Source organism: Globicephala melas, chromosome 7 (assembly GCF_963455315.2).
Source record: "Globicephala melas chromosome 7, mGloMel1.2, whole genome shotgun sequence".
NCBI lineage: Eukaryota > Metazoa > Chordata > Mammalia > Artiodactyla > Delphinidae > Globicephala > Globicephala melas.
In genome coordinates this window covers 65795881-65863245 of record NC_083320.1, presented here as the reverse complement: position 1 = coordinate 65863245, position 67365 = coordinate 65795881, and the positions used below count along the sequence as shown (strand labels likewise).

Here is a 67365-nt window from a genome sequence, read left to right as displayed (position 1 = left end):
TTAAGAATGCCACTGCCTTTTAAATAACCTTTACTAACAATAGTTTTCTATGAGATAAGCACCTTTACTGATTTAACTAATCTATAAAATAAAAATTAGTAAAAATTAGGCATCTAGATTATCAGATATTACCCCACTACCCAGAATTAACCATATTACATTACTGTATATCCTCCCAGATTTTTCCCCCCCAAAAATGAGATCATTCTGAACACTGATTTTTAACTGGATTTTTTAAAATTCAGTATGTCCTACATGTCTTCCCATCTTGATAAATACACTTCTAAAGCAGTAATGTTTAGTGTCTGTATATGAATCTATACATGTATAATAAAATTATAATAAAAAACAAAGGAAAATAAACACGAAACTCAGAAAAGTGGGTGTTTTTACAGGGGGGAGATTGGATCTGTGAAGAGTCTAGCCATGATTTTAAAGACATAAATATTTTTCATTATTTTTTTACATGATATTTTATATATAAAATTTATATACATATACTATTTCATAGTATAGGTATACAAAACTTTATTCACAACCTTCTTCTAATAAGCATTTATATTGTTACAATCTTTCACTAAATAACATTCTGATGAATATTCTTACACTAAAAGTTATAAAAACTTTTCTTTATATCCTAAGATAAAGTTCTAGAAACTGAATTGCTGAGTCAAATAGTTTGCACAATTTTAAGACCATTAACACATATCGCTGAGCCGCCATTCAGAAAGATTATGCCAATTTCAAATCCCACCAGCAACTTGTGAGTGTCCTTTTCTCTCAGCCCTCACCAACACTAAGCATAATTATGGGGCAAAAAAACCTCTTCCAGTGTGGCTAGTGAAAAACTTGTCTTCTATATTTTTTCTAATTTGTATATCTTTAATTACTAGATTAAACCTTTTAAGTTTTGAGCCATTTCTACTTTTTCTTTTATGAATTATTTGTGAATATTCTTTGCTTATTTTTCTGCTAGTGTTATTATTCTTATTGATCTGTAAGAGGTCCTTATATAATTCAAGATGTCAAACTTCTGTCTTATATTGTGTGAGGCAAAATAATGGCCTCCCCAAAATGTTCATGTCCTAGTCCCTACGACCTCTAAATATGTTATGTTACATGTCAAAAGGACTTAAGGTTGCAGATGGAAGTAAGGTTGCTAATCAACTGGCCTTAAAATAAGATTACTGGATTATCCAGTGGACTCAAAGTAATCATAGACATTCTTAAAAGTGGGAGAGAGGGACAGAGGAAGGATCAGTCACAGAGATGTGAAGATGCTGGCTTTGGGGATGGAGGAGGGGAGCCACAAACCAAAGAATGTGAGTGGCCTCTAGAGGATGGAAAAGGCAAGGAAACAGATTCTCACCTAGAGCTCCCAGGAACACAGCCCTGCCAACAGATTGATTTTTTGCCCAGTGAGACCTGTTTAGGGCTTCTGATCTCCAAAACTATAAGATATTAAATTTGTATTGTTTCAAACCACCAAGATTGTGGTAACTTATTATAGCAGCAATAGGAAACTGATACACATGTTGCATATGTTTTTCCAATGTTTAATGTACAGAATATTTACAAAGCTACCAAAGCGCCCCTTGTGACTTGTGCTTTTTAAATGTATTCACTGTATTATTATATTCTCACCTACAGTGAAACAGATGAGATTTGATCAAAAACACAACTGGTCTAGTTTGGCTTCAAATAAATTTTTCTCTGTTTCAAAAACTGTTTATAAAAAACAAGAGGCTGTTTTCTCTTCACCTCTTTTTTCTTCTTTTTCCTTTCCCTTCTCTTGGAGGTGGCCTGGGGGCTAAGGAGGTTAGAAGGACAAGAAGGAAAGGGCATTTTCTGGGAATAATGAGGTCAGTACATTGGATATATGTGACTGTAATAAACATAGTGAGAAGAAGAAATGCCCGAAAATATAATTTGGGATCAAATTATAAAGATGTTTATATTCCACACAGGGTCTTTTGGCATTATCTGAGAGTGAAAAACCATTGCAGGCTCTTAGGTAGGCAAATAATGTGTTCAAGCCTGCGAGTTAGTGGTTAAAAATATTTTAAGCATAGAAAATACAGTCCAACTAAATTGAACTAAAATACAGTTCCAAAAATACAGTGCACTAAAACAAGATATTTCTTTTTTTAAATTAATTTTTATTGGAGTATAGTTGCTTTACAATGTTGTGTTAGTTTCTACCGTACAGCAAAATGAATCAGCTATACCTATACATATATCTCCTCTTTCTTGGATTTCCTTCCCATTTAGCTCACCACAGAGCATTGAGTAGAGTTCCCTGTGCTATACAGTAGGTTCTTATTAGCTATCTATTTTATACATAGTAACAATAGTGTATATATGTCAATCCCAATCTCCCAGTTCCTCCTACCCTCCCTTCCCCCTTGGTGTCCATACATTTGTTCTCTACATCTGTGTCCCTATTTCTGCTTGGCAAAGAAGATCAGCTATACCATTTTTCTAGATTCCACATATATGCTTTAATATACGATATTTGTTTTTCTCTTTCTGATTTACTTCACTCTGTATGACAGTCTCTAGGTCCATCCACATCTCTACAAATGACCCAATTTCGTTCCTTTTTATGGCTGAGTAATATTCCATTGTATATATGTACCACATTTTCTTTATCCATTCCTCTGTTGATGGACATTTAGGTTGCTTCCATATCCTGGCTATTGTAAATAGTGCTGCAATGAACATTGGGGTGCATGTGTCTATTTGAATTATGGTTTTCTCTGGATATATGCCAAGTAGTTGGATTGCTGGTCATATGGTAGTTCTATTTTTAGTTTTTTAAGGAACCTCCATGCTGTTCTCCTTAGTGGCTGTATCAATTTACATTCCCACCAACAGTGCAAGAGAGTTCCCTTTTCTCCACACCCTCTCCAGCATTTGTTGTGTGTATATTTTTTGATGATGGCCATTCTGACTGGTGTTAGGTGTTACCTCATTGTAGTCTTGATGTGCATTTCTCTAATAATTAGTGATGTTGAACATCTTCTCATATGTTTGTTAGCCATTGGTTTGTCTTCTTTGGAGAAGTGTCTATTTAGGTCTTCCACCCATTTTTCAATTGGGCTGTTTGTTTTTCTGATATTGAGCTGCATGAGCTGTTTGTATATTTTGGAGATTAATCCCTTGTCAGTTGCTTCATTTACAAATATTTTCTCCCATTCTGAGGGTTGTCTCTTCATCTTGTTTATAGTTTCCTTTGCTGTGCAAAAGCTTTTAAGTTTCATTAGGTCCCATTTGTTTATTTTTGATTTTATTCTCATTAATCTAGGAGATGGGTCAAAAGAGATCTTCCTGCGATTTATGTCAAAGAGTGTTCTGCCTATGTTTTCCTCTAAGAGTTTTATAGTGTCTGGCCTTACATTTAGGTCTTTAATCCATTTTGAGTTTATTTTTGTGTATGGTGTTAAGGAGTGTTCTAATTTCATTTTTTTACATATAGCTGTCCAGTTTTCCAGCACCACTTATTGAAGAGTCTGTCTTTTCTCCATTGTATATTCTTGCCTCCTTCGTCATAGATTAGGTGACAATAGGTGTGTGGGTTTATCTCAGGGCTTTCTATCCTGTTCCATTGATCTATATTTCTGTTTTTGTGCCAGTACCATACTGTCTTGACTACTGCAGCTTTGTAGTACAGTCTTAAGTCAGGGAGCCTGATTCCTCCAGCTTCATTTTTCTTTCTCAAGATTGCTTTGGCTATTCAGGGTCTTTTGTGTTTCCATACAAATTGTAAAATGAAAATTGGAAAATAATTTGAACTGAGTGAAAACACATCATAATTTGTAAGATGCACCTGAAGTAATAAAGAAATTTATAGTTTTAAACAAAAATGATTTAAGATCAGCTATTTAAGCTTCCATCTTGAAAAGCCAAAGAAAAAAAGAGAGAGAACACATTAAAGTCCAATTAAATAGAAAAAAGGAAACCAATAAGAAGAATAGAAATACATGAACAGAAAATAGGAAAATCAAGAAAATCAACAGTCAAAATGTGGTTCTTTGATATAAATTAATAAAATTGATAAACATATAGCAAGACTAATCAAAAGAGTAAGAAAAAAAAGTGTAAATTACTGGTATCAGGCATAAAAGAGGCACATCACTAGCAATCTTCCAGATATTAAAAGGATGATAAAGGGGATGTTTTAGATAAATTTATACCAATAAATTTGCAATTTAGAGAGAATAAACTAATTCCTCAATAGTATACAACAAAGTTGATATAAGAAAAGTTGAAATACTTAAAGAACACTAAATTAACCCTCCATTAAAAAGAGAGGGTTAATCTCTAAGATATGTAAAAGAAGTCAGACAACTCAACAGCAAAAAAAAAGCAAAATGAAACCAAAAAAAAAAAAAAAGTTTAAAAAATAGGCAGAGGAATTGAATAGACATTTTTCCAAAGAAATATACAAATGGCCAACAGGTACAACATGAAAATGTGCTCAGCATCACTAATCAACAAGGAAATGCCAATCAAAACTACAATGAGATATCACCTCAGTCCCATTAAAATGGCTATCATCAGACATATAAGAGATGAGAAGTGTTGATGAGGATGTGGAGAAAAGAGAATCCCTGTGCACTATTGGTGGGAATGTAAATTGGTACAGCTACTGTGGAAAACAGTATGAAGGTTCGTCAAAAAATAAGAACTATCATATGATCCTCAAAAAATTAGAACTAGGGCTTCCCTGGTGGTGAGTTGGTTGTGAGTCCGCCATGCAGGGGACACAGGTTCGTGCCCCGGTCCAGGAAGATCCCACATGCCGCGGAGCGGCTAGGCCCGTGAGCCATCGCTGCTGAGCCTGTGCATCTGGAGCCTGTGCTCCATAACGGGAGAGGCCACAACAGTGAGAGGCCCGCATACCAAAAAAAAAAAAAAAAATTAGAACTACCATATGATATATATCCAAAAGAAACAAAATCACTATCTTGTAAAGATATCTCTACCCCCATGTTCATTGCAGCAGTGTTTACAATAGCCAAGACAGGAAAACAACCTAAGTGTCCACCAAGAGATGAATGGATAAAGAAAATGTGGTATATATACAAATGGACTATTATTCGGCCATAAAAAAGAAGGAAATCCTGCCATTTGCAACAATTTGAATGAACTTTGAGGACATTATGTTAAGTGAAATAAGTCTGACAAACAAAGACAAACATTTTACAATTTCACATATACATGGAACACCCCCCCCCAAAAAAAAAAACCAAACTCAAAGATACAGAAAACAGATTGAGGCTCCAGAAATAGAGTGTGGGGAGGGGTGGGTAAAATGGGTGAAAGGAGTCAAAATTTTTTAAAAAAGAAAGCAATCCAGGCCAAGATGGCTTCTCTAGTAAATCCTATCATTTAAGGAAAAAATAATATTTCTATTACACATTGTCTTTCAGAAAATAAAGGAGGAAACAACTTCCCAAATAGTTGTTTTTTTTTTTGTTTTTTTGTTTTTTTGTGTGGTACGCGGGCCTCTCACTGTTGTGGCCTCTCCCGTTGTGGAGCACAGGCTCCGGACGCACAGGCCCAGCTGCCATGGCTCACGGGCCCAGCCACTCTGTGGCACATGGGATCCTCCCGGACCGGGGCACGAACCCACGTCCCCTACATCGGCAGGCGGACTCTCAACCACTGCACCACCAGGGAAGCCCCCAAATAGTTTTATGAGTCAACATAACCTGAATAACAAAACCTAACAAAGACATTACAAGAAAATTCCAAACGAATGTCTTTCATGAACATAGATACAAAATCCCTAACAAAGTATTGGCAAATTAAATCTTTTGATATATAAAAAGGACATTGTAATGGAAGTTTTGGCCAGAGCACCTAGACAAGAAAGAAACAAAATACATAAAGATTGGAAAGAAAAAAGTAAAACTATTTCTATTCAGTTATGGCACAATCTTATGTACATAAAACCTTAAGTATTTCATTAACAAACTATTGGAACTAATAAACAAGTTCAGCAACTTTGCAGCCTACAAGATAAATGCAAATGCAAATACAGGATATAAAATCAAAGATCAAGAATCTAGAATAGCCAAAACAATCTTGAAAAAAGGAATAATAAAGTTGGGCAACTTGTTCTACAGGATTTCATAACCTATTATAGAACTGTAGTAATCAAGATAGTGTAGTATTGCCATAAGGAAAGATATGTAGATCTAGATAAAATAGACTAGACAGCGCAAAAATAGACACACAGAGTGCACTGATTTCTCAAAAAGGGCACCAATGTAATTCTTTGGGGAAAGAAAGTTCACAAATGATATTAGAACAACTAGATATCCTTATGAAAATTAAATAAATAAATCTCAAACTCCTACATCACTCCATATATAAAAAGTATTTCAAGATGAATTATTCACCTAAAATAAAAGCTAAGACAATAAAGTGTCTAGAAGAAATAGAAATATACCTTCACACCCTTGGAGCAGGTAAAGATTTCTTAGAACACACAAAGCAAGAAACAGAAAAGAAAATGGGAAAAATTACACTTCAATAAAAAGAAGTTCTGTACACTAAAACACATCATTAAGAAAATAAACAATCAAGCTTCCGACTGGGGGAAAATATTTACAATACGTATGTCTAACTAAGGACTTTTATTCATAATATATGAAGATCTTCTACAAATCAATAATAACAAAATCTACTCAATAAACATGCACAAAAAACTTAAACACTTTACCAAAAAAGATATGTCTGTCCAAAATGAACATGAAAAGGTGTTCAAAATCATTCCTTATCAGAGAAATAAAAATTAAAACCACCATAAGATACATGTCCACACTCACTAGAATGCCTAAAATCAAAAAGGTTGAAAATACTAAATGTTAGTGAGGACTCAGAGCCAGTGGGAACTCTCATATACTGCCGGTGGGAATATAAACTATTACAACCATTTAAAAAACAACTACTTGGGGAATTCCTTGGTGGTCCAGTGGTTAGGATGCTACGCTTCCACTGCTGGGGGCCCAGATTCAATCCCTGGTTGGGGAACTAAGATCCCGCAAGCTGCGTGGTGTGACCAAAAAAATTAATAAATAAAATAAAAAATAAATAAAAAAATGTTTTTTAAACTACTGACAGTATCTTTTAAAGTTAAACATACATCAAATCTATGATCCATTCCTAGGTATCTATCTAAAAGAAGTAAAACCATACATTCACAGAAAGATTTGTACGTGAATGTTCATAGCACTGTTGTTCAAAATAGCCAAAAACTAAAAACAACTGAAATGTCCAGCAATGGAAGATGGATAAACAAAGCATGGTGTATCCATACATGGAATATTACTTGGCAGTTAAAAGGCAAGCCTACAGATACATAAAACTTCATGGATGAATCTCAAAAACATTATGATGGACAACAAAAGCTCTGTGCATTTTATTGTGTATAAATTATGTCTCAATAAAAACTTAACTTTATAAGACAAACTAAAAATTTCTACTGGTAGAAAACAAATTATCTAACTCTACACAGCACAGGAATGAAAAAAATAGAATATCTTTGACCTGAGAGGCAAAAAAAGAGGACAGTGAGAAAGTGCTCACAATATGATTAAGTGGAAGCATTTTCATACATATAATATGTATAATCATTTAAATATGTGTGCTTTAAACTTTAAAGGAAAAGATAGCAAGGAAAGAAATCATGTTATAGTTTACAAATCCTAGGATTTGTTCTAAAGTCATCTGTCATTTTTTTTTTTTTTAGCTCCCTGGCATCTGAACTCCCTTCCTATGCCTGTGAAATTTCTGCCTTCTGCTGCAGAAGCCCCAAAGCCAGATACCAACTTTCAGAAGCTCCATTCCCTTGCGGGGAGGGCACACGAACAGCCTGGATACTGGCAGTGGGAATTCACGCTAGCAGCCATGGCAGTAACTTCGGGAATCCAGTCACAACTATAGCAGGAGTGTCATCTAGTAGCCAGTGTCAGCAGTGGCCAATGCCAATGCCAGGTGAGTAAGAGGGGCAAACCATTCATCTGGTGTTTGGTAGTAGTGGAAATGGTATCCTCACCAGCATCCTTCTGCAGCATGATTTTAGCTTCAAAGCTACACGCTTTGCTTTGTCCTGCCCATTTTTCTAGCGTTATCTCCAGTGTTCCAAATGATTCTGTGAACCTACTCAGTATCCTTTCAACAAATTCCTTTTCCACAGAAGTCATCCGGAGTTAAGAACTTGATGGAAAAATAAAATAATAAAAGCACTCTAATACAGAATGTGAAATACTGGTCCTTTCAGTTAACAAGATTTTACAAATAAGTAGAAGTTATTTGTTCTTTTTTTGTTCTTTTAATTAAGTCATTGAAAATAACTTTTTTTTAAACACCTTGGATTCCTCTCATACTTTCAAAGAAAAGTGTTTTTCACAATTAATGTTGTTTTAAAAGGGGAGACATTTTCAAAATATCCACCGGAAAAAAAAATAGACATCTCCATAATTCACACAATGGATAGTTGAGGTTCCAAAGGAACACCTTAAAATTAAGAAACTGTTAAATAGAAAAAAGCACTCTCATAGCTAACATTCAAAGAAGCGTCTGTGACTGATGTGCTCAAGGGATAGGTCTGGGGACATGCCTATCAGCCTTTGTGTCACCCTAAAATCTTGGGAACATGCTAAACATCTTACCTTTCCTTATCAATTGTGAATTGATCAACCATCAATTTTGCTGAGTTTATTTTATATCTACGCAAAATTTCCACGTACATAAACTCTTTAGGTAATGAGTTTTATAAAATTACTGTTTGCTATGTGAATTAGTACTGTTATTTTTTGGTTCCATAAATTCTTGTACTATAGGATTTTATAAATAAATCTATGCTCTCTGTAAAACATCTTTTGAAGAAATAATGTATAGACTCAGATAATTTTTCCTATCAAGACTTTTTTTTTTTTTTTTTTTTTGCGGTACACGGGCCTCTCACTGTTGTGGCCTCTCCCGTTGCGGAGCACAGGCTCCGGATGCGCAGGCTCAGAGGCTGTGGCTCACGGGCCCAGCCGCTCCGCGGCATGTGGGATCCTCCCGGACCGGGGCACAAACCCGCGTCCCCTGCATCGGCAGGCAGACTCTCAACCACTGTGCCACCAGGGAAGCCCTCCTATCAAGACTTTTTAAAAAATTTGTATCTATCTTCATCAGTCCAAGCACAATCCTTTCTTTGTTGTTGTTCTTTTTATTTTTGCCCATTGTTCCTCCGCATCCTCCACTCCTATGCTTATAGCCCTTCCTCACTGGCACCCACCCTGTGTTTAAAATACAGAGTGGTTTTATGTAGAAGATGTACACATTACCTAAATTGTAATGTGACATGAATTTCATTGTTTCTTACCTTGCCCTCATGAAGCTTACACTTAGTGGAGATAAAAGACAAGTACACATATAAAATAAGACAATAATTTCAGGCAATTGTAAATGTAATAAAGGAAATAAACAGGGTGATGAGTAGTGATTGAGTTACTTTATAAAGGTAATCTCTTCTGAGAATATGTTATTTGATCTAAGACCTGAAGCATGTAAAAGATACTGTTGTGAAGAGCATCCAGACAAAGAAAGCATAGGCTCTGAAACAAGAACAAGCTTGACATGAGACAAATGGAAGAGGCAACTGCTGTGTCTGGAGCCCAACGAGCCAGAGAAACCTGGTCATAGATGAGGCACGAAAGAGGCATGGACTGGGTCAGGATGACAAAAAAAATCAGGGAACTTAGTTAAAAGATCATCTTACTCCATGTGAGATATGATGGTTTGGAGAAGGGCAGTAGGACTGGAGATAGAAGTATGTGGTGCCAGAGAAGCCCAGAGACAAAAGGGTTTCAAAAATTTTAAAAAACGAGGTTGTAGTCAATCATTTCACATGTTGCGGTGCTTAGTTATATGAGGACAGGAAAAGGGATATTGGATTTGGCAACTTGGAAGTTGTCAGGGACAGAGGTAGATTGGAGGTCATTGAAGAATGAATGGAAGTTTTTTATTAAGAATACCAGATTTGACCCTCATTCTCTTCTGGTAACATCCAAAGTCCTATGAAAATGACAGTAAAGATATAGAGAAAGTTCATAAGTTCATAGGAAGAAAGAGAAGAGTTTCAGTGACAAAATTTCAGAGTTTGGAAAGCAAACCAAATAGTAGTGAGTATCAACAGAATGAAGGAAGGTTAATTCAAAGCTAGCAGTGGAGAAAACAGAGCAGTAATCCATTTTACACTGCAAGTCCACTGAAATAATAAAGAACTGTTGGTACTAGGTGCCTCTGGAAGTGAGGGAGAAAATGGAGTCGAAAAAAGAGGACTAGCTAAAAGTCTATTTGCCAGACATGTAGACCCCTTGTTCCTCTCCTGTACTCAAGCAGCAGCTGAGAGATTCACTCACTGGAGAGGGTGAAACAGAGAGGGTATCTAGAACAGGTAACACAAAGCACAGTTGAGGACAGGAGTCTTATATTGAAAACATACCCCCAGTCTTCTTCTCCCAAGGACATTTGGGTCTATACCCTCCAGGAAGGTGATTGGAAGATTCTTCTCTGGGGATCTAACCAGCCATTTTGTTTCTTAGTACAAGAGTCCCAGTAACGTCATCTACTACGAAAGACCACAGTCAACAAGCCCTCCCCATACTACAAAGTTTTCCAATAAGTATTCAGTGATTCTCTGTTAAAGATAAACAGACAATAAAGAATCACCAGACATTTAAGGAAAGTATCCATTATGAAATGCAGAAAGTAAAACAATATGGGAAAAATGTAGCTCAGAGGAAACAGTCAATACAGTAGATGAAAACACAAAAATTTTCAAATTCCATTAATATTCTTGGCAAAATAAAAGAAAAATTGCATTCATGAAATAACAGAATGGTATACAAGAAGCATTAAATAAATATGAATTGGTTTACAAGAATTATACAACAAGTTTTCTGCATAACCACACTAAAAATGTATCATCTGAAGATACTTTGTTTTGCTTTCTTTAAGGTCAGTTGTGAAGCAATTTGATTTTTGTTTTCTCTTTTCTAATTCTTATCCACACATAACTTAGGAACGTTTTTAAAAATAATTTGACTTTTTTCTAGCTTCTTCAAAGCATCCAACTTTATTTTCTCAGAAATAGTAGCTCCTATCTTTTTGAACTTATATTTTGATGGTTCACATAGTATTTAATTAAGTTGTCTATCAACAGTAAGGCCAATTCTCTGTCAATACAGGGACTTAAAAGTTCATTACCATCAATTGTAGTAGTAGGCAATTTTAGTTTACTGCTTATTTTCTGCTGTGGTTAATTGTGTGGTCACGTCACGGCTTTACACCCATAAGGTTTACCTGAGTAGGTTTGGTCCTCTGGAATGAAGGCAACATACCAGGTCTTCTGCAGCCACTAGATCACTTCCCAGGTAGCTTCAAACTGAACAAGAGTTCCACAATTTCACACTTGAGTGCATTCAAATCTCTCAGGTAGATGGCAACCAGATTCCATAAATAACTTCCTGCTAGCACCGTTTCAAAATTCAGATTTTAAAAGATACTACCCTCTACCTGAAGGGCAAATTCTTAATGAAATGAATTATATGACACTTGAGCAACAGCCTGAGGCTCCCAAATCAGGTAAAAAGGATTCTCTCTTTGAATGCATATAATGAAGACATAATAAAATCAACCTAACCTATATAGATTTTGGTTGGATCTTAACATGACGATACATGACTAATACACAGAGGGAGCTCAGATTTGTTTTTTGGTTTTTTTTAATATGCTTGACTTAAGCTCATAATTTATAAAATACCTTTGGGGATTTGTTTTGTTTTGTGAGATACAATGAACTCTAAGAGCAATATTTGCTCCTGGATGTTCACTCTAGAGTTAATAAATTGAGAAACAGAAATTATACATGTATGTGGGCTCTAGTGTATATTTCAGAATTAGTATTAGAAAAAGTAATAAAGAAATATCTTTACTTACTAAAGAAATATTCAATATGAATAGTGAACTGTCATTTGCATCATAAAATATAACATCATAATGTCACTCACTGTGCTATTTCAAAATTATTTGTCTTTCTGCTCCATAAGACCTAAGCTCAAAGGCAATATAAGTCTTACTATGCCTACCATAACTTCTGGCACAAAGTTAGACACACAATAAATATCAGTTGAATTAAAATAAAAGTTGGCATTGTAATAAATTAAAGAGTGCAGAGTTTTTTTTAATGTAAGTTCAAAGTACAAACAATGAGAAGATGGAGTCAATAATTGTAAAATATTTTCTTATGTACAACTGAAGCCAGGTTTAAAACATAAAGCCAATCATATATTACTTCTTCAATAAGAATAGATCTATATATAAAATGACCAAAAATTGTTAAATCTTCTCAGTAAGCATCACATTTTTAAAAAATTACTCTATCATATGCTCAAGGAAAGTTATCAGAAATTGGTACAAAATTTTCTAAATATCTAACACATAATCTTCTCCATTCCCCACTTTTTATGCCATTACTATTAAATGTTTTTTCCCTTCAGAAATATCTGATGACTCTGCAGTGGGTGCTTAGAAATTCAGGATACAAAATTCATGCTTTCCCTAGCTATTATCAATTATATATTTTATCCAAAAAATAAAAAAACAAATAGTTACAATAGTGATAAGAATTTGTTTTATTGTGTTTTCCATAGATAGTAATAAGGTTTTTTGGTGAAAAAATTCATTACAAAGACAATCTATAATTGAATCAGTAACAAAAAAATTTTTGCTTTAAATGAGTCAAGTATTCTGCATTTGAAATTCAATTTCATAAACATTCAAGATTAGTGAATTTTGATAGGAAAAAAGACTAACAGAAAGGAAAAAGACACCTTTTTAACAGATAGCGACTTAGAGGTTTTTTTTAAATTTCTTTGGGAAAACACACAGTATAGTTATTTTTTTAAGTCTTTTGCTTCAAGTCAAGTGAACTTTAGACTAAGAAATATTTTTAAATTTGCCAAGAAATTGAAGTGTTAAAAATAGTCTTCTCCTTATTCATTTAATTTCATGTTTAAGGAAATATTTGACAGATAAGTTAACAAAATGCAAAAGAAATTTACCTGCATTTTTATATAATAAATTCTAGCTCTATAAAAAATTTCCTGGTTTTACACAAAGGCCAATTTTTGACCTTCATTGATCCATTTTCTATGTAGTTAAAAAAATACAGTATCAAATCTTTCTCCCTCCCCCCCAAAAAAACTAGAAGAAAATTTTTAAATTGTGAGTGTGTGAATGTAGCTATGCATATTCTCAAGCGTACAAAGCACACGAACATCACTTTACTTGGAAAATTATTTTCATCATACTGTAAACATCTTTTCCTCTGCATCTGGACTTTTCAAAATAGTCTTTGGTATTACTAGCTATTGTGCTTTGAAATGGAAACTTAAGGGATTTCTGTAGCGGTGCTACATAGACATTTTAAGATATAAATAAGAAAAATGCACTTGGAATAAGTTACAGTTAGCTGCTTTTGCATAATTTTCAAAAACTACAGTGTATGCCTAGTCACAGTTTTATAAGAAAGAATATCTCCTTTTTCAACTCCTTAATTTTAAGGAACACTTAACCATTTTGGCTAAAAATCCATTTTTGGAGTGGATCTGATGGATTGCATGACACTAAGCTTGGATGCTCTCCACTTGCTGAAAGGCACATTTTAAAGAATGAATTATATAGAAGTTGGTCCTAGAATAAAAAGAAATACAACAGACATTAAGTTTCAAAACTCAAAGTTAACGGAGAAATATAAAAACAATTTATGGTCTCATGGAAGCCAAAGAGAGACTTATGTAACAAATATACACCATTCTTAACTTTTAATCTTTCTAATATCTACTATGTCTGATAAAATCTTGTTGGTTTTTGGTGTAGGCAACATCATTTATGCCACCACTGTTCAATTCACAGAAGGTGTTATATAAATGAAGAGAGGTATGCAGAAAAAGGTCTCAATCAAGTTCTCAAATAACAAATATTTCATTGATATAAGTGATAAAACTCTAAAAAATCCTGTCATAAAAGTCAGTTTTATAGTGTTCTAGAATTACACAAAACAATATTCAGGTAGGAACTGTTAGTTTCCAGCTAAGTTTTAAAACATATGTTTAAAAACAGAAAAAAAGCCTTTCACATATTCTCTCAATTCTAGATTCATGAAAAAGTATTAAAATAGGGAAGGAAAGAATTAATCACTTTAGGTAAGAAAAAATAATTATTTTTCTCTTCTCTGCCAGGAAAACAAAAGTATGACTGTCACAAGAAGCATCATAAGAAATTCTAAAACATATACAAACAAATATTACTAATAATCCACAGACATGTTGAACTGCATAAATCACGCTGTAAGATATTTTATAACTATTTTGCTCCTAAGAGTATTTAATTCATAGATATCTTCTTTCTTACCACATGGGTAGACATACATAATGACAAAGTTAACAAAGACAGAAATTCTGACAGATAATATCAATATAGTATGTTTCATGTATTTTCCCAGATAAGCAATTAGAGCTAATCAAAATAATTACATAAAGGGGTGAATTAATTGTACTGAGGTACCTTCTGGATCTCCCATATCTGTTCTCCAGTGACAAATGTCTTGTGACCTTTGTAAGCACATGCCTTCAGCTGAACGACACCTTGAGCAGCATGAAGACATAATTCCTTCTGGATGTTATGCCGAATTTCATGTTGAACAGAGTATTCAAAGTACTGTGAAAGGAAGAATGCTGTTACTGACGAGAGCACTCTATATCCTCAGTTGCAAAATTGTCAGCCAAAAAAAAAAAATCAGCAACTCACTGAATAATGGAGTCAGATGTACTTCACCAAAATAATACAATGAAGTAAGTATCAGAATCGTAACCTGAGTTTTTGGGACAGAAGATATTATAGCCTTTCTCCAGCCTATCACCAACAGATAGTTACTTAATTAAGAAGGCATTGTCTTCCTTCTCATGTCAGAAATTGGAAGCTATCAGGTAGGATGGAGGCTAGAATAAGTTTGCCACAGAAAAGAGTCTGGAAACATTTAGCAAGCCCATTAACTACCTCTTTCTCTCCACAAGTGTTTCTTCTCTCTTATTCATCTCAATTAATGGCATTTTCATTTAAACTAGAAACATTTGAACAGGGTACTCTTGGGAATTCCCTGGTGGTCCAGTGGTTAGGACTCTCTGCTTTCACTGCCATGGCCCATGTTCAGTCCCTGGTTGGGGAATTAAGATCCTGCAAGCCGCACGAAGGTGGGGGGCGGGGGGCACACGATGACACTTTTCCTGCCTCAGTTTCCTTGCCTGTAAAATGGGTAATTTAATAACTCCTACCTTATAGGGTTATGAAGATAAATGGTTTAATACATGTAAAACATTTAGACCAATAACTGGTACATGGTAAGCATTCAATACATTTTTAGCTGTTGTTACTATTATTGATGTTTCTCTCTCCCCACATGTCCAATTAAGTAGCCCCTTAGTCTTACTGAATTTTCCTCTCAGATGTTACCATCCCACCGATCCTTACTTCCACATCCTCACTTCTTTTGTTCAGGCACTCAAAATCTCTACTGCAATACCTCCAGGTACCTCCAATTTCTGCTCCTATAATTTGGTCCACTCTGCTGCCAGTTATTCTTTTGTAACATTGATTTGATCCCTTACATTCCCTGCTTAGTGATTCACAATCACTACTGTTGCTAAGATAAAGTCCACACTTCTTTTTTTTTTAAATTAAGGGTACTTTAATTTATTTATTTATTTATTTTTGGCTATGTTGGGTCTTCGTTTCTGTGTGAGGGCTTTCTCTAGTTGTGGCAAGCGGGGGCCACTCTTCATCGCGGTGTGCGGGCCTCTCACTGTCGCGGCCTCTCTTGTAGCAGAGCACAGGCTCCAGGCGCGCAGGCTCAGTAGTTGTGGCTCACAGGCCTAGTTGCTCCACGGCATGTGGGATCCTCCCAGCCCAGGGCTCGAACCCGTGTCCCCTGCATTAGCAGGCAGATTCTCAACCACTGCGCTACCAGGGAAGCCCCCACACTTCTTAATTGGTACGTGAAATCTTCCACTTTCAGTCTAACATCAACCATTGTCCCAATTATACACTATGCTCCTTTCACACAATTCTACCAATGCAGAACATATGTATCCGTAACTCCACTTTGCTTTACTCCCTAGAATATCTTTCTGGATCCTTTTCTGCCTAGCTAACTCCTTTTGATCCTTCAAAAGCCAATTCAAATATTACCTTCCTTCTTTAGTTTTCCCTGAATTTGTCTTATGCACAAAATTACACTCTTCTCAGGCTTCCCATAGTGCATCAGAGATAACCTTCATAGCACTCTATTGGAATTGTGTGTGTAGCTAGCTGACTTCACCATAGACCAAAGTCAGGCAGTGTATCTAGTAATAACATCCATTATACATCAAATATTTCATAATGTTGACATTCCAAAGAAAAAATGAGTGAACATAATTGATTTTCAATAGTGAAATTATTAGTCTTAGCACTAATATTTATTGAGCCCTTATTATGTGCTAGGCAGGGACTGTTCTAAACCCTTTATGTGTATTAGAGTAGGCACTCCACAAACATTAGCCGAATTAATCTTGAGTTCCCCTGGTCTTAGCCTCATGCTTAATTTATCTCATTCCATAAATATAATATCATTTTTATAACTGATAGCTCTTCAGATGGAGACATTGAAAAAAAATGGGTTTAGATCACGAAAACAGCACTCTGGCTGTACTTCTTTAAGAAAGATAAACCTTAGGATTTCAAAGATGATAAGAAAGGCTGACCAGAACTTTACATTACTCATATTATTTTTTAAAAACCACTAAAATGGAAGTTATAAGGAAAGGAGAATAGTTGAAGATACTTAGACAACCAAAGAGTATGTTATTATCTAGTTGAGAACACTGGAGAGAATTTTACCTTAGAACCAGGACAACTACACTGGAAGAGAAAGGGGAAGAGGAAAAGCATTGTGTTACAAAGCCATAATGAATTAAACTGCACTGCACCAGTATATTAGTCAATTTAGTCACATTATCAAAATACTTATTTTCATTTGGCATAGTGCAATACTGTTACAATGGAGTTTTATGCTATAAAAAAAAATATCATTATCTGGTCAAAACAGTAGAAGGGAACATGAGGAAATGATCGAGTTAGATGATATCTCAAAAACATCTAGCACTCAAGGAACTACAATTCCCAAACTAGTTTAAATGCAATGCTTGATTGAAAATAACATTTAAAGGAAATAAATCAAAATAAAATCAATGGCTATGTCAGGGTGATAGAAGCCAGAGTTATCTTCTTAAAATATAAACTAGAAAATATAATTCTTTAGCTCAAAATCCTCAGGTGGCTTCTGTCACACTTGGAATTAAATTCAAGTTCCTTAACGAGGCCAGCAAAGCCTTATATGACCCGGCCCCTAATTCATGTCTCTGACCTCATTTTCCACCCCTCTCTTCCTGGACCACTCTGCTCCAGCCACACTGGCTTTATGCTTGCTCTTTTTACCTGCCGCTGGGCCTCTGGCCTTGAGTCCTCTGCCAAGATGCTCTCCTCCTGGAACATGGTTCCTCTCCCAACTCCTCAGGCCTCCACTCTAAGGTCACCTTCTCAAAAACGTCTTCCTGAACCTCCAAAATTAACAACCCCCCCGCACACACATTATCCCCCTACTCTGCTTTATTTTTCTTTATACCTAAAATTACATATTTATTTTTTCCTTTCCTTCTAGAATATAAGCTCCACAAGATAGAGACTTTGTCTTTTTCACTACTATAAGAGTGTGAGTTACATTATAGGCGCCAAACAAATACTTGTTGAAAGAATATGTGAATTATTTCAGCATCCCCAAATTTCTAAAAGATGGCTATATGCTATTTATAATTTAAAAATTATTTTAGAGACAGAACTATAAAAACATCTTTATGGCAATGATAGGAGAAAAACAGACAGAACAATGTATAAAATATATCTTCAACTTTTACGATAAAACAGATGTAATGCTAGAAGAAGCCTGAAATAAATTTATAAGTATTTACATTTAGTGATAAGATTTTTACAAATGAGGAAATATTTCTCATTGCTCAAAACCTTAATTTTTACTAGGATAGTCCAGTGTTATTTCTAAAAGAATGTAACTATTTATATAATTATGTTTTCTTCTAATATATAGTGTGTAAGGAAAATTTTAAGATATGAATATATATACACATCGACATATATGTACATATATGTATCTGTATATATCTCTGTGTGTGTGTGTGTATCTCCATCAAACTTTTAATATCATGAACCACAAAAATACAGTATGAACATGATGTTATTTGCTGTCAAATCCAGTTAAATATAGCCTTTACGTATAATTTAGCAAAATCACCATGCTAATAGTCATGCAACATCAAAGATTCACATAGAAGATCCTGTTTTTCATTTCAAATGGTATTATTCTATTATTTTCTCATTTACCTTTCTACTAAATGGGTAAGCAACCTCAAACTGCTTTCAGGGGCAGAGTGAAAATCAAAATAAAGTACTCTACAACTTCTATATGAATTGCCAAACTTAATCTAAAAACGTTTCACATACCAGTTTACCGGAACATAAAATTGATTTAGGGATTCTGAAAAACGCGCAACAACTTACTTCTGTTTGTAGGTACTAAAGAGAAGAGAGGATTTTTAGTGCAGTGCTCACCTGGTTTCCCCCAAGTCCATGACACGTATACAAAATTAATGGTTTGCCTCCTTGATTATTTTCTCCAACATCCAGACATAGAGGCTGACCAAGACTCTTAATCTAAAGGGAAATTTTCAAGTTATAAATTTTTTTAAAAATCTATGTGGTTTATATTTTTTCGCAGTTAATTTCAGGAAGTGGTGTTAATAATAATGTAAAATCTCAAAAGCAATAAAACAGAAAATCTTTCAGCAATTTTTCTGAATCACATAAATATTGGTGGAAGGGAATATACCAACTAAAAAGGAACAGGAAAATACTCACATATCCAGCTATAACAGGATTAAGGTCTGGCACATATGCTTCTGGATAAATATTGTTCAGATACCATGTAAAATTTTTACACTGAAGGCGGTGCTTTATTTCAAATCTTTTTGAAAGATCACCAAATGACTTCTGGAGAAAGATGAGAAGTGAAGGCGGATGTTTAATTAAAACAGAACTGATAAAGTACTTCGAATGCTACTATTTGTATTTACATTTAGGTCTTAAAAAAAAAAATTCTGGGCCAAAATATAAGATGCGATTTAACTACAGTCACCATTCATTCAGGCAACAAGTATGCCTGGCTGCTCACTTCTGGCTTCAAAGAGAATCAAGGACCACTGCAGTGCCGACCTAGTGCTATTTTATTCTTCCTTTGTGCCACAAACCTCTGTCATGGGACAAAGATCCCTAGCGAAATGCTGAAGGCAAAAAATGGTAGTGGGGGCATCCAAAACTGATCCTAGTTTTATACGCAAAAGTGGTCTGTAAAGTGTGGTGTGAGAAAGCAGGTATAGAGAAACAGTGCCAACTGTGCATCATGTAACATATCTCTTCTCCAGTCAAGACCACAAAAAGCAACGCAGTTGGGAATATTTTTTTCTAGTTTTAAGGGTATTGCTTACTCCTAACACTATCTTCTAATAATATCCTAACAATAACAATGTTTTAGTAGAAAAAGTCAAGTTTTTAATCAATTGTATTTTATTTTCCTTTACCTTATTTAAAAGGACTAAGAAAACTTAAAAAAAAAAAAAGCACTAAAATTGAAAAGGTATTTGGTACAGGCAAAATTTTAAAGAAAATCTACAGTGGGTGCCTAAATATATGAAAAAGTAAATATTCAAGCTTATCAGTTCAACTAAGGAAAATATTTTCTCTGCCACCTTCAATGTTTTGAACCCAGGTGTTTTAGCAAAAAGTATGAAACTCTGAAGGACTTCTGGGTAGCTTATGCATTTTACCGTATGGATCTACTTGCCCTATGTTAAAAACAAGGGTTTGCTGGCTCACTTGCCCCTCTGTTGGTGACAAGAGAGCATAAACTGTATTTAGCATCCACTCGCCTGGTTAGCCAAGCACTTTTGTGCAGTACACAATCTGCCCGATTTGTTTTGGTGGCCCTGGGTAAAAAGTTAGCAATCTGACCCAGTAGTGCTCTGACTTTGCATGGTACTGACATGTGACAGGGAGATACCAGAGACCAAAGAAAAAGCGAAATGAGGTAACCAGATCCTTCTTTATGACATTCGAAATGTTGATGCCCTTTAATCTCAATATATACCGGCTTGCAAATCGGCACTGTTTCTTACAAAGAGTTGGGTGCCATTTGCCGAAGCATGTCCTTAAACTCTCCAGTTTATTTACCACATCCAATGTTGAAACTGTTGGGACTCAGTTCTAACGCATTAGGCATGATGATTCTGCAGAGCTTTGATCTAGGACAGGTCAATAACAACCACAGTGCCATGCATTTGTTAGCAATTATTTCCTTATTTCACAGCTGCTCTGGGAGACAGGCAAGTATTTTATCTCAAGACAGGGAGGGAGAGAGAAGAAACGTGGTAGAGCACATGCTCCATGTCAGGCCAATCTGTCAACCACCCTATGAAGCACCATAACCATTTCACAGTCTCAAGGGGCTTTGCCAAAGTCACCCCTCCAGGGAGCAGTGGAACCAGAACTGGAAATAAGAAAGCTTGATACTTCTGGTTCATTTTCCTGCCCCATTCTGACACTGTCTAGCTCTCCAGTTCAAAATGTCACTTAGCACCTTGATTTAGGTGCTAATCACATCACCTAAAACCAGTTAAAAGCAGTTCCACTTAATCTTATTTTCTTTGAGTAAAATACTGAACCAAGGCAGTTACAAAAACTAAATATCTTCCATATTAAAAGGGTAACATCAGGTAGAATGCCTCAACTTTTTAAATGCAGTTTACTTGAATTTTTCAAAAAAAAAAAAGAAAGAAAAAAGAAAACTGACATCAATGAGTTATATATTTTTGAGTTCAAAAGCCCAGCTTTAAAAATAGCTTTTTAAAAAAATGTTTTAGGCTTGAGTTGACTCAAACAGGTAAAAGGACATGTGAACTTGTTGTGGATTTTTACCGTAATTTAATTATTTAGTCCTAACTTACTTGTTTAACAATTTTTGCTGCATCTGTGTTTCTCCTATAAAATATTTCCTTATATTCATCCATCCAGACTTCTGCAAGGCGAACTTGGTTGCGAGCAATCACCTGAGTGCCTTTTGGAAAGGTATGAGGGCTTTTGCTGCGAAAAACATGTCCAACAACAGAGCAAGGCATAATCTCCAACTGCCCACCACATTGCCACACCTGATAATTAATGATATTTGTTTAAATTTACAGTATTTTAGGAAAATCAAAGTGTTGCTTTTAAGTTCACCTTTAAGATACTAATAAAAACAAAATAAGAGATTTATTGCAGCTTTACAAATAGTCTCTGTTCACTGCCAGTTCAGTTTAAGTTCTCAAAGATAAAGAACTATTATTAAATGGTACAGATCCAAGAGACAAAAACCCCCACATTTTCAGAAATTACTTTAACAAAATAGTGATTTCAGATCTCTCATAAAAGTCCACAATTTCTTCTTCTTTTTTTTTTTTTTTTGCAAAAATTATTCAAGCTATCTAGTATCCACACAGAAGACCAATGGCTCTTCTGCATTTGACTTCCACAGCAGACTTGGAGAAAGTGAGCCCAGACTCTATTTATCTCTTGTATATTCAATTTTGTGATCAAGAAACAAATTCCAGACAGTCATTATTACCAAAGCACAATCTATTAAACTTGATCATTATAAAAACTTCATACTATTTAGAGATAGAGGGTCAAAGAACTTATTTGCATTAACTCTAAAATGGCAAATCACTAAATCAATACCTACTCACTTAAATATCTTGACAGTTTGTTTGTTCTGCCATAAATGAAAAATCTAAAAGTCATGTTTAATAATATGTGCTAATATTAGGGCAGTGGTTGTATTCTCTCTCTCTCTCTTTTTTTTTTAAACAAGTGAGAAAGCTTGGTGATATGTTTTGTTCAACAGACTGCTTAAGATCCAACATGTGCTGGGGGTTAGGAATACTTAAATGAATAAAACAAGACCCCTGCCCTTAAGCAGCTCAAACTTGGCCAAGATCATCACTGCCATTATGTGATGAAGCCAGAGCCAAAACTTAAATCTTCCAACTCCTAGTTCAGTTCTTTTTCCACTACATTCCAGCCTAAGTGATAAGAAATGAATGACAAAATCATTGTAGAAAATGAACTCATGAAATCAAATACGTATATGTGGAGACCATCTAACACCTTTCTTTTATTTCTCATATTAACGTTTAATATGTATAGGGGAAAAAACCTTGTTTAATCCGAAGAGTTAAGTTCAATGTCCTTTAAAATTATACATAAATGTTTTTCCATTCTGACTCGCTTGATAATCAACCAATTTCCTGAAGCACTAGATTTAATTATATTTATCTTGGCTGGAATTCAGTAGCTACAAGTGCATTAATTGGTGTTACTGCCTGGACACAGGCGTTTAACTGATTCTTCTTGTTACACTGGCAGCAATAAATAAATATATTAAGTTACACTTTAAGAGGAAATATATTTATTCTAAAATTTCTAACAATTAAATTTTAGAAAGCACAAAAAGTAAAGACTACATTCATCCATGATAATCTGTATCAGCCAACTAGAAATATATATTTCATTGTTTAGTATAAGCGCTATATTTATAAACTTACTCTGAAAGACATTTCTATATTTTCACCTCCCCAAATTTCCATTTCTTCATCGTAAGTTCCAATATATTCAAAATAGTCTTTTGATATGGAAAAAAGGCCTCCTGCAAAAGTGGGTGTTCTGAAAAATAATCCATTGTTAAACTTTGTTATAAAAACCAAATAAGAAAAAAAACATATTTTAAGAGCAACTGAATCAAATGTACAAATAAATTAAAGAGAGATGACAATTTCAAGGCTTTATATAGATTAATAAAAACTAAAAATGCTATCTTCAAAGTCAAGTTTTGGGGGATGGGGAGGAAGAACTTTAAGTATCCTTCCCTAACAGAACAAAATTATTGTGTCTTCTAACCAAACTTAAAAGATTCTCAAGGGAATTCCCTGGTGGTCAGTAGTTAGGACTCCGTGCTTCCACTGCTGGGGGCCCGGGTTCGATCCTTGGTAAGGAAACCAAGATTCTGGCCTCATGGCTCGGCCAAAAACAAAAAAGATTCTTAAGTAATGATTATAAGGAAGACATAAGAGCTCACTTAATTCTACTTCCTACTCAGTAACATCATGTATAAACAAGTACATAAATATATAAATGACTTTCCTATTCCTTCTATACAGAATATGTGTATTCTTTATTTTGTTAATGTGAATTACCTTTGTAGAAATTACTGTAAAAAGCAAAGAATGCATACATATTCAAATACTTGAACTGTATATAAGACTTTGAGAGCAATCATCTTACTTAATTGGATAAGTTTCATCCTTCCTTCTTTGCTGCTCATGATCGGGAAGTGACTCCCAGCCAAATGAAAGACTCCAGTCAAAATTCCCACGGTTGTGGTTACTTCCATAAGGAGAAGGTTTGTTGAATTCAAACGTGTTCAGATCTATGGATGCAATATCTGGGCTCACGACAGCAGTGTAGTTCTCAGCTATTCTGGCCAACAAAGGTTCTAACCAGCCATAGAAACACTCACCTAGAAGGAATACAATTTTAATTAATTCAATGAAAACACTCAGGGTTTTTTTCCTTTTGTGTTTTGGAAGAGGGTTTACAGAGAAATGAGAATAACCAAGTCATTAGTGTTTTGAACATTTATATAGGGGAGATTTCTTAAAGGTTTCTTGTGAGATAAGGGTAGGATGAAAAATATAAGACAAGATTAAGCATAGTTAGGAAATGACTGATTTTTTTAACCTTACAATGGAAGCAAAATGATACTGATATATTTATGTTTCAGACTGTGTATTTCTGTTTAAAATGGGCTATGAATCAAGGATAATGTTTTGCTGATCCATACCACCTAGCTCCAGAAGTGTTCTGATTTACTTAAACTTGTCTCCCTGAGTAAGGTAGAGTAACTGAAATCTTTATTTCTCTGACAGGTTCTTAGGAGAAAATAAGTAAAGGAATCAGAATATTCTGATTTTAGCAGTTGGAGACGAAGTATCATTCAAACCTGCCCAGCGCTAATGAAAGAGAGTGGAGGAGTGGCATGAAAGGTCTGGGTTCTGGCCCCAGGCCAGGCTGTCTCACATCACACATAGGGTTCAGGAGATGTGGCATGTACAATGCTACTCAGGGCTTCCCATCATTCAGTGGAGTTTGGCAGTCATGGTCCAGGAGGACCATCAGACTCATTTGCCTGGAGGGGAAGAATGCCCAGTCTGACAGTATTGTAATTTTGGATCAGGAGAGGGAATGCTGGAGAAGCAGCCATTTCCTTTTGAAAACACCTCTCCTGGATTACCTTTAGACCTTTCTTAAATGCTGGGTATTAAGAGAATACTGAGGGCTTCCCTGGTGGCGCAGTGGTTGAGAGTCTGCCTGTGGATGCAGGGGACACGGGTTCAAGCCCTGGTCCAGGAGGATCCCACATGCCGCGGAGCGGCTGGGCCCGTGAACCACGGCTACTGAGCCTGCGCGTCTGGAGCCTGTGCTCCGCAACAAGAGAGGCCGAGACAGTGAGAGGCCCGTGCACCGCGATGAAGAGTGCCCCCCCCCCCACCGCCTCGCTGCAACTAGAGAAAGCCCTCGCACAGAAACGAAGACCCAACACAGCCAAAAATAAATAAATAAATTTATTAAAAAAAAAAAAATAGTCACAGGACAAGGCAGTTCCCATTCTACCATTTAAAAAAAAGAATAAAAGAAGAGAATACTGAATGTGAAAGCTCTAAAGAGACTCAAGCAAATCCAAAAGCCCTTCTGTAAAAATTAGCGTATGCTCAAAACCATTTGCTTGGTCAGACATAACCTAAAGGCTGGCCAATCCAAAGCTAAACACTCACACAAAGAGTAAAACTCACTAAACTTAGAGCTCGAGGGAATAAGTGACATTTTAATAATACCTAACATGTACATTAAACATTGACTCTAAAAATACTGTCTAAGTACTTTATTTAAAATCACTGACACTGAAAAAAAATCAAAATACAAAGAGAAAAACCCCAGCAGCAACAAAAACTAACAACATTCATGGGAAAGATACCAGAAGCTGTAAAGGGGCACCCCTAACTTGGCACAAAAAGGAGTGTGTGACTCTTTGGGGGAAAAAAAACCCTGAAATATAAAAAGTAAAAGTGTTAGGACAAAGTTTAATGATAGGGTTGACTACACTTAAACAAAACTTTCACTCACTTTAAAGTGTAGTAATCAAGAATAATAAGGAAAACCACATTTTTTTGACAAAATGAGCATATGAAAAAATCCTAGGCATGGATAAGTGGCTGGGGAAGCTGTTCACTGGAGGCCATAAAGTTAAGGAGCCTCAAACAAAAGGACGTAAGATCTTTGAATAAGTGAAAGGAATTTCCTACCCAGAGCTGTAATCTGCTTGGGCTGTCACTGCTATAATCACTAGCTGAAAATGATGTTAAAGAAAATGCAATTAGGCATTTAAAGAAAAGGCTTCCTTACCTTTTAAGTTAGAGGGAGGGGGAGGGAAAATGTTACAACTATGTCTATACTTGTATACTTACAGTGAGCATCTAAAAATGTGAGTGTTTCAGCTGTTGCTACTGTTGCTCCTAGCAACCTTGCAGTGATCAGACCTTTTCTCTCCTTTTGTCTGACTATTTTTACGATAGAAAATTGTTTTATATATTCCTCTAGTTTACCATGCAAGTACTCTGTAAGAAAAAAAATCAAGATTAACTCCTTTCTAAGTATATTTTCATATATATGAAAGCTAATAAAGAAACCACAGAGCAATGAGTCCTCCACATGCATAATCTTAACGGTTGTACACATCCATCCTTAAGACAAAAATTATATCTTCAACTCTTATTGGAAAACAAAAATTATATATACAGATCTTAACTTTTGAACGATTATAATGCGTGACATTACCACACATAGTTATCCTGCCCATGTCATATCAGTAAACACAATGTGTTTGGAGGGGGACACTTCCAAAGGAATAGGCCCCAGGAGTTAAGAAGACTCATTTAGAGGCCAGAGAAAAGGGACAAAGGAGTGAAAGAAACTGAATTTGGCCAAAAAGATATTTGATTCTTATTTAAATTGGCATTTAAATCTGCAAATGTATAGAAAAGTTTCAAGTATCAAAAAAATTATCTGATATTTAGGCAGTGGTCAAAATAATTTAAGACCAAAATCTTGAGAGAAAGATGAGTAGGAAAATCCAGGGCTACAGCAGTTTGGGAATATTTCTACAAAGAGTCAGCAAAAAATTTTTGAAAGCTCTAGAGTCTCCTGACACAGAATTTTTTCCTGTAAAAATACGAAGGAAGAAAAGAGTATGTAAATCAGAAATGAGGTTAGAAACAGGCAAAATTTTAGTCATGGGTGTGTATAATTTAAGATACCCCATAGTCCAATTTGGATGACATACATACTAGGCAAGAGTTAAAATAGCAGGTAAAAGAAAAACACATCAATCAAGTCAATCAAGTGTTGTCCATATTTTTAAACAATGTCTTAAGCCTGCTTGTTCACCATTGAATTCTTGACTCTTTGTTGAGTATATAATGCAGTTCTTCAAGTGGCCTCTTTGGACCCATAGCACAGACTCAAAAAGATTTGGGAATATTGAGAACACCAGCAAACATCCTGGGTAGATGTTTGCTTCTGCCAGATTTCAGAAGCAATTGCAGCTGACGTTGACTTTATCTGTAATTACATATTTTTAAAAACTCTCCAGTGGTGCAGATAAGAGAGTTGCTTATTTAAAGCTTAAACATTCATGAAGGAGGTAAGAGTCCAGGAATAACTTTTGTGGAAAAATAAGCCTATCTAAACATTATCGTCTCAGAGTAACAGATTAACTTTTTTAACACCTTCTAAGTACCTCAGAATTAATACTCCGAAAGACAAGTAGGATTGTAATTTGTCTTAAAAATATAATCATAGCTATTTCTGCTTTAATCATAGACTTATAGAGCAGTAACTTAAAAATAGAAACATTGTAAAGGTCTTAATGGGAGTTGATTTTTAAAACAGAGTCACTACAGATTCCTTCAATAAACCCTCCCACTGTTCATATGTTAAGAAATTTTTATTCATCCACAACTTCTGAACTTCCTATAAATTCTTACCTGCCCTTTAAATTTAGCCCCCATCCACACCCTAATTTTATGAAGTTAAAAACACAAAGCCGTGAAATCAGATTTCCTGGGTTTGATTTATAGCACCATTACTTTTAGCTATGTGACCCTGGGCAAATTATTTTACCTTACTGTACCTCGGTTTCTTTACCTATAAAGTGAGATAATAGAAAAAATGGGGCTAATAGGACTAACCCTCACAGGGAATTGTTAGGAGGATACAATGAGAGATTATTGTACAAATAAAACATTTAAGACAAGAACTAACTAGCACATGGTCTATGCTCTGAAAATCTTAATTATATTTTGTTTGCTATCATTGGGATTTAGCTACCAGTTAACTGATTACCTACATATTTATGCTGCTTTTCCTTAAGCAAATTGAACTCAGGGACTATGGTTTCTACTTCACAAGCTCTTCTATGGTAACGAGGGACACATTTTCCACAGTGGGGGACTCATTAGGTAGTTCTTTGACTGATTCAATAAGACAAATTACACTACTATTCAAAGATAGCCCTCGCCAAGAAAACTTTTCCAAATCTATTGTTGATTGCTATAAAGAATTATAAAAAATACTCAGACCCTTTGACCAAGCAGTCCTACCTCTCCTAACTTATCTAAGGATATAATTCAAAAAAAGGGAAAATAACATAAGCACAAGGATATTTATTGTAGTATTACATATAGTAAGGCTAAGGGGTAAATAAAAGTGAATGGTTAAGTAAAATGTATCTAGTCCATTTTTGTCATTAAAATTAAAGTTTTGAAGGTAACAGAAACAGGCTAATAATGTTACATGAAAATGTCAGATTTCAAAACTAGATTTCTGACATGGATATAATTAGATAAACATTATATGTTTATGTAGACAGTGATTAGGAAAGAAAAGATTAAAATGGTTGAAACATTAGGTTAAAAATGTTATGCTTTATTCACTTACAACCACGTCTAAAGTCTGGATACATCTTATAATTAATTGATGACATGTCATCTAATAGGTAGTGGGGGTTTTTTTCCCATGGTCTGTAAAGTAATGATTTACCTTACAGTAGATGGTGTTTTGGATTTGACGGAAGAGTGTTATCCTCAGTTTACAGATATAAGGAAACTGCTCATTAGTGCTGGAGCTAGAATTTGACTTTAAGGAAGCTAGTTCCAAACTTGGGCTCATTCAGGAATAAATTTTGCAATCGTTGAAATAATCTGTATTTGTTTGGTACTTAAAATACTTGTAATGTTTGAAAACTCAGCAAATTATAGTATTTGTCTGATTATCCTTGTGAGTCCAATTTTAAATGTGTAACTTAGCAACTGATTATTGACATAAAATTAAGTGAAAATTCATTAAAGATTTTGGCTAGCTTTGTAAATGGTATTGGAATATTTAAAAGCGCCAAAATAAAACAGGATGTGGTAACTCTTCAGTAATTTTTAACTACTCTTTGATATTATTAATTAATAGATTATTTATATGAATACTTCTAATCTTTAAAACAACCCTAGGAGTTATGTACTAATGTATTCCCTCATTTCTAAGCTATACAATTATATACTTCTTATAAGCGATGGTATGTTCGTTTAATTGGCTGTAAGGGTCTTTTATTCTACTGGTATGTAAACTAATGATGTATTATACAATCAATTTGATGAAATATGGCATTTCCCCCATTTTACAGATAACGAAACTGAGGTATAGGGGGGTTAAGTAACTTTCCCAAGTTACATAGCTGGTTAGGACCAGAACTGGGATTCAAATCAAGGCAGCCTAACTCAAGGCTCAAGTGTGTGCTCTTAACCACTATGTCTTACAATAAAATTCTCATATTGAGGACTACAAAGTTATAAATAATGGTGTTTCACACATTTCTGAACTCCAAAATATTTGAATATGGACTTCCTTGGATTCTCCCTTCATCCATCATATATAGCATCCAAGACACTATATTCAAGATCTGAGGTGGCATACAGAGAGCACCATATACCCAAATAGACTTAGGACAACGCCACATGGATTTACTTAGGAAACAATCTAATTTGCATGTGCTTTCTTACCATCTACACTAGCATCATCCACCAAAATGATCTCCTTCAGCAATATGGCAGGTGAAGAATAGAGCACGCTGTGGACAGTTCTAAGCAGCGTGGACCATGCTTCATTATGAAAAACTATTATGACACTGGTGGTAGGCAGGGGAGGACAGCGCTTAAATTTTTGTTCAATACATCTAGAAAAAGTCAAAGTAGAAGAACAATTATGAATTTTATTACTTTATTTCACAGCTATACCATTACTAAATTATCATTATTTAAACCTTTAAAACAATAGAAATGATAGTGGATACTTTATTTATATGTAAGATGATCTTAATGCTATATAAAGGCAAATAGATCAAAACAAAATTTCTTACAAATAGACCACTCACCCAGAGATCATGTCCACTGATATTGATCACATGTCACGAATTAAAACATGCTATTGTAAGCTTTCTCCATAATATAATTTTAAATACAAATAACATTTTAAATAAGAAAAATAACCTAGAAGTGAGACAACCTGTAAAAATAGCAAATACTTGTAACTGCTCAAATACAAACCAAGTTTTTTTCTTTCCTTGTAGAAATCATGCATTTTTCTTAACATTTGCAATTTTTAATTATTAGATGAATATTCATCTTTGTAGAGATTATCTTAAATTAGATACTTTCCTAGGAATGTAATATTTTCTAAGTTTAATCAATTTCCTTAACCGGTAACTGAACCAAAAGGGGAAAAAATTGCTTACTAAAAATCCTATTTCCTTCAGCAAGAACTTAAGTACCTACCATATGTCACATGCCATGCTGTGTTAAAGATTTTGCTCCAGTAAGGAGAGAGACCCTAAATAGTTTTTGACTGATTAGCGGTATTACTCATTCACTAAAAACTTTAGTTATAAATTTATCTTGAATTCATTTTGATAGCAATGTCATCCTCAATGAAAATAATCTTCATATGAAGCCATTGGGGTGTGTGTGGGTCTGTACAATGTCCAGGCTTTGAGAATGGAGATGACCACAGTCCCTCACCTGCTGAGTTGAGGTGAGGATCAAATGAAATAACATATAGGAGAGGGCTTCAAAACACTGTAAAATCAAACAGAGTGAAGCTGGGACATAAAACATGTGTGATCTATGGTAAAGATAAATAAGTAAAATAACTGGACCTTTGATAACAATAAATGGTTGTACAATTTTAGACAACAGACTATGAAATCCTCCTACACAGTCAAAAGCCACTATAAGTAGTGTGTGAACAATCAAACAGTGCTGTTCAAACCCAAAGATAAGGAAGTAAATCATTCACTCATGGAGATAGGAGCCCAGCACACTTTGGTTGCCCTGCCAGGGCCAATGGTGAAACCAGAGCCCCCAGAATGGTGGCCCGGGAAAGCCACCCTAAAAGAGAGATTCTACAAACTCTCATTAATTACTACATTTACAGCCATACCTCAGTATGAATGTGTTTCAAATCCTTTCCTGAGAGGATGTCTTTAGGTCGAAATATTTGTAGTGATAAGAAAGGAATTAAATTAGGGATAAAATATTGAGAGGGTGTCAACACCACTGAATAGGAAAAGAGGAGGAAGGTGAAACTGATTTTGCTTTCTAGGACCATCATGATTTTAAAGTGTAACATACATGCATAGCCAGAAGAATATAATCACATTCATCCTCACTGGTAGATGAAAGCAAATGATTTATTCTAAAGTGAATTTTGGATAAACTATCAATTAAAAATAAAGTCCAAACACAAACTACCTATTTATCTATCTTCGAATTAAAATTACACGGAAACAAATGACTAAATATAAGCTTGTATTTTTAATACATAAAGTCTTATAAGCCAACATAAAAGTATAAGTAAAAATTATGAAAAGCTCCATACTATAGTATTTCTTTTTTAGGAAAAAAATTTATAATTTTGTCTTATAAGCATTTTGGGGAGTGAGTTTGGGGATTTAAAAAAAAAATTTTCCTATATTTATTTGCCACGTGACTAATTAATACAGTTTTAATATAGAATTATGAAAAGGTTTTGAAGATTTAAAGTATGACACTTTACAAAAATTCACACTAGGGCTTCCCTGGTGGCGTAGTGGTTGAGAGTCCGCCTGCCGATGCAGGGGACACGGGTTCGTGCCCCGGTCCGGAAGGATCCCACATACCGTGGAGCGGCTGGGCCCGTGAGCCATGGCCGCTGAGCCTGCGCGTCCGGAGCCTGTGCTCCACAATGGGAGAGGCCACAACAGTGAGAGGCCGCGTACCGCAAAAAAAAAAAAAAAAAAAAAAAATTCACACTAATAAAGTGTTATCTCCTTAATCTCACAAGGCTTTCCCTCAGTTTAAGCAAGGATTTATTTGCTTAACTGATAAGTACTAATATCAAGTAAAAGTGTCATGTTATATCATCAATGCAAGTGATAATAAAATTTCACAGTATGATTTCATAAGCCCCATTTATTTTGAAACAATTAGCATGCTCAACTTATGTTTAAAAGTTGTTTCACATGTCATTTAAAGTAGTGAAATTCAAATAACTTGCCAAAGTGATTACAGATTCCCAGTCAAACCATTTGAAAAATTTGGCATACAGAAATGTGCTTAAATTATCAGTCACAAGACCATCTGGCTTCGGGAGAAACTGGATCTATATTTCTAATGAGCATGTAAAAGATTAGCAGTTCTTCAGAAAATGTGTTCTTTGATGATATAAGTTAAATTTAAAGTATGAAAGTATTAAATCTTCACAGTTCTAGGTACACATTCCTGTCCAAAAAAAAAGGTTCTTTGTGTGCATAGCTATTTTGCACTTACATATTGATTAACATTATTGAATATTACTGCAGTTTCTCAAAGGTATATTGGAGAAGAGGCTTATCCTGAGCTCCCTTTGTCATGTCAGAGAATAAAAATCATGCTTCTTGATTTGTGATGGGAATTGCTTTTCAATCAAGACCTCTCCCAAAATCAGTAAAGGGCCATATTGCATTTTAACCTATTAGCATAAAAAAGGAACTATACTATGCCCTGTCAGAACAACTAGAATATTTTACATTCATTTGTTTCTTCACACATTCATTTAAAATGATGAGCAATTTAACCTTGAATCACACAGATTAGAATAGAGCCACAGAAATCTAATGTACACAGCTTCAATATTGAGGAACTCATAGTTGGAGCAGGTATTCATGATCATAAACCTAGAAAAATATGAAGGAAGCAATAGACCTAAGTCTACTAAAGTACTTTTCTTCAGGTTCACTTATAAATTTAATTCTCATAACTAGAAAGCAAAATATGTAAGCACTGTTTGCTTACAGTTTGTCTATCTTGCACTTTTAACAAATCTACAGATTGTTTCAAAGTGCTGAAATTCATTTTAGCTATTTCAGTTCAAATAGAGCATTTGAATACTACCTCAAAGATAACAAGACGGTTAACTAAGAACAAAGAGACAGCACAGTAGAATCGGGGGCTGGGGGGGATTTTAATCAAAATACTGTATATTTGAGATTAACATGTAAACAAAGTGACAATGAAAAGCAATGTTGGCCTCTCAGAAGAGAAAGGGAGAAAACTCTATAAATACAAGAGCTTATTCAACAAAACTCCAGAGAAAGAATCACAGTTGAACTAGTAATTAAAACAATACTGTCGGGCTTCCCTGGTGGCGCAGTGGTTGAGAGTCTGCCTGACGATGCAGGGGACACGGGTTCGTGCCCCGGTCCGGGAGGATCCCTACATGCCGCAGAGCGGCTGGGCCCGTGAGCCTTGGTCGCTGAGCCTGTGCATCTGAAGCCTGTGCTCCGCAACGGGAGAGGCCACAACAGTGAGAGGCCCATGTACCGCAAAAACAAACAGACAAAAAAACAATACTGTCTCTTAAAAGAAAGGTTACGAAACACAGGATATTCTGAAATGTAGTTATAGCACTAAAAGTAGCCACAAAGTCCATGACTTAGCTCATATACTATCATAGCTCCAAAATCTTGGCACAGTTTTTAATATTTCTATTCTATAGCAATACACAGAAGAACAGAAACAACTCCTCCACCTCCCACATTTCCCATAAAATCCACCTCATATTTCCTCCTAAATGGATGAGAAAACTAAAGCATTTAAGAATAAAGGATTTCCTTGTGGTTCTATAGAGGTCAGATCTAGAATTCAGTTTTCTAATTTCTAAGATGATAATTTTTCACATCTGCAATGCCTCACTAAACATAGATATAGAAATCTAGCCTCAATAACAATAAGCAAAAAATAATTAAGACAGGTTAAATAAATGGTATTTGTCGATTCTTTGCCTCAAAGTGACTAAAGACCAAGCAACTTCCTTAACTAGTGCCCCTCCCCTGAAAACCCTCCTGATAAACACTAAACAGTGAATATTCTTCAACATACTCAGGAGGTCGAGTGTCTGGTCCAAGATCTCGGTGTAAAGAAATCCTGTCACTTGCAAAAGCATTAAAACAGTGTTTTGCTTCTCCACGTTCTTTTTCCTTCTGCTCTTCAATACTTAAATTGGTTGTCTTGAATGCTTTGCCAGAAGCACCAGGTGCATTAGAATCCTGAGGCGGGCGGTCAAGAATGGGTTTCAGTTCTGCTGCTGTATAATATCCTTGCAAACAGGGTCTCTCACCAGCATCAATGTTTTGCCTGACAGGTGCTCCTATTTGCATTTTTGGCATTGCATCTTTAATATTGTTTACAGCTTCTAGCATTAAATCAAACATCTTGTTTTTGTTTTTCATGTTTCTTTCCATCCTTGATTCCTCTTTGGAATATTGAACACTTACTTCTCTTTGCATTAAAATCAAAAATATTATAAAGAAAAAAACTACTGCACCAAGTTTCCAGAACTTTTTATGGTAATGTCTTTTAAGATGTAGTTTTACTAGTCGTTTTAGGTGAGCCATTCTGACATTAAAAGCTTGTCACTTGACAAATGACAGTTACAGTTTCCTCTGTTACATATATTTTTTATCATAGATTTGCTGGCAAGAAGGTTTCCTTAAATTGCAATACCTATAAACAGAAATGACAGGTTAGTAGCTATTCATTCCTATAGGCATGGTTCACTTCATTCACTCAGCCAACAACTGAACATAAGCTATAAACAATGTACTCTTATGGTTAATAACAATACAAAGATATCTTGCCCTCAAGAAAATTACACTTCTGGAAGAACACAGTTGCTATCATTAACTATAATCTATCGGGGTTATAAAATATTAGAGACTTCTCTCCAGTAAAAAATACATTGTTAACTCTGCCTAATATCTGCCATATAATATGCATAAATGAGTTTTATAAATATATTTTGAGTTTTTTAAAAAAAATCTTAGCTCTGGGGCTTCCCTGGTGGTGCAGTGGGTGGGAATCTGCCTGCCAATGCAGGGGACACGGGTCCGATCCCTGGCCCGGGAAGATTCCCACATGCCACGGAGCAACTAAGCCCGTGTGCCACGACTACTGAGCCTGCGCTCTAGAGCCCGTGCTCTGCAACAAGAGAAGCCACAACAATGAGAAGCCCGCGCACAGAACAAAAACCCAACACAGCCAAAAAAAAAATTAAAACAAATAAATAAATAAATTTATTTTTAAAAAAAATCTTAGCTCAATAACCAAGGGGCTAAAGAACTTCATTAAGCTGATTGTAAAGAAAGGGGTAATCCATAAGAAAGCAAAGGTACACTGACAGGTACTGTCAGGCATACATCTAAAACTGTGGCTTTTAAGAAGTTCACCATCAACCTATGAACTTCAGCTAAATCAATTAAGATGATAAAGCAGTAAACTGGCATTCTCCAAAATCTGCTCACTTGTTAGCACTTGTTGAATATAACAGCTATTTTCAATAACTCACACAAACACACACAAAAAAATAAGAAGAAATAGAAAAAAAATGGCAGTGAGCATCACTTGGAAGTGTCTCTAAAGAGGCAATAGAGATCATTAAGTTATAAAAGCAGTATCTGGTGCAACAAAATGCTGCTTGCAGTTGATCCTAAGAACAGAGCAGCATGTTTACCAAACCCTAGTATGGGACATCAGGAGCAAAAGAGACGAAAAATAAAAGAGGACATTGACTACTGCCTGAATCACAGTGAAGACGGACTTTCTTCATGATGTCTAAAAAAATGTACTGTGAAGGGTTCAGTACATGATTACATACCATGCACCATTATAGTCAGTCAAGTAATTAGCAGAGACAAAAGGGCAAGGAAAATGCCTTTGCTCCCTAACTCTAAACACATTTTAAGAAAAATGTCTATAGGAGTAAAAATTAACACTTTAACTTCTTTTCCAAAGTTATCACTAAATTTAAAATTTAGTGATATTACTAAATTTAAAATAAGAAAACCAAGTTCTGAGATGGATTCTCTGGTCTTTAGCAAAAAATTTGAAGCTGAATAAACAAAATAGGCAGAACTTGAAAACTTAGTTCTACATACTATTTCTAATTGGACTGCTCTATATGTTTTCAGTACAGACTGGATACTTTGGTTCCAACAGAGACCTCATTTATGATGTTTTGCCCATAAAAATGAGATTCCAATATTTCTGAGCTTTGGTTGCTTCAAGAGCCTCATGTAAGGATTAAAATGACCTCTTAAGATTTTAACATCATTTTAAGATATAATGTAAGGAGTTTCGGACCACACAATTGCGGTTATATCTTTTCCTACGTGTCAAATGTTGTGCTAGGCTATGGCTATTAAGGTACCTTAAAGGTAAGCTTCAAGGAGCAGAGGTCAGCATGAACGATGGCACTTCAACGGGCAACCACAAAGCAGCGTGATATGATGGAGACTACGAAAGCACATGGAGGATATGAAGAAATGTTAGGGAAAATTTCCCAGCAATGACACCATTGAGCAGAATCTTGACAGATAAGCAATTTTTAGGCTGGTGGACAAGAGAGAGGAGAGAGAGGGAATGGTAGATGCAAAGGCATACGGCAAGAAAAGATGTGGTCAATCCTTGGGTACAGCAGAAGTGGAGGGCACAGGCAGGAAAGGGCAGGAGGTGAGGCTGGAAGGTCAGTTAAAGACCAGCTCACACAGTGAATTTGGAATCTACCAATTTTGTCCTGAATGAATAGAATGGAAAGTACTGAATGATTTTAAGGAAGGATCGTAATCATATTTATATTTTAGAAAAATCACAGGTTCCTCGGCGCCAGTAAAGGTAATGTATACCAAAGAGTTGAGGGAAGCAGGAAGGATGGAGAGGGCTGACTCAAGAGAGTCCAAGAAATGAGATCGAATAGGACTTGGTGAGAGAAAGAGAAGAATGGGAGGTGGATGGGGAGAGTGATGACATTGACAAAGGCAGGGAATATAGGTAGAAAGATTTGGGATGGGATGTTCAATTTTGGTCATGACAAATTTGAGGTGCTGGCAGGGTTTCCAAGGTGAGTTCCCATGAGCAAAAAGATACATAGGACTGAAAATTAGGCAAAAGCTCTGTGCTAAAGATGAACTTTGACAGTCTTGGGGTACAAAAGAGTTCACCTACAGTATATAAAGTAAAGAAGTCCAGAGAAATAGCTACAATTAAGGGTTAGGGGAGGAAAAAAGAGAAACTGGAAAGAAAGAGCAAAAGGAATGAGAAAACAAAACAAAGGAGAATCAAGGGAGAATAGATTGTCAGATAATATATCCATGTCAAGTGGATACAGTCTACATCTTACCCTTGAGAGATGTTAATTGTTTGACAGTGGTTGATCTTTAAAAGTAAACTTCACGAGACGTGGTCCAATGGGCTTTAGTGCAAACCAGAAATGAACTTTGGCAGAGAATCCAATAGGCTAGTTGTAGTCATGCCCCCAAGATCCTAGGGCTTAGGATTCAGGACACTTTCAGACTAATGGGGCAACAATGATCTAAGAGGTTCCAGGGAGATAAGGATGGCCAAAATGTTGAGTTTTCATAGGATAATGGTTCCCCAACTTATGAAATACAACCTGATCACCTTTCTCTCTTCTAATGGCCTACCCACAAATATGATTTCTGCATAAAATATTCATGCTTGGGGCTTCCCTGGTGGCTCAGTGGTTGAGAGTCCACCTGCCGATGCAGGGGACATGGGTTTGTGCCCTGGTCCAGGAAGATCCCACATGTCGCGGAGCGGCTGGGCCTGTGAGCCATGGCCACTGAGCCTGTGTGTCCAGAGTCTGTGCTCCGCAATGGGAGAGGCCACAACAGTGAGAGGCCCGCGTACCACACACACACAAATATATATATATATATATATATATATATATATATATATATATATATTCATGCTTGACAACAGATAGATATAAATTAACTTATGTTCATCCCCCTTTCTGTCTCTGAGACAACCATCAAATATCCCCTTCTCCAGTGCTATTTAGTGATACTAAATTTCTTCAGTAGCCAGGATAAGCTAGATTAGGAATTTGAGAAGGAATGAGGTGGTCTCCTTAGAATGTTTTAATAGAACATAGAACAGGAAAGAGTCCTGGGAAAGTATAGAGTAGAAGGAGATGACAGAACAAGATCTTTCTCTTTTTAAAAAAATTATTTATTTATTTATTTATTTATTTATTGGCTGCATTGGGTCTTCATTGCTGCGCGAGGGCTTTCTCTAGTTGCAGCAAGCTGGAGCTACCCTTCGTTGTGGTGTGTGGGCTTCTCATTGCAGTGGCTTCTCTTTGTTGCAGAGCACATGCTCTAGGGCATGTGGGCTTCAGTAGTTGTGGTTCGTGGGCTCTAGAGCACAGGCTCAGTAGTTGTGGCTCACGGGCTTAGTTGCTCCATGGCTTGTGGGATCTTCCTGGACCAGGGGTCGAACCCATGTTCCCTGCATTGGCAGGCAGATTCTTATCCACTGTGCCACCAGGGAAGCCCCAGAGTGAGATCCTTCTACAGTAGTGATGGGTTTTCCAAAACATTTTATGCCAGAAATCATATCTGTGTGTAGGATGGGGAATTGGAAAGAAGGATTGAATTAATGAGGCCAGTGGAAGAGAGTTCTTTTTTAAGGATGCATTATAAACTAGAGGAGTTCATCAATAGGGTAATAATCCTATACTGTGTGCACGTTTATCTATTTAAGCGAGTCACTCAGTTAGGTTTTAGTATAGGATATCTCTAATGAGAGAGTCAAGACAAACTCATAAAGGACATGAATAGTATCTCCCTTACTCATGGTTGTTTTTTTGGCACTTCACAATGTTGGTGACGTAATGGGTACCCAATAAATGTTTGTTGACTAGAAAAGGGATGAAAGAAGACCAAGCTTTCATTTACTATCAGAAATAGTTAACTTTTGTTAAATGTTGATTAGGTCCCTGATACTTTAACACTTACTACATAAGTTCTCTTTTAGTCTTTCCAACAATCTTGCAAAGTTTATGCTATTCCCATTTTACTGACAAACATTGAGAGCCAAGTAGATTGAGTGGCTTGGCCAAGGTCATTCAGTTTAAGTGGAAGACCAGCATTTCCCCAACTGTATTCCAACTCAGGTCTGATGTAAAATCCTGAGATTTTCACTGAAGTTGTCTGAAGTAAGGTCTTTATAAAGGAGTCAAGAATCGATGCTATAAATGTAAGGAAGTAAGGGGAAAACCTAGGAGAAAAAAACTACAGACAGCCTCACAACACCTCAAGTGAGGTTTTCTGGACAAATGAGTTAAAAAAAAGAAGAAAAAACTATTTTCAGAGCATGTTTTTGGAAATAAAGATCGAGGAGGATGAGACTGTAGATTTTGACAATGGCGGGTGAAGAAACTGAGACTGCTTAGCGGTAGAGTCTACTAAAGTAGGAACATGATGCTTTGCTTTTTTCAGATTATTCCTAAGGGAATAATTTTATTTTATTGATTGCTGATCAGTTGAAGATTCCAACATAGATCCCCCAGGGACTGTGTATGAGTTTTCTTTGCTGCTAATGTACAATATCAGCCTTCCATTAATGATAAATTACACTCAACATTAAGCATCTCCATCAGTGGTCTTCAATTCTGGATACACATGAACAGAAAGCTCTTTAAAACTGCAGTGCCTTAGGCCCCATCTCTACAGAATTGGATTTTATTTATTTTTATTATTTATTTATTCGTTTATTTTTGACAATCGTGGCTTTTATTGAGAGGAAGGAACTCCAGCTGTTTGGATCACTATGTATTACTAAAAAGAGACTTTTTAAAACTTTTTCCATAGCTTTACTGAAGTGTACATGATGCACAAGTTGTACATATTTAAAGCATATAATTATTTTTGTTGTTCTAGGGATGAGGTTTAGGCCCTGCTTTTGTTGTTATTTTCAACTCTCCATATAATTCTGAAGGGTGGCAAAAGTTAAGCATCACTGGTTCAGGTAACAGGACTTTGGGCAAAATTAGCACCTGATGAGAAAAGAACTACATCTGGATCTAGAGACTGTCATACAGAGTGAAGTAAGTCAGAAAGAGAAAAACAAATATCGTATATTAACGCATGTATGTGGAACATAGAAAGGTGCTACAGATGAACCGGTTTGCAGGGCAGAAATTGAGTCACAGATGTAGAGAACAAACGTATGGACACCAAGGGGGGAAAGCAGTGGGGGGTGGGGGTGTGATGAATTGGGAGCTTGGGATTGACATGTATACACTGATGTGTATAAAATGGATGACTAATAAGAACCTGCTGTATAAAAAATAAATTAAATTAAATTAAAAAAAAAGAAAAGGACTTCATCTAACCAAAGGCAACCACATTATTAATTTCTAATACTCCAAAGACAGGTTTTCAAAATAAACTCTTGATGTAAACTAAGGAAATTATTTTGACACGGAGGGATAAGATAAAAAATCCAAAGCAAGAATGACACAAGGATTCCTGAAAAGTCTAAGGGATTAACTGCTGATATAAATGAGGCATTGAGGTTATATTCCAAATTATGATGTTGTAAAATCATTTTTAAAATATTTTATTCCCATCATAAACATGGAAAAACTGAGACTCTGAACAATAAAAGACATAATCCAAATTAATTAATTAATGAGATAATCCTAATTAATTAACTAGGATTCTTTATTTCTATTCCTGGGAATAATACCATGTTCCTAGACCACACTACTTGCCAAACTTGAAGACCATATAAAAACAGCAGAAACAGAAAAACAGATACTGTATGCTAACACATATATATGAATCTAAAAAAAATGGTCATGAAGAACCTAGGGGCAGGACGGGAATAAAGACGCAGACCTACTAGAGAATGGACTTGAGGACACGGGGAGGGGGAAGGGTAAGCTGGGACAAAGAGTGTCCCAGAGAGTGGCATGGACATATATACACTACCAAATGTAAAATAGATAGCTAGTGGGAAGCAGCAGCATAGCACAGGGAGATCAGCTCCGTGCTTTGTGACCACCTAGAGGGGTGGGATAGGGAGGGTGGGAGGAAGGGAGACGCAAGGGGGAAGAGATATGGGGACATATGTATATGTATAGCTGATTCACTTTGTTATAAATCAGAAACTAACACATCATTGTAAAGCAATTATACTCCAATAAAGATGTTAAAAAAAAAAAGAAGAAAAACAGCCAGTGAAAAAAAATTAATCTCTCCAAAACCAACTTCTAACTGGATTATTAAGTTTGGGAATTAAAAGACTCAGCACAACAGCAAGCTCAGGATATTTGCACATTAGAAATGTTGTATTTGCACATTAGAAATGATTAGCAGACAAAGGGTTTGTTCTTCTTGTACTCTTTCTAAAATCTTTAAACATGCCTATCCGAAATGGTCAATTGCTAATTATAAAAGATCACATTCGCAGAAGAAGAGAAGGGAATACCATGAAATCGTTTTTTAAAACTAGAAAAAAAAATTAAAATTCAGAGATTTTCTAAATTCCAAATCCCTATAAATGTCTAAAGTTAGAAAAAAATTAAAATTCAGAGAACTTCTGGTCTTAAAAAATATTAATCTATACCTTAGTATATATGTAGACATTACAAAAAGGCATTAATAATAAATAAAGATACCCACAAAATGATACTTTGAAAGGTTAAAACAATATGCACAATTCTAACAGTCTGTGAGACTGGGTTAAAATCAATGAATTGTTCTCAGGAGTAAAAATATGCTTCCATCTGAACAGAAAAAAACCAAAATCTCATAAGCTAAAATAATATAACTACAAAACTGTGCTTCCAGGTATCTGGACCATGGCTTCTTAAACTATGATGTGGCAATAAATCATCTGGGGATATTGTTTAAATGAATATTCAGGTGGGAAAACATCAAGATAAGATCCATCATCCATCATTATAGTCATGATTGTCCTTCCACATGAAAAAGCACACACTGCAAGATTAGTTGTTAGTTTAATTTTAAAATTCCACCTAAAAAAATCTTCTAAAGCAGTGAAATGTAGAACTTCATAACTGCACATGAGAGTAACATTTAATAAAATAAGCGGACAGTGGTTCTTTCCATTTCTTGTTTCTGTGTTTGTGACAATAAACATTTACAACTCCAGGGATTTAAGGTCTGGTTCCAGTTGAATTTAATTGGCACAAAGCCTAATTGTTATGTGAAACTTACTTACAACTTGAGTTAAAGCATGCTGTAAAGACTTAAGAATAACTACACAAAGCAAGAAATTACAAAATTACACCCTCAAATCACAGTGTAGATTAACAAAAGTACACTACTGTGAATTAATACTCATTGGATCTTTCCCATGTATTATCATCTGGATTTTCTAACTGAATTTAAAAACAAAACAAAACAAAACTTGCCTTGATAATAAACCCTTAAGTACTTGGGCAGAAATTTTAAGTGCCCCTCATCTGCTGGTGAAAACGTTAGGGAATTGAGGAGTGGTAGGAAGTCATTTCTGTTTGTATTTATTGATGGGATCAAATTTCATGGTGATTTGCTACTGTGGTTTGTTACTTTTCATTATGTTTTAGTCCACGTTCACATTCTCGCCAACAATTCTGAGAGGAAGTAACTTCCGGATGTATGACAAGTGACAGACACTGATGCAAAGCAAACCACATTGAGAAAGCCGCACGCAGCGGACATACCTCAAAGATCTCAGGTAAAGATCAAGCAAAGCTGCTCTGGGTGGCTGGAAAATGCCACCAGCAGCCAACTAAATGCATGAAATTGTCATAAAGTAGGATGACTTTTGTCATAAAGTAGGACGACTTCTGAACCTAGGTATCTTCAGGTTATGAGACAAAAAGCCTAGGGACAGATTTGACTTCCAGCAACTGTAAGGCACAGGTTAATAAGGAAAAGGGCATGGTCTGACATCCAGCTTCTCAGCCACACCTGGTCAGATAAATATCTCCATTAACTTTATCTTAGGTGAAACGTTGTAGACAGGATCTTGATTTGTGGACAAGGCAATCTATCTTTACAGTTTGGAAGAAACAAGTAATTACAGAGCTACACTTACCCATGGGGGTAACAGGGTAAGTGGGGAGGGAGGCTCACATGCTATCTCCTGCCACATCTGCACCTATGAATGAATTTCACATAACATATAAAAGATATACTATATTATTTATGGCATACTAGAGGGTAGAGGAATTTTTCCTCTACTGGAGTGATTCCAGGGCTTCCACAGATTGTCCACTTAACTGATTTTTTCCCCCAGGCAGAAGCACTGCATTTTGAAAGATCTGTCCGTCTAACTATTTACCTTGAAACATAGTTGATGGCTTTGGATTAGTAAGGAGACAGAAACTACATAGTGATTTGAACAAGGAAAGTTTTATCTATCATTAAGAGAGGACTGGAGTAACAGGGAATTGGCTAGTAAGAGTTAACAAGAATGCTAAAGAACACAGGAGTGGTAGATATAAGGGGCAACCACCACCCCTAAGGCTGAGATGAAGGCCCAAGGAAGAACCATCCCTTCTTGAGGGCTGAGATCCAGAGATCTTAATGGAGATGGCAGAGCACTGGCTCCCTGATGGTGGAAGAGTCACAGAGATGCCTCACTGGTGATACTCCCTCTGGATCCTGGAAGAAGCCATTCAGAGAGAGGTGTCAAACCCTGGAACTTGCTAGGTGCTGAGGAAAACTGCTGGCTGCTGATGGAGTTGGAAAGCTGTCCTCTGTAGGAGTCTAGTGCACTTTCATGTGCATCTTGGGCCAGTGTAGCTCCAGGCTGGTACCTGAGATAAAAGCTGGGCAGCGGGCTCCCTAGACATCCAGTGCTGTGGGGCTCCCAGTGTGTACATGCGTAGGGCTAAAGAAAGAGTATGGGGAATGGTGATCTCGGCTGGGAATAGGTCCATGATGTCTGTGGCTGCAGCCAGTACACAAATCAATCTCTGGAGAAAGTGCAGGGGGCAAGGAGGTGCCAACTCCAGAGAAAGCTGTGCCATGCAGTTACCTAGCACTGGAGAAAACCATGTGGGGCAGTAGAGGAAAAGTATGCCCAGCAAGAACCTGGCTAGTGAGCCACCCTGAAACCAGGAAGAGAAGCTCCTTCTACCTTCAGTGTCCCTCCAGTGTTGTCTACTGAAAAGGCTCAGGAGAAATATTTACAGGGCCCAGCTCCATCATTACAAGCAGGCAAACAGAATGACTTTGGAGCTGAGAGAAAATAAATTGATAAGCAGCACAGTCTGCCCTTTTGATGACTCAGCCTCTCTGCCACACATCTGAACTCCTGGACAATAACAAAGTAATTGTTATTTACTATCTCCTGCCACATGTACACCTATGAATGAATTTATATTCCGCCTAACAAGACGCAAGCATCCTTCTCACCAGTGAAGGGGAGACCTCAAAATGAGGAGACACAGAGAGCCAACAGCCATTGCATCCATTGTTGTGACTATGTGAATTACTTCTCAAATTCTGTCACAATCCCACCTAATATTCTGTCACCTAAAGACTAAATTGTAACCTCTATCAACTTCTATGTAATATTTTTTTAAAAAGAAAGTGGGGGGACTTCCTTGGTGGTCCAGTGGTTAAGAATCCACCTGCCAATGCAGGGGACATGGGTTCAAGCCCTGGTTCGGGAAGATCCCACATGCCGCGGGGCAACTAAGTCCGTGGCACCAAGTCTGTGCACCACAACTTCTGAGTCCATGCTCTAGAGCCCACGAACTGCAACTACTGAAGCCTGCGTGCCTAGAGCATGTGCTCACAACAAGAGAAGCCACTGCAATGAGAAGCCCACGCACTGCAATGAAGAGTAGCCCCTGCTCGCCACAACTAGAGAAAGCCTGCGTGCAGCAACGAAGACCCAGTGCAGCCAAAAAAATTAAAAAAATAAAATAAAATGGGAAGGAAAGAATAAAATTAGTAGCATACACAAATAAACACATACATATAAAAAGCAAAGGAAAAATGTGCAAAGCTACTACAATCCTCATTTATCTAATTGGCCGCAAGGCCATAACTGATATCTATGTCTTCCTCCTTCCACTACCCATTCTGAATTTACCCTGTCCTCAGGCATTCCATGCTGTTGATGTGGGCAGAAAAGGCAAATCCATATCCAGAATATTTGTCTGTTTTAATGAGGAAAAATCTGCTCCCTCAATATGATGGAAAATGTCATATCTAAACAACCTGCCACCCAGTGGCTGGCTGGTGCCTGTAGGCACTCCATGTTGGCTTCTCATTGACTAGGAGGAACTCAGCAGTAGTGCTAGCAAGGTCAACCTTAGAAAGAAGAAGTCCACGTTGCTTAACCCATGCACACATAGCCTCCACTTCTGCCACCATGGCCACTATTCATGGGCTCACTGAATAAGCATTGGAGTGGCTGGGAGAAAGGCTGACTGACATCCACAGAGTGTGTAATTTTGCCCACTTGATTATTAAGAGCAGTAGATGTCTTATGGTAGGCATTAAGATGGGACATGAATTTCTTCAGGGTCTACTCTTTTTGAAAGGTCCATCCTCATACCTCTTCCTCAAAATTCCTTGTCACCAATCTTCCAACCCTGTTCCTCCCAAGTCCCTGACCACACAGTCAAACCATTAGGAACTGCCCATGGCCCATTATATATCTTTACTTCTGGCCCTCTCTCATTCCAGATATTGTATACAAATCCTATCTACTATTCAAAATTCTGCTGACTGGGAGAATTTTCCTTCTCCACTGTCCTTCACGATTACTCATGAGTAGGACTGTAGTGTTGCAGCCGTCCACTCTTGAATGGTACCAGAATAACCTGTAGACTCCTCTGTAAACCAGGCTTGAGGTTTTCTTCTTCTATCAACTAGACTAAGGAAATCCTCAAGAGGCCAAAGGCATGGGTTGGAGGAAAAGAGGCAATACAGCAGGAGTTGCTATCAAAGGAGTCTGAGTCATTTGCTTGTACAACTTACTTGTACTTTCCAGAGCTGCCCAAGCTCTGCCTCTTACATACTACTGGGGCCCAGGGCAGGCCTCCCCCAAAATATGCCTCAATGGCATACATCCAATGCAAGAAGGACACTTTGACCTTCCTGTCTCCCAGAAAGCAGGAAATAAATCTCTCATGTGAACGGCACACTCCCTGCATCTGGAGGTAGAAGGACAACTTTATCGCCAGAGACAGGGAATTTGGGGCCAAGAAGCTTGTATTTAAAAAAAAAAAAAAGCACTTTGTTACTTCTTTAATTTACTACTCCAAGCCCAAACTCTGTTTAGATTCTTCACTAAGCACCCAAAGCCTAAGTTTCTTTGTCCTGTCAATTCCTCACAAATTTATTGTTCGTCTAAAAAGTATAAAAGCTGCCTGCTCTGGCCACTTCTTAGGTCCCATTTGCTATGAGAGCTTCATGCACACAAATTAAAATGTGTTTCTTTTATTCCTGTTAATCTCTCTTGTGTCAGTTTTATTATTAGTCCAGCCACAGAACTCAAGAGGAGTAGAGGGGGATATTTCCCCCTCCCCAACAATACCATGTCCACTTGTTGGTAGACTGCTGCTGGGCATGGCCAACCTTGTGGCCAGGTAGGTCAGACAACACCCAGTTAAAGATGAGAAGCCCGGTCCACATGATAAACTGACACCCCATGGTCATGTGTTCAGGATCTACCTGGTAGCAAGCCAAAAGCAGTTTGTCAAAGGGTGAATAGTTAGCTGAAGAAGTCAGAGATTTTCTTCAATATCTCAGAGATCTGCATTGTGATTCTGCTATTGGTTCTAGCCAGAGGCTCTGTGCAGAATCCCTATTTGCTACAGACACTTAGAGAATCATTGAATCTGCTATATCTTAAAGCCAAATTGGTAGCACAGCATGCACTGTGTCCTGGACTTGCTGCACAGCCTTCTCTTGCTCTGATCATCATTCAAAACCAGCAGTCCTATGGGTTACTCTGTAGATAGGTTGAAGGGGCATGTTCAAATGTAGTATACGTCACTTCCAAAATCCAAAAGGGCCTTTTGAGCATAGGGACCACTGAATATCCAGAAATGTTACTGAAGTGCTCTTGAATTTTTGTGGGGCTGGATTATTACCCTTTGGTTCTCATATGCTTTACTAAGCTATCTAAAGTACTTGCTACTTTCTGCTCATTGGATACAATCAACATGATATCATCAATAGTAGGGCAGTGTGATGTTTTGTGGAACGTTGGGATGATTAAGATTTCTAGAACAGAAGAACTAACCTGACCCTGAGGCAAAACTGTGACAATATATGGTTGGCCCTGCTAAATAAAAGCAAATTGCTTTTAAAGAGGGGATATATGTATACGTGTAACTGATTCACTTTTTGTTGCAGCAGAAACTAATACAACATTGTAAAGCAACTGTACTCCAATAATAATTAATTTTTAAAAAAGGCAAATTGCTTTTGGTAGTCCTGGTAAATTCATAAAGTCAATAGCCGCACACCAAAAGCCCGGGGCTGTGTTGATTTGATCAAGTAAAGACGTTGTATCTGGGTCAGCAACTACAGTTGATCCTTGGACAACATGGCTTTGAACTACATGAGTCCACTTACACGTGTATTTTTTCAATAGTAAATACTAGAGTATTATGTGATCTGAGTTTGGCTGAATCTGCAGATGCAGAGCTGCCAATACAGAGAAACTACATAGTTGGAGGGCCGACTATAAATTATATTCAGGTTTTCAACTGCTCGGAGGGTTGGTGCCCCTAATCCCCACATTGTTCAAAGGTTAGCTGTATAGTATTTGGAATCGGCCAATGATTAGGTTTATGATAGTCCAGTCATTCTCTAAGATCCATCCAACTTCTATACAGGCCAAATAAGTGAGGTAAATGGAGACATGACAAACATCACAAGTCTTATTTCAAATCTTTGATGGTGGCATTAATCTCATCAATTCCCTCCAGGATACGGCATTACTTCTGATCTACTGTCTTAGAAGGGAGAAGTTCTAAGGTCTTCCACTTAGCTCTCCTTCCACAATGGTCCTAGATCCATAGTTTAGAGAGCAAATATAGGGATTCTGCCAATTATCTTGTATGTCTATTCCAATTATACTTTAAGAAACTGGGGAAATAAGCACAGAGTGGATCTTCTGACCACCTGGGCACACTGTGAGTCAGGCTTGAGCTAAGACTCCATCTATTCCTTGGCCACTCTAAATCCCCATTTTGACTAGTGGACCACAAGGATACTTTGGGGCCTCAGGAATAAAGTATGAAAGTTCTGATTATTTCCTTTTCCCCAAAGTGCAATCTAACAAATGGCTACAGGTCCCTTTGGGGAAGGCTTAAAGGAGGGTTTATGGTGTATGCTTGAGGCAGTGATGCAGTGCTCTTGCTCAAGGGGAACAGGCCTCCACTTCAATCAAATGACTCTGGATCTGTGAACTGACTTGGGTTTGGAAACTGGATGAAAGGTCATGACTCTCAACTGTGGCAACTAAAGTCAACTTTTTTGCTACCAGATCTAGACTTTTTCCTGTTATATACACGAAGTGACACTGGAGACTGCCATCTATTTCATTTCATTCATTACCTGCCACGAGAAGTCTGCTGATGAATTTACCTTAGACTTTACCCACAGAACCATCTGTGGGCCAACGCCTTCTGATTACACCTATGTCCCTGCTTTCCATTATTGTACAGGTAACCTACTTCATCTGTGCTGGTTAAGTGCTGCCACTTGGTTTCTGCTACTATGGGATCCCACCACCTCCGCTGAAATCAGGGAGCCAATTTTCAATGGGCTACCAAGGAGAGCAGCTACAGAATTTTTTCACCAGTGCAGGGGTTCCCTCATTGTTTTTTCTCAATACTTTAATGACGGAAGTGTGTACTGGGCCTTGTCATGGAATATAGGTAGAAGATGGGTGTACAAGTTGCATACAATAAATCTAGTCAAACATTCCTTTTTTGAAGGAGTCCCAAAACTCACAAGTAGTAGACAATGTCTGTCCACTCATTCTCCTTTTGAGGCCTCATAGCATTAAGGGATACGGGAGCAGGGGAGTAAGATTGCTTGCTCAAATTGCTATCACTTTGCATTCACCTTTCTATAGGTTTATGCACAGCTCATTGAGTAAATGCTCATTCTCCACCTCTCAACTTGCATTCCCCTCTAGAAAGTGTCAGCAAACTTTCTGTAAAGAGCCAAATAGTAAATATTTTTTGCTCTGTGGGCCATATGGTCTCTATTGCAACTGCTCAACTCTATTTTTGTGGTGCAAAAGCAGCTATAGACAATACATAAATGAAAAGGCATAGCTGGTTCTAACAAAATTTTGTTTACAAAAACAGGTAGTAGACTGAATTTGGCCCAAGGGCTGTAGTTGCCAATCCCCCAGTCTAGAAATTCAAAAAGACTCCCATCTCAACATTTATATATTTCCCTTACTTATCCCTTCTCCATTAGCTGCCACATCCCCAGATATAAAAGAACAAAATATATTCTCCACAAATCCATAACATTATTTTTTTATTTATGCACAAAAGCAATGTCTGCCTTTAAGATTAGGGTAGACATGTGCCTAATTTGAAGCACACAATATCCTGCCACTGACCCAGTTACCATCTGAAATTTCTGCATTACCCACTCCTCATGGTTAAAGTATGAAAAGACCCTTTTAATATATGTTTCAGTTGGAAATAAACCAATGTCAGGCTAAACTTTAATTTTTCTTTCAACAGCTGGCCTCAAGTAGGATAATTTTCATCAGGACCATACCTAGACAATTACCACACTGAGGCCTATGAGACACATGCTGAATGCCAAGCTCCACACAGGGAAGGGAGGGGTACCTAATTCTGTGGGATTTGTACTTAATTCTTTAGGCAAAGGGGAGAGGCCTTAATGGATTTTAAGCAGGGTGATGACCTAATCAGAACTGAAATTTAGAATGACTGTTCTTGAAGCTGTGCTGAATATGGAATTTTTTTCCTCAGGGGAGGGGGGTGGGGAGACCAGAGAGGAGGCTAGAGGCGATTAGGAAGCTATTAAGAGCAATCTAGGTGAGAGAGGAGTAGAAGGGGTGTGGAGGCTTGGGATATGATTTGGAAGGTAGAGTTAGCTGAACTCAACAAATAAATCAGTGTGGAGGCTGGGGATGCTGTTAAATTATAAAGTGTGTTAAATATGGGTTCTTGACTTGTTGAAAAGGACCAGCTAATGACATGCTCTCTACTCTGGATTATCTGCAGAGGTAGACCTGGAGCTAAAATAATGGAGCAAGAAGCCATGAACACTAAAGGAGGTGATGACAAAGTTCAAAAAGATGAGTCATTTCTGAAAAAACAAAGGTCATGGTCAAAAGCTCAAAGACAACAATTTGCATTAGAAACCCTCTCTGCACTATTAATTGTCCTCCAGAAGGGCCCACTTACTACCAGGTGTTCTTTTACCCTTTACTCTTATCCCATTTGATGCAGAATTATCAAACATGCAAGGTCTCACACTACTCCAGTCTCCGTCAAGGTATCAATCAGGTATGAGAATAACTTCTAGAAATTTATCCCACTGATATGCTGGTACTCAAGTGAAATGACAATGTGTAAGCTTGCACATTAAAGCATTTTTTGTTAATATCAAAAGGTTGAAACAGCCTACAACTCTACCAAAAGGGAACTAGATAAATAAATTATGATAGAGTCCTATGATGGAACAGTATGCCAAGTTAAAAACAAAGAAGCAACTTTATATGCTGATATGGTGTTAACTCCACAATAATTAAATGAAAAAAAAAAGCAAGATTTATTTGCATTTCAAAAACAGAGAAAATATATATTGTTTTTGTTTAAAAAAAAAAAAAAAAAAAGCATTGTTTGCCTCCAGAGAGGAAAACAGTGAATCAGAGGGCAGCAAGGAAAGGAAAAGGGCTACTGGGGCTGGGGGTGGGGGGGGGGGGTTCCATACATATTAGGGAGTAAATAAACTCCAGAAGTCAATGTATCTAAGAAATACGAACTCCGTCAGAAATGTCAGCAAAGAAAAATCCCAAACAATTGCTGTGGAACAGGACTAGAAAGCAATAGTCCAAATAGAAACAAGAGGACAGAGAGTTCCAGGAAGGGACCCGTAAATCTGATAGGTCTGATTATGTGGAAAAATCTTACTGAGAAAGGGTTGGATTATATAGAAATAGAAATTCATACATGGAAAAACTAGGCACATTCTCTTTTCTTAAGTGAGTTTATTATTAACTCCACGATTTTAAAAAATTCTACAAGTAAGGAACCATGTTCATAATACACGTGCTTGGCTCAGCAGTGAACAAGATTTACACAATAATAAATACATACTAAAATGCAAACGAAATGTGAGAATTATACTGCGACATCTATTGGGAAGTCAAGAAAGGGAGGGCAAAGGGTATGTGTGTGAAAAAGCTTAATATTTATCTACCATAATGGACAGTCAGTAGGTAATGTCAAATATTGATACATTAAGAAATAGCAGTATAAACATATTATTTCAAAAGGTAAATATGGAGAGAAACATCTAAAAGAGGTGAAAGTGGTTGCCTTTACACAACAGGACTGGGGGAGATGAGGGTTGAGTGGATTTCTGTTGCTGTTGTAAAATGTTTAATAGTCTTACTTAATTTTATTTACATATAAGTCAGGGGGAAGTACAGGATTTGGAATGAGACTGCTTAGATTTGAATCTTGGCTCTGACATTTCACTAGCCTTGTAGATAGAGGCAAATTACTTACTCTTTCAATTTTCCTATCTCTAAAGTAGAGGAAAAATAATATGCACCTCATAGAGCAGCTTTGAAAATTAAATGATTAATTCATGTAAGTTGCTTAAAATATGCCTGGCACATAACTGCTCAGTAGTAAAACAGTAACTAGGGACTAATACTTATTAAGACAATAAATATTAACTACTGTTACTTGATAAAAATATAAAGGTGTTAATAACTAAAATCTATTTTTTAAACATATGAGCCACATATTAAATTCTGCTCCTTTTGTGAGGAAACTTTTTTTTTTTTAAGTTAATACTCCCAGGTACTAAGTAGGACTTTATTTCTTTAGGTTACAATCTTCACTTTAATCCATAGTTGGAAGGGGGAGAAGACCCATGAAAAATTCCAGTCATAGTAAGAGCTTAAATTGGAATCTGAAGATAAATTTTAGTTAGATTGGCCAAAACGGGAGGAAAGAGAGCTCCAGGCAGGGAGAATGACGCTTACAGAGACCTAGAGGCAGGAGGAACTTGGCAATAAAAAAAATGGCTAATAGAACTAGAACAGAGAGTGATGATGCGAGAGGTGTGCTCTGGGCAGGAACTAAATCATGCCAGGCCTTTAGGCCACGTTAAGGAGTTTGACTTATCCTGTTAAGCAGGGGGTAACAAGACCAAATATTTTGAGAAGATCCCTCTGGGTGCAGTGTGAAGAATCACTTAGAAAGATTCATATAGGCAACAGGGAGGACCTTGCGAAAGTCCAGGCAAAAGATGATGGTAGTGCTAGGAATAGAGAAAAGTAAATGGATTTGAGAAATATTAATTAAGAGGTAAAACTGACAGAACTTGGAGAAGGGAGACTCCTAGGAAGGAATCTTTTGCCTTTTTTTTTGGTCTAGTCTAATTAAATTATATTCTTCAGGTAAAAGCTGACCTCCTAAACTTCTCACCAATACTAATGTACTCAATTGTAGAATATTTGCAAATAAAAGCTGTAAGACATTTCAATCACAAAGTTAACTTTTCACTTCTAAATGGTAAAATCCAGATCTTGGAACAGAGGCGCAGAAATAACATCACAAAGGAATGGATGGAAATAACAGCAACCTAAATTAAATAGCCTAATTAATTAAGTACAGTGAAACAAGTTTCCTACTTCCCAGTTTCTGCAGTTGCTGTCCATAAAAAAGGCAAATATACTGCTGCCCAATGCCTCTCCCCTTCCTGTGCCACTTTTACTCTAATATTTTTACTCTACAATAGTCTTAGAGGAAAGAGAAATTTTACATGCTCCGCAAATAATCTACAAGTTGTGTGTGTGTACACAGGTGAAAAAGCAGACTGTATTATATCACATATGTAAGTCACATGATAAACGGATACCTCACCCAGCTCAGGTGTATGTGGAGGAATGTTGGTTGTGTTGTGCAGTGTCCTCAATGAGGTGAGACCTCAGTTGACTCTTAAGAACCGGAAAAAGTTATAGAAATAAAGATAAGAGGAAAGGAGCTCTCAGCGGTGGAGTAACAACAATAGAAAAAAACAAGGAAATCTGTTGCCGGAGTAAAAAATTTTGGTTTACGGAGTATAAATCCGTAGTTAAACAAGGGTCATATACTGTGGGACCATTTTAAGGGCCATAGGTTCTCTATTCTGTGAGCTATGAAAAGTCACTACGTGACTTGAAGTAGAGGAGAGAGAAGTTCAGGTTTACATTTTTAAAGAGATCCATCACCTCAGGGGTTCTGCTGAGGATGGATTCAAGCTTAATACTATCCACTGAGATATCAGGTAGCAGGTGACCGTGGTACCAAAGTCAAAAGTTGATGAAACCCTGAACTAGGGCAGTAGAAGTAGGAGAGGAATTTGTGAAAATAGGTGGAAAACCTTGAGCAGATCCGGTGATCTGATAGTTGTAGAAGTTAAGAAAAGAGTAAAAAATGACCTCTGGATTTCTGGCATGATACCTGGATGGTAGTACAGATCCATTACCCATTCTCCAACATCCCAGGAGCCTAATGTGTTTCAAAATTCAGAATATTTTGGATGTTAGAAAGGAGATATCATTTACACGCCCAATATAACAGTGTACCCCCCAGCAGGGCCTGGGATAGTACCATGTAATCAAACACAGAACTATTTCTGCAGTAAGACACATCCTCCAAGCAGAGTAGATAATAAATAGCTTCCTGACAGTTCTCGCAGGTTTTACAGCAAATGCATTCAAGTTTTGCTGAAAACTGAGTTAACCAAAAAAATTTTTGCTATCAGAGATTTTTTGGTTTTGGAATTGTGGATAAGAAACGGTAAATGTACTAATACTCATAAATAAAATACAGGAAGTAAAACATTGTTTTTTGTTGTGGTTGTTGCTGTTTTGATGCGATAGAGTTTCTGGTTTACAAATGTAAAATCTCAGGTAATTATGACATCTTAAAGATGTCCAGCAGGCAACGGGATAGATGAGATGAGCAAACTAGTTTGGGCAGTTTGAAACAATTATAGGGAAAAAAGTGTAGCTGGGAAAATAATCTCTATTTAGTGCCAAAAAATATGAGCCCAACCTAGAGAATGACTGAAGGAGACTTCATCTAATTGCCAGTAGTCACTAATGACCTAGAATTCAGAGCCCTACTTGTCTCTGCTTTGCCATAAGTTAATGCACTTTGGTCTTTTGCCTTTGCTGGCATTGATTTGAATTAATTGTTGCTATTGGCAGTATATTAATTGTGTTAAGATTACCCAAATCATATAAAACTAATTATTCTGATACTAACTAGATGCATAATTAGATAGGTGATTGAAAATACTTCCTTCTCAATTTTATAATCATAAAAGATCTGGCATACCAAATGTATTTTTACACTTTATGGACCAGAAAATTGAATATGTCTGAAGATGATTTGGGCATTGATCATTTCCAAAATATTAAATACATCAATATTTTCTTTTGGAGAAAAATTCTTTTTACCAGGAATCTGAAGGCATGTTAAAATTAAAAGCTTCTATGGAAGGCGTAATCATCCAATCAGAGCTTCCAAGCCTACATCCCTACAGGTCCTAGGGATCTAATTTCTTAATTTCTCAATCTTTTTTGGGGGGTGAGTGGTATGATTCCCACAATATGTCTCATATTTGTCTCATTGTGAAAGCAAAATATATATTAACAAACTACAAACCAAGTAATAAACTTGCCTGTTTAATGATTTTTTTCAGACTCCACCCAGCATTATAACTCACCCATAAAATTTAGAACTTATAATAGAGCTGGACAGAATTTTTTCTCAAACTTTCACTTGATAATATTTGGTATTATCAAGATTATACTTGGTAACTTCAATAGTTACCATCAAAATCCCTTCAGAAAAACCTTTTCAGTTTTTTCTATCCCCAAAATACTACAGTATGCTGAGAAGCCATTTAAGATACAATAATGTACAATAAGATTTCACACAGTTCTTAATGTTTGAGAGTTTTAGTCTAGCACCAGATCCTAGAGTCTCAAGCCCTCCAAGAAATGTTTAATAAGGATTATAGTATAATTTTATATATTTTTAAAAGTACAGTTTGATTTTCTATTCTGTGAATGCATGGGTGTGTGTGTGTGTGTGTGTGTGTGTGTGTGTGTGTGCGTGTGTAAGACACAGTAAACTGGTAGAAAAATCAGCCTTAAAAAAAATGTAAATTCAATAGGATACCGCTATTTTTATTGTAGGTTCCAGCCCATTGTGGTCAGAAAATCGATGAAAATCAATGTAGTGTTTTAAGACCAACGTTTTTTAAAAGTAAATAATAGAGAACATCCATGCTGTAGGATTAAGTATTGTTTTGTAAACCTTGTTTCATTTATATGTACACATACTTGAGTGTATTGTGTTGAGGAATAGAATGCATTTCTAAGGATTGCAGTCCAAAACAAAAAACAGTTTAAAAAACACTGATGTTAAGGAAGTGTGCTTGCCAACCAAAAATCTAGAGTGTTGCAAATGGAAGGATGACCCTGGGTTGCTGCCTCATAAAATATATTTTAAGCCAATATAATAAAAGATCAGAAGACTAAATTATGTTGTCCGAGTTGACTCAAAAAATTAACTGTGGCTCTGAAATACCAAGAAAGGATTAAAAATCTCAGTCCACATGGCATCTTCAATACACATGTGATCCACAATGACAGGAGAAGAATTATGGCCTCAATCTCCCTGGAGTCAGGCATCATCTGGACAAGTAGAAGTTAGGGTAAATCAGAGCTGGACAAAGAACAATTGACTATTCTGTAATTATAAAGGCCTTACAAACTATATGAGACACAACAAGGTAAAAATCTTATGATAAATGAGAATGTAGGTGGTGAAAAGTACAGATAACATGAGTCGTGAGTCAAGCCACTCAAATAATAATGCCATGTCTACCACTAACTTGCTGGGTGAACTGAAGTTAGAATCTCTCTCTCAGCTTCAGGTTATCACAAACTGGATGGGTTGACTAGACATCCAAAGTGAGAAGGGGATCCTAAGAATGCTAGGGCTAGAAGAGATTCCTGATTTAAGTCCTCACTATCTTAATCTAGGGGAGTATTATTTTTCCTATTTTACAGATAGTTTAACTGAGACACCCTGTTACTCTAGCTAATGCAAATATGTTACATTTCTCCCTAAAATTAAGGGTAAAGATAATCTAATAACATCTGGCCCAATAATCAGTGAAGATTAAATTAATACCCTACACTCAGAGAGCAATACCTACATCTAATTTTTAAATAGTATTTAGCACATATATCTCTCCATATGGAGACACGATTAAGAGGACAGGTGAGGCTCTTTTAAGAAAAACAGAAAGCACTGGTTAAAGGTATCATAAATAATTATGTCCTCCTGTGCTGCGGTTGACTTTTTAACTTTGCACCTTTTAAAAAAACAACTATATGTGTTTCCTACAGCATTTTATGTTAAGTGTGCAATTTAAAATATATTTTTTAAAATTAGCAAAGATAGAACTAAACAAATATAGGCAGTGAGATTGCCATTTATTATTAAAATTTCTATGTAAAAATGTTAGTTAAAGCATTGCAAAAAGAAAGATGCTTGGTACAAACTCTTCAGAATGTTTTAACTAATATGTATGCTAGACTTCAGATATTAAAAGTTAAATTTAAAGAAGTCTATTTGTAGGGTATGACTTTAACCTCATGTATTTTAGACAGAAACTCAAAGAAAAATTTATACAGTAAAAGAAGCAACAGATTTTCCCACAACCAGAAATTCTCAAATAAATCAATTTTTAACAATACAATTTGAATTTAAATGTCTTCATTATGTAGTATAACTTTTACAGCAAGTTATGTTCACTTAATAAGGTTTTCTGGAAGCCAGAGAAATTGGTAACTCCTTGGAGTTCTAAAAACAGAAATAGTTATTTGATAAATTTGAAGTGAGGTGTTTGGGTGAATATTTGAGAGAGAAGGAAGTGCTTTGATGGGCTTTGAAAGAAAAGGAAATAAAGTCTAAGGTAAGCACCAGTTTCACCCTCAATTCTTAGGCTTCAGAAAAGCCTAATTAGGCAGGGAAAGGAATTTGGGCCTGGCACACCCAGGTTCAGACGTGGCAGGTTCCTGAAACAAAGTTTTTTTGAACCTTTGACTCATATGCCACAGGCAGACCAAAGCCGCGATAGGCAGGTCGTTTAGTCAACAGGTCCTTCAACGCGATGGTGTGCGGTTGGTGAGTGGCAGTTAGATTTCCTCCTGCCACGAAGAAAATAACTTCTCGATCAAACCGGAAAGTGGGCGCAGCTCTGGCTTAGGGAGCGCACCCGGAAAAGTACAGAGACCAGAAAAAAAAAAAAAAAAAAAGAGAGAGAGAGAGAGAAGGATGTCCGCGTCCCGACCGCAGAGCGCCTTCCAAACCACTCGGAAACCATTTGAACGGCTCGGGCGGCCGCGGTTTCCAGCCTAGGACGGTCTGGGGTCCGGCTGGGAAAGTTGCCGGGCCAAGCCGTGCCCTTCTCGTCGCGGGTTCGCCCCTCCGGCCCCCGCACCGGGGCGGCAGGAGACCAGCAACCTGTGAGCCCGAGAGGAGCCCGCAGCCTCGCGCCCGGCCCTGCCCCTCCCACCCCCCACTAGGCCACCCTCGCAGGGACCAGCTCGGGGCCCCCAGGACTTCGGCCCGGGTCCGGCTCTTCTGAAGCCTCCTTACAGAGACCGACAGGGGGCACTGCGAGTGACAGGCAGGACAGGGCAACCCCCGGAGCGCCACCTCCTCCCCGGTCTCGGGAGTCCCTTTCGGCCTCTCCCGAGGGCCAACTGAAACATCGCTCTCGAGACCATCTCCAACCGGCCACCGGGACCTTCCTCGTCTCTCCGCCAAGTGAGCCCCCGCGTCTGTCCTCCCCCCCGCCCCCCCACACACACCTCCGACGCTGCCCAGGGGCAACGGGTCCCCCGCCCCGACCCGAGCGCCGGCCCGCCGAGTTACCTGGCGGGTGGGCAGGGCAAGGCGGCGGGAAGCGGCGGCCGGGCGGGCGCTGGACGTGGGCCGGGCGCCAGGTGCAGGTGGCGGCGGCGGCGGCGGCTCCGGTGGCTGTAGCTACAGTTGCCGATTAGTCCAGCTCCTCCTCCGCCGCCGCCTCCTGCCTTCCCGCGGGGCCTCCGGCGTTGCCAGGGAGAGGCCGAACCGAGGCTCGGCTTCCTCTCGGAGTCTCCCAGGTGAGCTCCAGCCTGCGACGTCGGCAGGGGCGAGGCCCCCGTCCCGCGCGTGCGCGCCAGCCTCCCGCCCCGCCCAAGCCCTACCTGAGCGCTCCAGGTGAGGACCGAGGACTGCGCGCGGGGCAAGGGCGCCGTCCCTGCCCGGGCGCGGCCGCTGCGCGGCTCCTCTCTCCGCGGGAGGCGAGGCTGGTTCTCGGCGCGAGGCGAGTCTCAGCCCGTCTGCCCTGGGGAGTCCTGCTCTGACCTGGTGGTAGGGGTCACCTTGTAACCAGAACACGGTCTGCGTCCTTAGGGAACCAGAGAGTCTAGATTTCCCTCACACACACTTCCCTTCCTCTGCGTTTTGCCAAAATGAAGGGGTGCGCTGCCCGGAGATCCGGGGGCCCCGTGCCTCCGAGGACCACCTCATGACGGCAGCAGTGGTTGGCTCGTAGGGTTTCCACGAGCAGGGTTCAGCAGCGTCTGTCACCACTTAGGTTCGTGAGCTATTGGGTGAGCCTCCTTCCCATGCAGTCTTGATTTCATCACTTGACTCACTTCAGCGCAGCTAGTGGTTTCCGTTTCTGCAAGCGCGCGCTCTGGTAGGGGCGCCTCACGTCCAAAGGAGGAGCCTCCCTCTTCCAAAGAAGAGCCTCTGGTATTTGGCAGAGCCTCGCGAATTTGGGGCGCACCACCCCTTCCTGAGTTGCTATCGAAAGGCAAACCAATTCCCAGATGAGAGGGAAAGCAGCGACAATAGAGAAAAACCCGCTGTCCTTGTTTGAAAAGACACTGTGGTTTCCTAGAGAGGGCTTGCTTCTCCTGGTGGTGTGCTTAAACCCAACATCTATTGGCAAGGTGAGAACGCAGACTCTAGGGAGATGGTGGGGTTTGCCGTTGTTTCTAAGACAAAAAAAAATTTAATTCCTTTCTGTTTGTCTTCCTTCTGCTGTTCTGAACAAACATTGACACACTCGAAACCAGGACTTAAAATGACCTTTCTACTTTCCTATGAACTTATTCATTTATTTGGCTCTATCTTCAATGTTCACAGGAATATAAATATGAAAAGAGCTGCAGATGTTTTAGTGGCATGCTTAATTACATGTTGGCAGATTGTCCATAAAGTTTGCCTGTGGCCTTCCTCCTGTATTTTGACACATACTCTTATGGTTCCCATTTATTGGTATATTAGTGTTATGTGTGACCGGTTAGTACAGTATCAACAGGTGTAGCTTTAGGACTCAGCTAGTCTGACATTGGTTTTAGCATCCACAGTACTATTTTATATTACACTCATGAATTGGATTTAAAACTTTAGTTAGTTGTTTGTTTTGTATATTATGGTTACTTTGCAAGCATCAAGGAAGCATCATATTGCAAGCATCAATATGTTTATGACATTTTAATATCAGTACTTACCTGCAATTTTTAAGCTCTCCCCCTCTTCCCCCCAAAAGTTCAGGAGCTACTTATGTGCATTACCATACCAACTAGATAATATTTGTCCTTAGAGCCGTAGCTAAACACTACCTAAATTCTACACCACCCTCCTCCTTCTTAAAAATATTCTGCCACTTTCTTTGTTGTTTGCTTTTAAATGGAGACTAGAGTGTTAGTCTTTGGGAAATTTGGGAGAAATCTTAAATGTATAACCAAGGAGTATCTGTATCTCTTGTTTTGTACTACTCATCCCTAAATGAAGCAGGAGCCAAAACCTATCAGATTTTTGATGTCCCACCAAGCAAAGAGCCAGAATTTTCACTGACAGAGCAGAACAGAGCAGATGAATATAGAATAGCAATCTGGAATCCAAGGACTGAAATGCATTGACAGCAAGACTAGTAAAGCCAAATAATAACTGAAAAGAGAAGCTAGGGGAGACCTATAAAAAGAGAGAACAAGCAAATAGGACCCAAATGCTGCATGAGTGAAAAAAGAACAGGAAAAAATATAAAAATCAGAAATTACTAAAAATTGACTGTTTTATTGACAGTTTTATGATGAAGACGGATAATTTAAATAAGGAAAACAATATTTCTGTGTCTGGCATACCTATTAGCATTACGTCTGAAAGCAAAGTCTTAAAATTAATGAAAGTTACTTACTTAATAATAAAATTAAAATGCTGCAGGCCCAGAGAAAAATATTGTCATGCTGAAATGTTTAATGTCCTAAATGCAATCAGTTGAAAGTATCATCCTATTCAAAATTATGGAATAGAGAATTTGTTTTATAAAGGGGAAATTAGTATTTCATCATAAAATAAAATCCAGGAGACTCAGTGTAGACATGCTTCTCAGAAACAAGCTTATTTTAATACTACATGCTTGGCATAAAATGGCAGTTAAGATAGAAAACCAAACAGATTTTATACAGGAAGGAAGACAGACATTCTCTCTCCCCCCGGCCCCCCGCAGGAAAACACACACACACACACACACACACACAGGACTAACCACAAATGCTCGTTTATATGGATTTAAAATAATACTCACTGTTTAATCATTTCTGTTAACATGTAAATTAATGCCAAGACCAGTATCTGACACTTAGTAGGTACTCAATAAATATTTGTTAAATGAATAAATAGATCCATTAAATACCATGAAAAAACCAATATGCAGAGTGTCTTGAGCAGAGTACAAGTCTAATGCCTTAAACAGTATGGAGAAATAATCTGGGCAAGTAAGAGTAATGGACTAGGAATCTGAGGGCCAAGCTTCTAATAACAGTAGTTACCAGTTATCATATACTTATGTTTCAAAAGGCGCTATGCAAAGAAACTTACACTCCTATGAGTTACTTCTGGGCTTACATTTTCTCTTCCACAAAATAAGATAATGGTATAATGTGATTGCCAATTCCTTTACACACTGATTCATGTAAATGCCATGATAATTGTCAGGGGAAAAAAAAAACCTCTAGGTAAAGGAATAGTAATGGAAAACAAATATGAGGATATGTAAATTACTTGAGATTGAAATTTTAATTCAAAAAATTATAATATATAATGTAACTAGTGAAATTGTTCAGATTCACTAAGTCCAACTTTAAATGTTTTGGATTTGTTAATTGTTTAATTTATGGTCACCCAGGGTTTAGCAACTTTAGTTTGAAATGTACTGCCTTGATTTAACTTTTAAAAACAATTTTGCCTTATGTGGGAACTGGAGTCTCCAGTTCAGGATCTCAAAGTCAAATTGAGAGTTTTGGCTCAAAGACTAAACAGATTGAAATAATTTCTACTAAAAGAATTGAAAGGCTATTGATTTAAAAGGGGAATGATGCTGGTATCATGATGAAGAGCCACAAATATGTGGGTATTTTTTTAAAAATAATGATTCAGCATAATTCTACATTGTGCTTAAAATATTATGAGTAAAAACATAGATAGATTATTTTTAGTATGGACTCTCTTGGACATTGTCTTGTATGAAGTTTACTTATGATTTTTTTCCCCTGTAGGCTATCATCAGCACAACCATCTGGGACTTTCCAAGATGTACAAATTTCTATGACGGCACTATTGCCTTAAACTGCAACAGAATTATGTCTTGTTAATCTTGTATCCTTAATGCTTGGCACATAGTAGGTGCTCAATAAATATTTGATGAAATGGATTGAGTAGAGTGCAGAGTTTCAAGCTTTTAAGCATTAGCATAAGAGAAAAAAAAATACTATGCTGAGTCAGGCTATGTTCAATCTAGCCAGCTCTAAATTCTGACAGTGGCACCAAAGGATATTCTGTGGGAAAAGATGGGGACAGTCCTGCATGATGTTGACCTCAGAGAAGTACTCCAGGTATCCCTGACTCACTTTTTTCCTCAACTTATCTCTCTATTGTCTGTAAAACGATTGTTTAAACTGTAAAGCAATTCATGTTCATTACAGAAAAATCAAAAAATGCAGGCAAATTTTGAAACATACAAAATTTCTCCCATAAGGATAAATCAGTACTAACTACCAGACCCTTTTCTGTTATATATCTTTCCAGATATCTTTTTTTATTGGAAAAAGTTGGAGGGAGAGGAATGTGAGATATGAAGGGAGACAGAGACATGTTTTTAAAATAAAAAGTATATCATTTGGGGGTCTTGTTTTGTATCCAAAGTTTTCTACTTAACATATATTTCCACATCAATAAATTCACTTTTTTACAGATTATTTTTAAATTACTGCATGGTTTCTTTTTGTATAGATGTGTTTAATCAGTCATTTATTATGGATAATAAAGATTGTCTCCAAATTTTGCTATTGCAAACCATCCTGTGATGATCAAGCTCTTCATCTGTTGAACCATTTGTAATGATTTCCTTCTGACTTTTATTAAGCCACTTTGTATCAATCATTCAAGATCCTAAACAATGATGATATCACTAGAAGAATCATATCACAAAGACAAACAGTAAAAAAATAAACAATTTAGCATTTTCTATTTGTAAGAATCTTAGTTACCAAACGTTTATGTAAAGGATGTTCATTATGATTAAAGCCTTATTACTTCAGAAATATGGAAGTAGAGTGCCCCCTTATTTTCGAAAAGTCAGATCTTTTACCATCTTCTGATCATGCCACACTCAGCTTCCCACCTCTGAAAATCCATATATCTTTTGATACAATATTCTTCCCTCTCTTCACTTCTCCAAAACCTCTTTAGCCCAGCTGAAGACCCTAGTCTCCTACAGAGACTCCAAGATCAGCCCAAATCACCTTGATACTTTTAAATTCCAGTGCAATGGCATAAAATAAACTACCCTCCTCCCTTGGTCCCTACCCTCTCCTTACTCCAGTATCATGAAGAGAGAATTGTGGAGAGACACTACCTGGGCGTGGTATCATTTATTGCCAAATAGGTTATGAAATTTGTTAAATAACTTAAATCATAGAAGACAGGGATGCTCTTTTAGCATAATAGGTCTAAGGTATTATACCAAAAGAAATAACATCATTGTAATTAAGTTAAAGAGAGAAATATTGATTTTTTCATGCATACTAGAAGGAAAACTTTGAAGGAAATTATATTTTTCAGTGGCTTTGTTTTTAGTTGATTAACAGAAAAGTCATTTGCTCCTTCCCAACATCTAATCACAGAATAAGAATGCACCTGTTCTCTATTCCCAAGGGAGTCAGCAGACAGACCACAGCCCACTCCTCCCCTCTGCAAAGCTTCAAGAATAGGCGTCCCTGACAAGCAGCTGACATTTGCAGCCACACACACAAAATCACTGCTAGGGAAGGAAATGTGCTTATTTCTGTTAGAAGAGTTGATGGACCACAGAGAAAAGGGGAGGGGAGAAGGAGATATTGCAAAAAGGGGTTAAAGGGCTTAGAAATGATAAAGAAGGAGAAGAGTAGAGCACAAAGGACTCATTCATGTGGGACATCCTCTGAAGGCTTAAGAGCAGTCTTGGGAACACATCCCTTCCAAGGCCTGGTAATGTGGCTTCACTCCTGGGATTGAATAGGGAGCAAAGGAGGTAAACTAGGAACGACATCCAATTTCTTTCCCTCTTCCCTTCTCCCCCCACTGCAAACTCTATGCAGCTTTGTAATAACTACCTAAATCCTGTGGGAAAGACCTTAGCCTTCATCGAGATCCAGTGTGTATTTGACTCACACTAAGATGATATTCAGCTGGGCCTCTACTAGCCTAAACAGTGTTTTGTGTGAATTAGAAAATGTCACTAATAGGCAGAGGGAGTTCATGGGCTCGTGGCTTGGCAAGGGGATGACCCCATCCTCCCAGTAGATATAAATTCACTCCAAGTCATCCAGCTGGCTGAATGGAGCCCAGAATGCATTTCAGCCCTACTTGTCCTTTGACAGGATACCTTTATGCAGGCAGGGCACAGGACACACAACCTTGTGTCCACCAGGTAAAGCCTGTTTCCTCACCCTTTGCATATGGAGTGTTCTGCCACCTGTGTTGACCAATAGAATATGGTGGAGGTGATGTTATGTGACTTCCAAGGCCAGGCCTTAAGAAACTTTTTACCTTTTGTGTTTAGCCTCTTGGAATGTTGCTATGCCATGAAGAAGCCCAGGGTGAAAGACCATGGAGAGAGGCCCAGCTGTCCCAGATGCTCAGCTGAGCTCAGACCCCAGCTGACCACCCGTTGAATGCAACTTTGTGACTGAGCCCAGGCAGATAACAACAGAAGAACCATCTGGCCAACCCAGTAAATCATGAGAAGTATTAATTTGCTGTTGTTTTAAGCCACTACGTTTGGGGGAGTTTTTTAAGTTATTTAACAGTTTCATCTAAATTTGATCTCTCAACAGGAACAAGCACCTTTTATACTTCTGCTCCCTTTGTACTCTCCCAGTTCATACAGAGAAAACTTTTGAAATGCAAAGGTTTGGATTTATTGGAATTTTGAAGTCTAAACCTTGAATGCGCAAAACATATGCCATAAACCTTATATTTTGAAGAATATGTGCTCAGTGGGAGCTAGTTTTCTCTTCCCACCCCAAATCTTAATAAAATGTGTGCAGAATGAGGAAAGAGAAGATAGGCGAGGTGGGCTGGGGGTGAGGGCATTGGGAGAATGCCTGAGAAGAAGCCCTGTAACCTGGCTGAACAGAAATGCCATATTGCACAACCACATGCGCCACCATTCACAGAATGGTGTGCAGAATAAGATGTGCAGAAATGCAAACTTGACGCTAAGAGCCAGACTGGTGAGGCAACTCTGAAAGCAGAAAAGAAGCTGGCTTCATAGACCCTAACCCGGAGAACAGAAAGACCCCCAAGTTTATTCCTTGCCTAATGTTAAGTAAGAACAGAAAACACTTCTAAAAGGCATCTTGAGGCAGACGGGCCTGGTACAGCCCCAAAGCCCTCTTGGGCCCCAGGAAGACTCAGGGAGGCCCCAAAATGTTTTTCAACAGACTGGTGAGGCAACTCTGAAAGCAGAAAAGAAGCTGGCTTCATAGACCCTAACCCGGAGAACAGAAAGACCCCCAAGTTTATTCCTTGCCTAATGTTAAGTAAGAACAGAAAACACTTCTAAAAGGCATCTTGAGGCAGACGGGCCTGGTACAGCCCCAAAGCCCTCTTGGGCCCCAGGAAGACTCAGGGAGGCCCCAAAATGTTTTTCAATATAAGTAAGAATAGATGTGAGAAAGAAATTACCCTTAGGTATAGATATGGAGAAATAATTTTACATTAAGTTTGTTGTATATCTGATTCTGTCTTCAGAGCTAGCACCCACTGCAAGGCCTTCCATAGTAATAAGCACAAAATGATGCAAAAGAAATCTATATTGAATGTTCAGCCTCCATGGGATTTTCTTTGGTCTCTTATCTTACAAAAGCTCATTCTGTCATTGCCATTTCATATAGAAAGTATGTTATTCACAACTCATGTCTTCTATAAGGTTTCTTCAATGAAGATGGTAATGATAATACACATTCCTTTTTAGTTCCATCCCTTCTCTCCACAGTAAGTTTTTCCATTCCCTGAGACACCATTTCTCTCCCTTATCCCAAACCCCTCAAATGAAAAAGAATGATGGATAGGAAACATGTATGACGTTAGTGGGAGGAGACAGTAGGGCAGGAATCCAGAAGTCTGTGGTTTATGTCACAAAAAAACACTGGTAAGTGCTTTGGATGATAAGGAATTTGCTTATAACCTGTTGCAATGACTTGATATTCTTGTACTGAAAAAATTTTACTTCCTACTTTGACCTGTGATGTGGGGCAGGGAGAACATTTACTGAGTAATATCTTTGTACCAGGAATTATTCCTGCATTATCTAATTTAGTCTCCATAAAAATCCCTGTCATCTTTCAGGTGAGGAGATCTCAGTAAATAGCTCAAAGATGCACAGCTGATAGAGCTGGAATGTAAAAGCAGGTCTGTCAGACCCAAATACCTGTGTTCTATAAAATATATCATGTCAGAGAAGTTGTAAAATCATTTTGCCTTGAATCCAAGGGTGAATAATTTGGCATCTTCAGCTTGTCTTTAAGCATTTGTTGACAATTTCTATTTTCACAGTTTCTGTTCCATTCATGTAATGATAACATGTGGAAAAATTAAGCAGTAAGATTTTTTTCCACATATAAATCTTAAAATATCTTCAAATATAATAAAACCAAAATTGTTAATTTTGTTTCATATGAATCTTTCTTTAAATATAAGATTCTGGGGCTTCCCTGGTGGTGCAGTGGTTGAGAGTCTGCCTGCCGATGCAGGGGACACGGGTTCGAGCCCTGGTCTCGGAAGATCCCACATGCCGCGGAGCAACTGGGCCCGTGAGCCACAACTGCTGAGCCTGCGCGTCTGAAGCCTGTGCTCCACAACAAGAGGCCACGATAGTGAGAGGCCCGCGCTCCGCAATGAAGAGTGGCCCCCACTTGCCGCAACTGGAAAAAGCCCTCGCACAGAAACGAAGACCCAACACAGCCAAAAATAATTAACTAATTAATTAAAAATGAATATCTGCTTAAAATAAATAAAAAGATGCTATGAAACAATGTCATACCAAAAAGCAAACACACTGATTTCTACAATCAAAACATTGAGAATTCCAGGATCCTCTAGATAACTCAGGAGGATAAAAGAAGGTATAAAACTAACTCAGTACAGTGCTCCATTTAACAATAGGTGCATGAGTTGTTCATTTAGTACTTTAAGTACAACAAGGATTTCCCAAAAATGAATTGTTAACATTTTGGTGTGATTGTAAACCGTAAACTGGTAACATATTTTAAAACATAAACAAAATTCTCCAAAGTAATGCTTCATCATATTTAATAGTATAGTTTTATCCATTTAATTATTACTAGAAAAATAGAAATAAACTACCTCCAAATTGATATTTTGACATTAAAAATAAGCATCTCTTACTTTTAAGTGATACCTATACTTTAGTTGAAAGTGAAATACTTATAAAGACTTTTGGACCCGTTGGTCCAAATCTATCTCTTGACAAAGTAAAAACATAAAGTGAGAAGTACAATAAAGTTCATTAATATAAAAAATGAAATTGTGAGTTTTGTAACTTAATTGTATTGGAGCCCATACAAACACACTAGATAGATGGAATTGCAGTGATGGACTGTGTTTAAGGAATCATTCTAGAAGAGTATAATATAAAACTATTCAGTGAAAAGG

At 37.4% G+C, this 67365-nt stretch overlaps 1 protein-coding gene across 1 annotated transcript; it reads right to left on the bottom strand.

Annotated features, from left to right (window-relative positions):
* Positions 1-12459: 12459 nt before the first annotated feature.
* Positions 12460-34627, bottom strand: GALNT3 (polypeptide N-acetylgalactosaminyltransferase 3). Its single transcript, XM_030852555.3, has 10 exons — positions 33876-34627; positions 29484-29656; positions 25842-25991; positions 23602-23836; positions 22866-22983; positions 21231-21431; positions 19090-19221; positions 18784-18885; positions 14632-14784; positions 12460-13758 (listed from the first exon to the last, which is right to left on the bottom strand). Exons 1-10 carry the CDS (start codon positions 34388-34390, stop codon positions 13636-13638), a joined length of 1902 nt encoding a protein of 633 aa, XP_030708415.1. The 5' UTR covers positions 34391-34627; the 3' UTR covers positions 12460-13635.
* Positions 34628-67365: the final 32738 nt, after the last annotated feature.

Coding starts and splice junctions, on each gene's coding strand:
- GALNT3 (XM_030852555.3), bottom strand. CDS start 34,390: ATGGCTCACCTAAAACGACTAGTAAAACTACATCTTAAAAGACATTAC. Junction 25,992..29,483: donor GGATGATGCTAGTGTAGATG/GTAAGAAAGCAC, acceptor TTTTTCTTACAG/AGTACTTGCATGGTAAACTA. Junction 23,837..25,841: donor CACATTTTTAGATGCTCACT/GTAAGTATACAA, acceptor TATTCCTTCTAG/GTGAGTGTTTCTATGGCTGG.